Genomic DNA, 72,089 nt, shown 5'->3' with positions numbered 1-72,089 from the left:
TTCACGAAGCAGAGAGAAGTAGACTGGAGTCTGGAAAAGCCAAGGAAAAGATGTTACAGGAGGAAGTGGAGCAGGTGAAATGAGCGCAGGCTGACAGAGAAAGAAATACTGACGTTGCTGGTATTTATCCCGTCCTTTCAGAGGACCTAGCAAGAGTGGCCCCAGTAGAAAGATCAGTTGGAGTGCCACCGCAAGTACCCCGATAAATATGATAATGATATAGTAGCTCAAGTGTTCTTGAGCCTCCCGCCAAAAGATCAGCGCATGGCTGGTGTTTTCATGGTCCAACATTTGATTACGTTGTTAAAAGGGACTTGAGAGGGGTGTAGCTAGGGTAATAGCAACGCCTGTGATTTGATGACACCCCTAATGTACAAAGTGTTAACGGAAAATAATTAGTGATCCATTAAGGGTTTAGCTTGAGAAAAAGAATTGTGGGTATTTCGAATTTGCAAATTGTTCAAGAATACAGGTTTGTGTTCTTGGTGGTCCAGTGAGCCAATGTGCTGGGTCAAGTCGGTAAGATTATGACCCCCTGAGAGCAAATTGTATGTAAAAATAATTTTTCAATTGGGCGAATTATTGCAGTTTTTATGGAATTGAGTAGTCTTTTTGTCTTTGACAGCTTCAGAGTGAGGAGAAGGTGGGGGCTGTGTAGAGCAGAATGTGATACAGAAATCGAAGACAGATTCTGACCTTGTAGCCAGTGTAGGTGGGGGCCGGTGAGAGGAGCAGAACAGAGGCACTGCTTAGAAAGCTTCTCTGACATCGCATCTGTGTAATGCCTGCAGCCGGAGAGCCTTGGGGGCCAGGAGTAGGAAAAACAAAAAAGTTGGCTGGCAGCCCAGGCTCAGGCCGCGCTGAGGGGCTATTTTTAGCTTCTCTGATAAGACAGGGCAGCTGAGAAATGTAAGTCGAGAAAGATTCCCTTGTTCTATTCTGTGCAAAACCAGTGCCCCGAGGAAATGTATATGGAGAAGATTTGTTTTATTTTTTAGCAATTGTTATATTGCTTCTGGCCAGAAAGTAAAATGTTGCTCTTGCTTGGAATTTTAAGGGCTATATGCCTATATAAAAACGATTTTCAAATTCAGACATTTTTAAATTGTGGCCACAAGCTGCCACCAGTTGAAATGAATGTATGGTCCGGTGGTTGAAAGTCTGTGAGGAAAGATGAGTGATGCATCTTCGACTGGGACATGAGGGTACATTGTGTACAAAGATGCATAGCTCATTTTTATTAAAAAAAAAAAAAAAAGACAGGTTCGTGTGTTCTTCATTTTTGATTATTGTTGCTGATCCTGTGTGTCAGACTTGACACGGTGATTTCAGCTGACAGCTGGTCATCATTGGGATGACCCACTGTCAGATGGGGGTGTATAGGGCAGGTAAATCAGTTATTGATTATAAGCCTGACAAATTAAGCAGGCCAGAATGTTCGCCTCTGAGCTGTTTCTGAAGAGAGACGTTTGAATATGAAAGGCGAGGGATTCAGTTTATTGTATAGGTGGAAATTATTGCTGAATGACTGGTTTCTTTAGCAGATAAATTATTAATTATCAACATTAACAACTGTTCTTAAAGTTGGTTTCCGAATATTTAGGTAATTTAGCATTCCTATTAGGGCCTCCTAGCATTAATATTGACTTCAGGTTGGTGTAGGTTCACATAATAGGGACATTTGCATATGAGATGTCATTTGGCCAGCCTATGAGCTCACACAATGAAGTTTGTACATTTGCTGGAGGGATTTCTCTTGAATTTCAACTGCGCTGTGCATCTCCTATAATTTTGCTTACGCCCAGTTGCTACACGCAGGGTTTGGTAGTGTTTGACAGCAGTGGAATCTGTTTCAGATTTCCTCCTGTCAAAAAGGGGGGAAGGAGGAGAATATTGGCTTTCTGCTGGCCCCTGAGGAGGTTCGCTTCCCGCTAGCCCCTTAAGAAATTAAGCACTTAAAAATTAGCCCCCTTAGAAATTAAGCCGAGGAAATAGGTATGGTGCTTTCCCCTTTTTCTCATGTTTTATTGTGATCTTTCAGGGGAATTAGTTGTGGGCACCGGAACGTATTCAATTGATTTCTGGTTTTTCACAGCCCAAGACACAAAAGGAGGTACGTGCATTCATTGGCCTCACTTCAGATTGCAGGCAGTGGATTCCCCAGTATGCTTACATAGCCAAGCCCCTAATACAGTTGACGACACAGGAGGCAGTTTCTACTAAAGTCCTCTCTTGGACACAAGAACACACTGTGGCATTTGAAGAATTAAAGAGAGCTTTATGTCAAGCACCAGTTTTAACAATCCCTGATTACAACAAATCGTTTATGCTTTTTGTGACAGAGCGGGATGGAACAGCACTATCTGTCCTAACACAAGATCATGCAGGAAAACACAAGCCCTGTGCTTATTTTTCTAGTACATTAGACCCAGTAGCACAGGCTTTGCCTGCGTGCCTAAAATCAGTTGCAGCAACGGCCTTAGCCATAAGACAAAGTGACTCGATAGTGCTGGGCCACCCTCTGACAGTACAAGTACCACACGCAGTAGAGGTTCTCTTGAACCGGACACAAACACAACACCTGACTGTAGCTAGACTGACAGGCTATGAGCTAACGTTATTTCAACCACACATAGAGATCAGACGATGCAACATACTGAATCCCGCTACCCTTTTGCCCTCCAGTACAGAAAGCGTTTCACCACACGACTGTGTTGAAGTAATACATACCGTGACTAAACCAAGACAAGACTTGACAGGCGTTGCACTCCCAGACCCCGACCTAACACTATAAGTTGACGGCTCATGCATGAGGACAGGGGCGGGAGAATTAGTGGCAGCATATGCAGTGACTACTGATACTGTAATAATAGAGACTAAAAGAATAGACATATTGTCAGCACAAGCAGCAGAGCTCATCGCCCTGACACAAGCGTGCATAAGAGCTAAGCACCTGAGAGTAAACCTTTACACCGATTCTGTGGCGAGAAAGAGGTATCTTGACCTCTCATGGGGCCAAGATACAGCATGGCCCCCTTATTCAAGCCCTACTGGAAGCAATACATTTACCAACAGCCATAGCTATCCTAAAATGTAAAGCACATACTAGAGCCACAGATACCATTTCCCAAGGCAATGATCTGGCAGACCGAACTGCTAAACAGACAGCTCAGACCCCACTAGACATGACAAAGTTACAGGTTCAATCAGTGTCCAACGCCATGACAGTTAGGGATCCTTCCAAGGATGTACAAGACATTCAGACACATGCTACTCTAGACGAATTAAAGAAATGGTCGGAACAAGGAGGGGTACTGACTGATCAGGGTTGGATGAATAAGGGCAAATCCACATGGTTTTCTTCCTGATTCGATGGTACAAGTGATTATAAATACCGCACATAGTCCTGCACACTTAGGAGAGAAAGCAATGCTAGACAGCTTACAGAATATATGGTTCAACAAGCACCTGCGTGCAGCAGCGAAACAAAAGGTCAGAACATGTATGATCTGTTGCCAATTCAATCCAGGTAAAGGCATTCCGATGGAACAAGGTGGATTCCATCCACCTGACCACCCTTTTGAAGTGCTCCAAATGGATTATATCCAAATAAACAGATGTAGAGGTTACAAATATGTCCTGGTACTAATGAAGCAGGTGTCCCTTCTGTTAGGGTATACCTGGAAATTCCATTGTGTGCGACATCCTGAAGCAGCAGGCCTTGTAGAAAGACATAATCAGACATTGAAAATTAGACTAGCAAAGATTTGCGCAGACAAAGGTGTAGATTGGATGGTAGCCCTACCGGTTGCCCTCTTTTACATGCGAATGGTAGCTCATTCTAGAACAGGCTTATCTCCCTATGAAGTGGTCTTTGGTAGACCACCAAATATGTGGGGCACTCCAATGCCTAAAAGATTACTGATGTTGATAGTAACATGCTGACAGATTACCTGGCTTCCTTGATGTCTGCACTACTCTCTTGTTGTTCGCAGGTTGCTGCCGCCTTCCCTGACAACACCCAGGTCAAGGGACACTCCATCGCTGATCCGGAACTTTGATAGATCAAGCCCTCTTGAGCCGAGGTGGAAGACGCCGAAATTGGTGTTGCTAACCACAAGGACCGCCGTTAAAGTCGAGGGACGGAAAGGATGGATACATCATTGCAAACGTTACTTTGGGAATAACTGTACTTTCCAAAAGAACACTGACTGCTTGGACTTTGAGCCCCCTTTTCTAGAGGAGACTCCCCAGCAGGAGTTAAACTTAGATCTAAAAAGTCAGAACCCGTTTGATCAATTAAGTCCACTAGGTGGTGAAGCGGTTGAACATGTATTCTGGCTTGCATAAGATCTTGGACAATAACATAAAAAAAAAAAAGAGCAAGATAAGAAGCAAATACTGTAAAATATTACGTGGTAGATGTATAGTGACTGTGATTTTTCTATCTCTTCTGTGCATCACGATAATATGTATCAGCTTAATACTACATGCTATTTTTCCTCCTATTGCCTCACTTTTACACTCCTCCACTAATGATGCCACAAAACACACGTTTAGTGATCTGCCATCCCATGAGTTATCATATCGACTTGCCTTACGCAGCAATACCTTTATTCAGATGCTGCACCATTCACATAAGGTTAGCAATGCTACAGACTGCTGGGTCTGTGGCCGACTTCCCCCGTATCAGAAGGTAAAGGGAGTCTTGCCTCTTTTTCCTTTTCCGTTCTCCCATAATGGTTCTTGCGGAGCATGGTTTGCCTTAATGACATCCATCAACGGTGATGCCAAAGAATGTCAAGACAAGGAGTGTAGGGGCGAGTGGGTATGGGGTAACTTGAATAAAGTCATGAACAAAGCATGTTTCCCAGATGAAGAGGGTCTTCCCCAAATGAAAGGTACAGATCTAGAAAATAAAGAGTATCTGCAAGGAAATGCGACCCTCGATTTTATAGTGTTGAACGTAAAGCCCCAACACATGTCAGGTCCGCCTTCAATTACTGTCCTGCCAGTAAAAGGGAACTTGTGTGTCAGAAAAGAAGGCTCAGTACATTTGGGGCACAGTGAGTGTGACACTATAATAGTATTCAAAGACAAAGGAAAGTCCTATTTCAGAGCATCACGACACACCTACTTTATTTGTGGCCAGACAGCCTATGTGCAACTGCCCTTAGACTGGGGTGGGACGTGCTACATATCATTTCTTTCATTCCTAATAACGCACCGTCTGTATACAAAACAATAACAAGGCTCCACAAGATTGCCCAAAGCATACATCAAGACCCAGGCACGTGGACATGGTCCGGTTGGCTCTGGGGATTAATATCGGCTTGGGGATGGAAAGTGTTGACCGTCTGTGGGTTGATACTATTAATAATATTCAGTTGCTGCCTGTGTCTACAATGTGGGCCAGCGATTTGCGGCCTGTGTGCCACATCATGTATTCCACGTTCAAGTTCTCATTCAAAATCCCGGAAGAAGAAAGAAGAGCAAATGATGTTACATGAACAGATTGATGGATTCCTGAGGATCGATATCTCATGAAGGGTCCGTAGGGGACAAGGAGGGAATGAGGAAATATGAATTTTTATGATCAATTGTGTCCCCTATCTTAGACCCCAACGGCTCCATGTACATGCTACAAGTACATGTATGTCCCCTCCACTTCAAGCTATGAAGACGCAAATACAATTGTGTCCAACGTCAACATGTCCTCTTTCAGATCCGCCCTGAATGGGTCGAATATTCCGTTCCTAAGTATGCCTTGCCACCGTCTTTATATGGTGTACTTTTCACGTTTTTCAGCACTGGCAAGTTAGGCCCTGAATTCTGCCATCGAGCCTTTTCCTGCCTTCTGCCTCTGAATGCTCCAGCCTGGACCTGCATCTGTATCAATGACCTTTGTCTTACTTCCTGCGCGGCTAACGGTGCCTGGCCCGGCCTGTTGCCTGCCAAAACTGTATTCAGCCTTCAAGTTATCTGCTCCGCTCCTCGAGAAATGCATTCCTGTCTAGTAGTTTAGGTAAACATCCTTCCAGCTACAGAGCAAAGGGCCCGGCCTTACTGTCTCCGTGCAAGTAATTCATGGCTTCTGTTGCCATGGTAGGCCCATGCCCCCTCGCATCTCATGTAGACACATAGACGCTTATACACGCACTAGCAGTCAGTATAGGATAGCCTCTGCCTGAGAGACCTTTCCTTCCAGATAATACAGTTCCTTAAACACAAGATATTAGATACGATTTGGGATTAGGTTGTTCTGACATCCCAGACTTCTGTCTCCTCATGTAGGGCTAAATGTCAAGTCCCCTTCACCCTTCAGTTACACGTCAGTTACACGTCATGCTCGAGTTGAGCACAAGTAAGGCAAAGTTCCAGTACAATTCCAGCAGATCACGCAACCCCCTCCAGGAATCCACCCACACATAACAAATTACCTATTATCATCAAGTGGACGCCCACATGGACGCCCACCTTCACGCCTACTTACACGCCCACATGCTCTTATCTCATTCTCTCTTGCTCTTTTGCTTACGTACAATTGAGAAATGTATATATACTGTACTCTGTGAATAATGTTTTGAGAATATTGAGAATACTTTTGAGTCCCTTCCAGATCCTTTGTGGTGATGGTAATATTCTCCCTTTGACTCGAGTTATTGGAATAAAGCCCTTTATGAACCTGATACCACAGACTCAGCCTCTTGCTTTATGCATGATCTTATTTATATACTGAAATTCTGAGAGCGTAATATTTTATTCACGACATAAATCCCTGTACCTAAAGTTTAGGATCCATGCAATCGTTGGTCTTGGAGAGGTGCCAGGAGGAGTCCTTGGAGTCAGAGTGCGGTTGCCCCTATCAATTGCGAACCAGGAGCATAGTTAGTCTGTTGACATCCAGGATTTTCTCCATGTCTCCAGGAAGTCTGCCACTTGCTGACGTTCGGTCCCTTCAGGGATGCCAATCAAGTGTACATTATTGTGCCGAGATCAATTTTCGGCATCTTCGGCACGATGGTGCAACTCTGACATGCGAGCAAGAAGGCCAGTGACCTGAGCCTTAAGGGAAACAACCACGTCTTCGACTCCTGAGATTCGTGACTCAGCCTCCGTAATCTGGGCCGTGGTGTTTCTGAGGTCATGGCGGAGCAACGCCACATCAATATGCACTTTGCCAATTTTAGTTTCTACAACTGTTTGCGAGGTTTGGATTGCCTGAAGGTTCTAGCTAGATCAGTAGTCAAAGGAGAGCGTGCCACTTCACCCCCAGCACCCCCGGGGGGCCACCCACAGGTCCAGTAGTAAATTGTTCCTTGCGGGTCTGGGAAATAGAGGGACGATTGGCTTTATCCCTGCCCATGTCAAGTTGCCGCGAAGCTGCAGGGCACTTCTAGCGGTGGAAGTATGATCTCCTCTTCATAGCTATGCAACAGCACCAGCAGCAGCACTAGGGGATGGAATTTGTTTAGTCTCACAGGGGTAGGTCTAGAAGTGATGCAGCAAATGTCATAGGTTAACTGCCATAATACATTGAAAGTCCTCTGCTCCGAATTCCCCCAGTGCAGGGAGGCTAAGGAGTGGACAGTCCTCACCTCCAGTCCAAGGAACATCCTACTTAGACACCAGTCATATAGCCTTCACTGAGAGAGTCCCAGTTCTGCAGTGGGTCCTGGATGATGAATCAGAGAATGGAGACAAATGCGGGATCCCACATACTCTGCCCAGGGGGGACTGGCACCACTACTTCAGATCAGCAAGGACTGCAAGAATAATGTAGGACTATGAATAATGTAGGACTATGGAACGGCTGTTCCCCTGCACAGCAGCAGGAAGGGGCGAGGATGTGAGGGATTCCACTGTCCTCCCAACTCCAGACCAAGGCACAGCAGGCAGGCAGTTAGCTTCACCCAGGGGAGGATCCCCAGCTTCAGCGTCTCTATGGTGGACCGCACAGGTGGCGCAGATGGTAAATGGTCCCACGAACAAACACCGGCCAGGCACACAGCCCACAAAGAAGCCACCTGCAGACACCACCACCTCATTAGGTGTGCCAAGAGATCTGCCTTCAAAACCCACCTGGACAACAACGCACACGATAGCAAATCAATCAATCAATCAATCACTGCATTTGTAAAGCACGCTACATACCCGAGAGGGTCTCAAGGCGCTGGGGAGGGGGGGGTGCTACTGGTCGAAGAGCCAGGTCTTGAGGAGTCTTCTGAAGGCCAGCAGGTCCTGGGTCTGTCGTAGGATGGTGGGGAGAGTGTTCCAGGTCTTGGCGGCGAGGTAGGAGAAGGATCTGCCTCTGCTGGTGGTTTTTCGGATGCGAGGGACTGTGGTGAGGGCGAGGTTGGCTGAGCGGAGGCTACGGGTGGGGGTGTGGAAGCTGAGTCGGTTGTTGAGGTAGGTGGGTCCGGTGTTGTGCAGTGCTTTGTGAGTGTGGATCAGGAGCTTGAAGGTGATCCTTTTGTTGACGGGGAGCCAGTGCAGGCCTCTCAGGTGGAGTGTGATGAGGCTGCAGCGGGGGACATCGAGGATGAGTCGGGCCGAGGCGTTCTGGATGCGTTTGAGTCGTCTCAGGAGCTTGTTTGTAGTTCCTGTGTAGAGGGCGTTCCCGTAGTCGAGTCTGTTGGTGATGAGGGCCTGGGTAACGGTTTTTCTCGTGTCGAGGGGGATCCATTTGAAGATCCTGCGGAGCATACGGAGGGTGTTGAAGCAGGACGCGGAGACGGCGTTGACTTGCCTGGTCACGGAGAGAGTGGAGTCGAGGATGACCCCCAGGTTGCGTGCGTGGTCCGTGGGTTCCGGGGCTGTGCCTAGTGACGTGGGCCACCAAGATTCGTCCCAGGCTGATGGGGTGGGTCCGAGAATGAGGACCTCTGTCTTGTCTGAGTTCAGCTTCAGTCTGCTGTCCTTCATCCAGTCGGCTACGGCCTTCATTCCTCTGTGGAGGTTAGCTTTGGCGGTGTGGGGATCTTCGGTGAGGGATATGATCAGCTGTGTGTCGTCGGCGTAGGAGGTGATGTTGAGGTTGTGTTGTCGTGCGACGTGGGCGAGGGGGGCCATGTAGATATTGAACAGCGTCAGGCTGAGGGAGGATCCCTGTGGGACGCCGCAGATGATCTCGGTGGTTTTGGAGCGGAAGGGTGGGAGGAGGACGCTCTGGGTTCTGCCGGAGAGGAAGGATGTGGTCCAGGCCAGGGCCTTCTCTTGGATACCGGCGTCATGGAGGCATGCTGATAGGGTGCGGTGGCAGACCGTGTCAAAGGCTGCTGATAGGTCCAGGAGGATGAGGGCGGCTGTTTCTCCTTTGTCCATCAGGGTCCGGATGTCGTCAGTGGCGGCGATGAGGGCGGTCTCGGTGCTGTGGTTGCTGCGAAAACCGGATTTGGAAGGGTTAAGGATGTTGTTAACTTCGAGGTAGCAGGTCAGCTGTTTGTTGACAATCTTCTCGGTCACTTTTGCCGGGAAAGGGAGCAGGGAGATGGGCCGTAAGTTCTTGAGGTCCTTGGGGTCCGCTTTGGGCTTCTTCAGAAGGGCGTTGATCTCGGCGTGCTTCCAGCTTTCTGGGAAGGTTGCTGTCTCGAAGGAACAGTTGATTGTTTTCCAGAGGTGGCGCGCGATGGTTGCGCTGGCTTTGTTGAAGACGTGGTGAGGGCAGGGGTCCGATGGGGATCCGGAGTGGATGGAGTTCATGGTTTTGATGGTGTCTTCGTCGCTGACGCTGGACCAGACGGTCAGGCGACTGGTGCGAGTGGTAGTCGCAGGGGTGGTGGACTCGGTGGTGGGTGCGGGGGGGTCAGAGTTGAAGCTGTCGTGGATGAGCACTTCAGCATCGTGAAAGAACTCTCCAACCCCAGTGATGGAGCAGGGTTTTTACTTTAAAACCAGATACCTGTTTCATTTTCGTATGTCATAATTAAAAGTACTACTGATTAATTATTAACTATTAAAGATTTGTTGAGTTATGTCTAACCAACCTGATTAACAGAAGAATTACACGTGGGAATGCTATTGCATGGCTGAAATAATAAGTGAACTAAGTTGGTGAAGCAAACTGACAGAATAAATGTTGCTTATGTGATGTTATTGTGTTTTTGCGCTTATAATTAATATGCATTAATGGCTTTGATGTCGCAAATAGCTAGGTAAATGCATACACATAAGGGTATTAGCAGGGGAAAAACACTGTATAATCATTTCCATGCAGTAATTATGTTTTGTGTTTCATTTTACTTAAGTTGACCATTGTGGCCTGCTAGAAAATGGCCACCACTCGCAGCCTGCATTCGAGTTGATGGAAATTTTGCAAGGAGGCTTCGCGCTGCCTGTGACCTTGCCCGCCAGACGAACTGAAAAGCCATGATCATGACGACAAATCCAGGAGGGATGCCAAACGCCTCTGAACATGAAAATTGTTACTAAACCAAATACTGACTTTATGAACTTGTAATGATCCCACGGATGGGATACAATCTATCTAAAAGAGACATCCGTAGAAGTAACAAATTAGTTATGGACTCTTTATTTCTATTCATTATTTGAGACGATCAATGTGTGTGAAATTTTTTTAATGTTTCCCAGTATATCAAGACGACATTATTTCCGCCATTCATCCGTTTTATGTGATATGATTGCAACGTTTTGGAATGTAATTTTCGTATAAATATTAGTAGACTAGAGAGGTCTAGTGCCACTTCTTCCCGAACTGATGATCAGAGGTCCCGATGCTGACGGTGTGGACGGTGACTCTACATGACGGCTAGAAACTCTAATTCTTTTGCTGAGGACCGGTTCTGACTTAGAAAACGACTTTTAGACAGAATAGGTAAATATGAGAGAAATGAACTTACATTTAATTGGCTTTTCTTACAATTTTAGATAAACAAATATTCTGTTCGAATCACTGTGTCGGGTGGTTATTTTATTGTCATGTTTATTGAATGTAAAGAATATTATGATGTTTTTCACCAGATCTATAGCATCTAGTTGATGCCATTGACCTCAAGGTATATGCAGATTGGAATAGTACAGGAAAGTGTTTCCCCTTATACACAGCACGGATAGAGTGGTAGCATGAAAGTTGGTGTTATGGGCCCCACCAGCGTGTGATGTGTGTATGCGAGTTTGACTGCGAAATCACTCCATCCGTGGAAGTAGAGGGGATTCGGAAGCTCCGATCTGCACCAGTTTCTTGGTAGCAGAATGATGGTTAACTATTGTCTTGATCTGGTGAATTTGCGTGTATATAAGCTTATTGATTATTGATTGATATTGATGTTTGTACTAATACTGTATGTTGAAGTCGTATTCAGTTTTGTGTAGTGTGAACGGCTTCTGGGACGTAGGAAGTCGGTGACAGTTCCGTAGTAGGGCAGAGGGAAGCGCTGCTCTCGGAAGAGGCGGGATTGTTAGCCCTGTATGAAGACAGGGGAAAACGTGTGACAATTGAAATTGCGCGTCGCATTGTCTGGGTTCGATGAGGTAGCATCGCCGTGTGTTGCCATTAGAAACGTATTTTCTGTATGAGAGGAGTGTATATGGTAGCGAAGGTTATCTGTGAAGTTTTGGTCTTAGGTATCAGGGATCCTTATGGCATTCCGTTAACGCTTATAACTGGAAAGGTAATAGATACTCTCTGAGCTTTGTTAGAAGGACAGAGCAGAGGTAAGCGCTGCTTTGTTAACGTATGATATAATTCTGTAGTAGGACAGACTGTTCGCTGTTCTCGGGAAAGACAGAATTCTGTGTGAATGTACTACATTTTCTGGTATGAAAGTGCGTGAATGAGAAGGCATTTTGGGTAATTGTGAAACTCTTAGGAGCATTCCGGAGAAAACAGTTAATTGATGCTTGTTAGGAGGGTAAAGTAGAGGGATGTGCTACTTTATCAACGGAAGTAACGATTCTGTAGTAGGGCAGAGGTAAGCGCTGCTCTCGGGAAAGGCAGAATTCTCGTGGGAAAGGTCTTTTGCTGTTCTGTGGCTAGCGAAGCAGACAATGGACATGTTTGTAAGTTGTAACTAACAGACTCGTAGAAGTTGAAACAAAGTCTACCGAGAAGTTTTGTAAAGGAGGGGTAGACGAGAGAGAGACAGGAGACAGGAGCAGAAGCTGCTGCAGCGACTGCTGACGTCAGGAAGACCGCACTGTGATTGGACAGTGGGTTAGAACGGTGGAAGCACGGTGATTGGTGTGCTAGTGTACACCGCGCAGGGATTGGGAGACATACAGGGTGACGTAGACGCTCCAGGATTGGTGCGTTGGTGTGAGTCACGCTGGGATTAGTGGACTGAGTCAGTGACGTAGACGTTCCAGGATTGGTGCGTTAGTGTGAGTCGCGCTGCAATTGGACAGAAGATCGTACAGTTGTAGAAAGACAGAAGGGTTGCGGGAAATAACAAAATGTATTACCATACTGAGGAAAAGAAAAAGAAATCCTTGTTTAGTAAGGTTAAGAACTGGTTTGACAAGGATAAGGATATTGTGACCAGGGAAGGACAGTTACTTCCTCCGATAAGGACCCCCGCATCCTTCATGGTTGCGAAGTATGGGTATCATACCTGTATCTGGTTAGATAACTGGGTAAAGTATACTAAAGAAGATGGAGTTTTAGCTTTCCCAGAACATGGCTCATTTAATCTGGCCATAATGAGGAACTTACGGGAGAGGATGATGGGCCTAGAGCCTCGGCCTAGGCCTACACAATTTGAGGCATTGACTGAATGGGAAGATGAAGTACATGAGCGAGAAAAGCAGAGGAGTGGAGGGAATTACCGGTATTTGTTTGGGCGGAATACGATCGCGAAACCCATCATGACCAAATGAGGAGATGGCGAGATGCCAGCATGACTAAGGGATTATATCCTGTAAGAACTGCAGAGGAGACAGGAGGGAGAAAGTGTACAGAAAAAGAACATAATGTAGAAACAAGGAGGTATGGGGCGAATGAGTCTGATGATGATGTCTTAGAGGACATGTTCTACAAAAGACCACCCCCGTATAGACGAGAACCAGAGGTAGGAACAGCAGTTACCCCAATGAGAGACACCCTGCGGATTATAAAGACAGAGGTTATGACCCCTGAGTTGAAAAGCAGTAATTCCCTTGCAGAACGGGAGAGAGAGCGAGAGAAAGAGAGAGAGAAAGAGAGAGAAAGAGAAAGGGAGAATGAAATGGAGGATGAAAAGACCAGAGAACTAGCAAGGACCACATTTGAATTGACGGAGAAAATCAGGGAGCTGACGAAAAATCTTGAAGCAGTTACAGTGCCTGTAACAATAGGTCCGGTTATGCCGGTGTTCGATAAGCAGAGGGTTGGTGAAAATGGTTTGCCAGTTCCATATGTAGCCAACAGATTGATTGTTCCTCCCGAGCAGACAGAAATGAGAACAGGAGAAAATCAGTGGAGACCAGGAGAAAATCAGTGGAGACATACCATATGTGGAGGAGAGTTGAATGTGCAGACTAACTGAGGTTTGAATCCCGGTTGTGTGGAAGGGAACAGAATGATTGGAGGATCAATCTTAGAACCACAAAGAGTGACAGAACCAGGGGGTGCAGAAAAATCCGCAGGGATAACTGCGGAAGATTTGAATGATTGGCTGAAAGCTTTGCAGAGGAAAGAAAAGGAATCCCAGGGAATTGATGTAGCTAGAATACGTATGGAAATGGAGGAGCTGATTGTAGGAACAATCCCTACAGAAGCGCTGAAAAATTATCAGGAAGGGGAGATTCTATTCCTGTGCAAGAGCATCACTTGGAGAGCAAAGAACATACATGACAGGTTGAAAGGAATAGCCAGTGAAATGGGAATTGACATGGAGAAGGTAAAAGCTTTACAAAAGCCTTACCGTGTGGATTTTACGGATAAGGACATTGAGAATCTGAATAATACAGGCCGGACAGGGCAGATTAAGGAGATGATTGCTTTGCTGAGAAAATGGGGAGATGTGGAAAGATGGAAAGATAGATGGTATAGAAAACGAGAGGATGCAGCAGACAGAACTTATTCAACATTCCCCCTGAAAGAAAAAGAGAAAGCAGTGACAGCTTATCCTATGAGAGAGATTCCAGGAGGAGGGTACGTACATGTCCCATGGACCAGACAAGATATTTTGTCATTTACAAATGATTTCCCTCGACTGAGAGAGAAGCCTGTCGAGTGGTATAGACAGGTAGACAGATTTGTAAAGTTGTCAAAGGTGCTGTGGATCGACCTGAATAGTCTGTTTGATATAATTGTACCAGCAGACCTGTGGGCTGAATGTAAGATAGTCATAGACTGGCCCACTAAAGAATATCCGAGGGATCCAAAAACAGGAGCTCCAGACCCAGAGGTTATGAAAAAGTATGAGCAGGTTATGGCTTTCCTGAAAAATAAGATACCCCCCCAAGGAAACAGACTGGGTTAAAATAGATCGAACACATCAGGAAGTGAAAGAATCAGTTCATGCTTACTATGAAAGACTAATACTGGCTTTCAAACAGTTCAGTGGAGAGGAACATCTGGGTGACAAGGATCTGAGCCATTTTGTATAAGATTTGTGTATGGCTTGCGACCTGAAATCAGTGAAATGATAAGGCAGCATACCGTAGACTGGCAGAGCAAAAAGATTGATGAGATCCTGAGACATGCATAATACTTCCGTGATGAAATTGAGGCAAAGCAAAGGAAACTGAAGGAAAAAGCAATGTGGGCACAGGTGAAAGTTGCAGAAAGACAGGAAGCTCAGTTGGTTGAACAAGCAAATAATCCAGGAAATAAACCCAGATTTGGCCCAGGAAAAGGGAAAAGTAATATTGAAGAGGCAAAGAAAAGGTTTCCCTGTCACAACTGTGGAAAATTAGGGCACTGGAAATCCGAGTGTAAGAATCCACCGTCTACTAATGATGACAATCCATCATTGAATTCACAGGTGCAGAGTGAGGGGTGTGGTCAGTATCAGCAACAGCAGAAGGCTATTAAGCAGCAGAATCAGGTGCCAAAACCACCCTTGCCACAAAGAAGAGGATCCCAGAAGTACAGCCAAGATTCGGGGTTCTACGATGAAGAGCAGGTAAACAAGCCAAAACGCGCAAGCACTGTGTCACAATATTGGCTAAAGAATGAGGGAAGTGACTCTGAGGGAGAATTCTGACGGTGCCGAATAGAGGAGGAAGAGTGCGTACTTGGCGCAACTCTAGATATAGACCAGGCAGGACCATTTGTAGATGGGAAAATCAATGGTGAAAGTGTTACTTTTTTAGTTGACACAGGAGCTACGAGATCAACTGTCAGGTCAGCTGATATAAAGAATCTTCCTCTCTCGGATGAAGCAATCCAAGTAGTTGGTGTGTCCAACACACAGATAAAAACTCATCTTACGGAACCAGTAAGAGTAAGAATAGGGAAATTTTCAGAAATGCACCGATTTGTGGTGTGTGACACTAGTCCTGTGAACTTGCTAGGCAGGGACCTGCTGTGCAAGATGAATTGCACTATTTTCTGTACTCCAGATGGAATAACCTTTGAAACACCAGATGAGGATGTCCTATACAGAATGACAATGGATAGCAGGGAATGTGAGGCTATGGGAACATATGCTGTGTTTAATCCAGATGCATTACCCCCAGAATTAAAACAGACAGTAAAAGCAGCAGTCTGGGATTTCACTGGAGAAGATGTGGGTCTGATGAGAAATGTAGATCCAGTAAAAGTTTCCGTAAAAGAGGGAGTGGTTTATCCAAACATTCCACAATACAGACTGACACCTGAAATAATTGAAGGAATAACACCCATAATTGAGAAAATGATCCAGCAGGGGGTGTTAAGGGAAATATTGAGTAGCCCATGTAATTCACCAATAATGGGGCTGAAGAAACCCAATGGAAAGTTCAGAATAGTACAGGGTTTGAGAAAAATTAACAAGATTGTTGTGTCATGTTGTCCCATTGTGCCAAATCCATCAGTAATTTTGTATCAGATTCCCCATGATGCAGAATGGTATACAGTAATTGATTTGTGCCATGCTTTCTTTTCAATCCCATTGCATCATGACAGCCAGCCGATTTTTTCCTTTAGATTTGGAGAGCGAATTTTGGCATGGTGCCGAATTCCACAGGGGTATACAGAGAGCCCTTCGATATTTAATCAATTGCTGAAGAAATCTCTGGAAAGTCTAACAATGCCTGAAAATTCACTTTTGGTCCAATATATTGATGACCTGCTTGTGGCATCAAAAACACGTGAAGCCTGTGAAGTAGACACCATTGCTTTACTGAATCATTTGGCAGATGGAGGATTAAAGGTATCTCCAGCCAAATTGCAATTCTGCAAAAAGGAAGTCCAGTATTTGGGACATAATATTGAGAAAGGCCTGAGGAAAGTGACCATTGACAGAATTAAAATCATCAGAGGGATGAGAGCCCCAATGACACAAAGAAAAGTAAGAATGCTCCTGGGAATGGTTGGTTACTGTCGTCAGTGGATAAGTAACTTTTCCCTGATTGCCCAGCCACTGATCAAATTGACAAAAAGTGAGGTGAAAGACCCATTGGAATTAAACCCAGAACAAATGGCAGCATTTAAAGAGTTAAAGAACAGGCTATGCGAAGCTCCTGCCCTAGGAATGCCAGATTACGAAAAATAATTTGAGCTGTACTGTAATGAGAGAAATGGATGTGCACTTTCAGTGTTAATCCAGAAACATGGATGTCTGAGAAGGCCAATTGCATACTTCTCATCAACACTTGACCAAGTAGCTGTGGGTTTACCGGGTTGCCTGAAAGCAGTAGCTGCTACATGCAGAAGTCTGGAACAAAGTGAGGGAATCATAATGGGATATCCTGTACGAGTATTCGTACCTCATGATGTGGCAATCCTTTTAACAAGGAGCCGGACACAGTTCATGTCTCATAGTCGGCTGACTAAATATGAAAAAGTCATTCTTGGTGCAACAAATGGGAGCCTTGAGAGATGTGTGAATGTGAATCCAGCAACACTATTGGCTGATGCTGAATGTTTGGGAGTGAGGAATGAAGTTGATTATGACTGTTTGGATGTGCTTGATTACTGTACAAAACCAAGACCAGACATAAGAGATCTGCCACTGCCTGAGAGTGATCATGTGTTGTTTGTGCATGGATCTTGCTTGAGAACGGACGAAGGAACACTGAGTGCTGCATATGCTGTGTGTACAGTTTCAGGAGTTGTGGAAGCATCACCTTTGAAGGGAGTTAAATCTGCTCAGGTGGCAGAATTGGTGGCACTAACAAAAGCCTGCAAGATTGGGAGAAATGTGAGAGTGACTGTGATGACTGACAGCCAGTATGGCTTTGGAGTTGTCCATGATTTTGGCCAGCTATGGCTACAAAGAGGTTTCCTGACCTCAAGTGGAACTCCCATGAAGAATGCTGAAGTGGTTGGAAAATTGCTAGAGGCGATACAGCTGCCTAAAGAACTAGCAGTTGTAAAATGTGCTGCTCATGGTCAAGGTGATGATTTTGTCACCGTTGGGAACAAATTTGCCAATGACATAGCACAATATTGTGCAAGGAATAATCATTCCATTAATCGGAGCAAAGAAAGAGAAATGTCTTCTTGTTCCTTAATGTTTACTAATGCGGTGGGAACATGGGAGGAAGTGAAGCAGTTGCAGGATGAGGCAGGAGATGAGGAAATGAAAGATTGGGTGAAAGCAGGTTGTGCACCAAGGGAAAAAGACCATGTGTGGGTCTATAGGGATGGAAGACCAGTCATGCCCCATAGCATGTTGTCAACAATGGCAAAGATGTATCATGGCCAAGGACACTTGGGAAGGGATGCTATGATAAGGGCCTTTAAGCAGACCTGGTATAGCCCAAAATTCAGGTTGATAGCAGAGAGTCTCTGTCAGAGATGTCTGATATGTCAGCAATTCAATCCTGGAAAGAAAACAGTTGTGAGCCTAGGAACCATAGGCAGGGAGGGAGGATCCTTCACAAGAATGCAGATAGATTTCATCGAAATGCCCCAAGTCAACAGATTGAGGTATGTCCTAGTGGTGGTCTGTTTGTTCTCCAGGTGGGTGGAAGCATATCCAACAAGAAGAAATGATGGGATAACAGTGGCCAAGCTACTGTTAAGAGAATTCATCCCAAGGTATGGGTTCCCAGTGACCATTGAATCAGACAGAGGAGGACATTTTTATAATGAAATCATGGGTTTGATCTGTGAAGCATTGAGTGTACAGCAGAAGCTACATTGTGCTTACCGACCAGAGGCTTCTGGTGTGGTTGAACAAATGAATGGTACCATCAAAAACAGAATTGGCAAAATGTGCCTAGCCACAGGAATGAAATGGCCTGATTTCTTGCCTCTAGTCCTGATGACAATTAGGTCTACTCCAGACAGAACAACAGGTTTGAGTCCACATGAAATCATCATGGGACGTGCTATGAGACATGCATTTGTACCAGTCAACAAGCTGATGACTATAACTGATGACATGATTTTGGATTACTGTAAGGGCCTGGCTGACGCAGTTCATTCTGTGTTTCACCAGGTTGGAGAAGACGCCACCACACTTGAAAAGAAACCAGCCCATGATCTGAGCCCAGGGGACTGGGTAAGAATAAAAGTCCACAGAAGAAGGAATTGCCTGGTTCCAAGGTGGGGAAGGCCAAGACAAGTCATTCTGACCACAACGACTGCTGTGAAGTGTGCTGGAGTGAAAAATTGCATACATGCAAGTCACACACTGAGAGTTCCAAATCCAAGAGACGGCACTGGAAAAGAATACTTTGAAGAATCAGATTCCAGTGATGATGCAGACAGTGAGGCAGTAAGAAGGAAAAAGAATCCTGAGAGTGGGGAAAGTGAGTCAAGAGAAATTTTCATCCCACCAGAGGAAGTTCTAAAGAGAACTTTGCAAACTCCTGAGACAAGTCCAGATTCTGAAGAAGTGCCTGAAATTCCAACTGACAGTGACAAACACAAAAAGAAAGAAAGAAAAGAAAAGAACATTCCAACAGAGGTAACACATGAATCAAATGAGATAATTGGACAAGTTCCACCTGAGATAATTCTTGAGGAAGAAGGGACAGAAAAAGAAAGAGAGGGACAGATTGCGGAAAAACCCCGAGGAGGTGTAGGGATCATCAACAACAAGCTAGGTGAAGGGACAAGTAGACAGCAAGAAGATGTTGCACTGCCTGAACAAGGAGAAGAGGCAGACAGTCAAGGAAGTCCAGAGGAGGCTTTACTGAAAGTGGTTGATGAAGAAGAAGCAGTGGGAATCCTGAGCGTTATCTTGTCCGACATTGGAGAAGAGACGGATGTTCAGGACCTAATACAGTTTGATGATGATGAGGAAACAGTGAAAAGTGATGAAAATCCAAATTGAGTAGATCCAAAGAAGTCACTTGAAGAAGAAAGTGAAGAAGTAAAATTAAGAATTAATAGATTGTAATAATCTGGTGGGTACTTGCTGCCCTGAAAAGTTCGGTAGTGGAGTAGAAGAGGCTAAGTCAAAAGACACGGTCAAATTAACAAAATGGCTAACACTGAGAATAATCAAAGTAGATGTACCTTCTTGAAAAGATGGTGCAAGATGTGCTGCTGCTGTACAGGATTATTAATGCTGCTTTGGAGCGTGCTTGCTCTACTGATCTCTTTTAGAGTAACAATAGACACTTTAGAAGGACATACTGAGAACAGGACTAACATAGGGAAGAGTTCACAGAAGATAGTTCCAACTAGAACTAGCAATGTATATATACATAAGGATAGGTCAATTTATGATGTTTCTAGCAATGTGTCTTCAAAATTGCTGTATGAATACGTAAAGACAATGGATGTAAGGGATTGCTATGTCTGTATGCAATTACCTGCTTCTGTTTCGGAAGGAGTGACTTATCATCATCTTCCGGCTACGTATGGAATTTCATGTAGTGTGTTGATTAGTATATTTTATCAATTAGGGAAATTAGATTATAATATGTCTAACATAGATAATATTCTTGGGCAACTGCCTATGAATAAAGAACTGAATCCTGCTAAAGAAGCTAACACTTTAGGTGAAATTTTTATAGAAACTAGAGAATTAACATTAGAATATGTTTTTAGAAACAATTTAACTTGCAGTTTGAAAGTAGAAGAGAAAACTTTCCTAGATATGGTTGAGAGAAGAAGGTTGAACATGCACAGGAAAGCAGAAGGGCATAAAATGAGTGAAACAATGTGGGATATTGAGAAAGAAAAAGAGTTGAAAAATGGAGCCAGTCCAACTATGGCTATAGATGCACCACAGAAAGGCAAATTATGCATTACCAGGAAGAGATCCCAGTATGATTATTATTTCATAGGGACTAGTGAGTGCCATTATACATACTTTATTGCAACCGGATGGGGATTTAGAGGAGGAGAAGATCCAGTTTTCCCGGGAGTGTATTATATTTGTGGGAACAAGGCTTATTTCCGTTTGCCTGACCATTGGTTTGGCACATGTTATGTTGGCCTGGTCTTTCCAAAGATTTTTTACATGGATAGAGTAGACGATGCTGAACATACTAATACCTTAACACGCTATAGAAGAGAAACATGGACAGAAATTGTAGGAGATATTTTTGGAGCTTTAATACCAGCAGTGGGAATTTCATTGAATGCATATGGCATTCAGAAGCTGTCAACAGTGGTGGATCGCTTGTCAACAAGCACCGCTGGAGGCTTTCTTTTGGTAAATACTGAAATGGTTGCTTTACGCGCTATGGCGATGCAAAATCGACTTGCCCTTGACATTCTTTTGGCAAAAGAGGGTGGAGTCTGTGGAATGCTGAAAGTTCAACATTGTTGCACTTACATTCCTGATGAAAGCAAAGATCTAAAAGTCTATATCAAAAATATTACTGATTTGAATGAAGAATTAGTACCACTGGAAGCTGAAAGTATCTGGACTAAAATGGCTAATAAGATGATAGATATTAAGAATTTTGTAGCTAAAATAGGTAGTACCATTTTTGGTAAAATATTATTTCCATTAACGTGTGTAATTGTGGCTTTATTGATTCTTAGATTAGGATGTATGTGTTGTAGATAAAGAAGAAATAAAAAGAAAATAACAAGAGAAAATGTTAAAAAGAGAAAAAAGAAATCAGAAAGAGATCCACAAGAAATAGAATTAGAAGAGTTAAGAGAAAGCATGTATATAGAAACTAAGAAGGAAGATGAGATGGAAACGAGGGTTGAAAGATAAACAAGAAGACATTTTGAATTTCTTCAAAAAGGGGAAATTAAATTGATTTTTGGGGTTTTTGATTTTTGTGGTGATAAGATATCACCAAAGGAGGGATTGATGGAGCAGGGTTTTTACTTTAAAACCAGATACCTGTTTCATTTTCGTATGTCATAATTAAAAGTACTACTGATTAATTATTAACTATTAAAGATTTGTTGAGTTATGTCTAACCAACCTGATTAACAGAAGAATTACACGTGGGAATGCTATTGCATGGCTGAAATAATAAGTGAACTAAGTTGGTGAAGCAAACTGACAGAATAAATGTTGCTTATGTGATGTTATTGTGTTTTTGCGCTTATAATTAATATGCATTAATGGCTTTGATGTCGCAAATAGCTAGGTAAATGCATACACATAAGGGTATTAGCAGGGGAAAAACACTGTATAATCATTTCCATGCAGTAATTATGTTTTGTGTTTCATTTTACTTAAGTTGACCATGGTGGCCTGCTAGAAAATGGCCACCACTCGCAGCCTGCATTCGAGTTGATGGAAATTTTGCAAGGAGGCTTCGCGCTGCCTGTGACCTTGCCCTCCAGACGAACTGAAAAGCCATGATCATGACGACAAATCCAGGAGGGATGCCAAACGCCCCTGAACATGAAAATTGTTACTAAACCAAATACTGACTTTATGAACTTGTAATGATCCCACGGATGGGATTCAATCTATCTAAAAGAGACATCCGTAGAAGTAACGAATTAGTTATGGACTCTTTATTTCTATTCATTATTTGAGACGATCAATGTGTGTGAAAATTTTTTAATGTTTCCCAGTGTATCAAGACGACATTATTTCCGCCATTCATCTGTTTTATGTGATATGATTGCAACGTTTTGGAATGTAATTTTCGTATAAATATTAGTAGACTAGAGAGGTCTAGTGCCACTTCTTCCCGAACTGATGATCAGAGGTCCCGATGCTGACGGAGAGGACGGTGACTCTACATGACGGCTAGAAACTCTAATTCTTTTGCTGAGGACCGGTTCTGACTTAGAAAACGACTTTTAGACAGAATAGGTAAATATGAGAGAAATGAACTTACATTTAATTGGCTTTTCTTACAATTTTAGATAAACAAATATTCTGTTTGAATCACTGTGTCGGGTGGTTATTTTATTGTCATGTTTATTGAATGTAAAGAATATTATGATGTTTTTCACCAGATCTATAGCAACTAGTTGATGCCATTGACCTCAAGGTATATGCAGATTGGAATAGTACAGGAAAGTGTTTCCCCTTATACACGGCACGGATAGAGTGGTAGGATGAAAGTTGGTGTTATGGGCCCCACCAGCGTGTGATGTGTGTATGCGAGTGTGACTGCGAAATCACTCCGTCCGTGGAAGTAGAGGGGATTCGGAAGCTCCGATCTGCACCACCAGCACTAACGCCAATGACATCCCGCCCTCACAGGAACTCTGCGACGCGCTGGGCACTTTCTTTCACCGCAAAATCACCGACATCCTTGACAGCTTCAACACAACGACAACTCCGACAACAACAGACCCCGCCGCACCCGCAAATCCCACCCGCATCAACAGCTTGACCCTCTGGACCAACGTCAACAACGACGAAACCCGCAAGACCATGAACTCCATCCACTCAGGATCACCGACAGACCCCTGCCCTCACCACATATTCAACAAAGTCGACGCAACCATCGCACCCCAACTTCGGAAAGTGATCAACATCTCCTTCGAGACAGCCACCTTTCCGGAAAGCTGGAAGCACGCCGAAATCAACGCCCTCCTCAAGAAGCCCAAAGGTGGACCCTAAGGACCTCAAGAACTTCTGACCCATCTCCCTGCTCCCGTTCCCGGCAAAGGTCATCGAGAAAATCGTCAACAACACGCAACTGATCCGACACCTCGAAGTCAACAACATCCTGGATCCATCCCAGTCCGGATTCAGAAGAAACCACAGCACATAAACAGCCTTCATCGCCACCACAGACGACATAAGGGCCCAACTGGACAACGGCGAAACATCGGCCCTCATCCTCCTGGACCTATCAGCCACCTTCGACACAGTCTGCCACCGCACACTAAAGACACGCCTCCAAGAAGCCGGAATCCAAGGGAAGGCCCTGGACTGCACCACCTCTTTCCTCTACGGCAGAACCCAGAGCGTCCGTCTCCCCCCCTTCCGCTCCGAAGCCACCAACACCATCTGCGGCATACCCCAGGGATCTTCCCTCAGCCCGATGCTGTTCAACATCTACATGGCCCTCCTTGCCCGCGTCGCCTGCAAGCCCGATCTCAACATCATCTCCTACGCCGACGACACCCAGCGGATTCTCTCCCTCACCAAGGACCCACACACAGCCAAAACCAACCTCCACAAGGGAATGAAGGCCATCGCAGAATGGATGAGGACCAGCCGACTGAAGCTGAAATCGGACAAGTCGGAGGTCCTCATCCTCGGATCCACTCCCTCAGCCTGGGACGACTCCTGGTGGCCGACCACGCTAGGAACAACACCGACACCCATCGACCACGCACGCAACCTGGGTATCATCCTCGACTCCTCCCTCTCAATGTCAAAAAAGGTCAACACCGTCTCCTCCTCCTGCTTCCACACCCTTTGCATGCTCCGCAGGATCTACAAGTGGATCCCCACCGAAACTATAAGAACGGTGACCCAGGCCCTCGTCAGCAGCAGGCTGCACTACGGCGACACACTCTACCCAGGGATCCTGGCCAAACACATGCGACGACTGCAACGAATTCAAAACGCTTCCACCCGACTGATCCTCAACGTCCCTCGCCGCAGCCACATCACCCCCCACCTGAGAGACCTTCACTGGCTCCCCGTCGAAAAGAGGATCACCTTCAAGCTGCTCACACAAAGTCCTCCACAACACCGGCCCAGCCTACCTCAATGACCGACTCAACTTCTACACCCCAACCTGCCAACTCTGCCCCGCCAGCCTCACCCTCGCCGCTGTCCCCCGCATCCAACGAACGACCGCCGGTGGAAGATCCTTCTTCTTCCTCGCCGCCAAGACCTGGAACACTCTCCCTACCCACCTGCAGCAGACCCAGGACCTGCTCACCTTCAGAAGACTTCTCAAGACCTGTCTCTTTGAGCAGTAGCAGCACCACCCTCCCCCAGCGCCTTGAGACCTTCTTGGGTATGTAGTGCACTTTATAGATTTTATGATTGAGTGATTAAATCAAAGTACCTGGCCCTCCAGGGCCCAACACCAGGTCGGGGTAAATCCTCAGTGGGAGGTCCCCACCTACGGGCCCATCCCCCGTGGCACTGTAGTAATCAAAGCCCCCCCAGCCCCTTGGTCAGGACAGCTAAATGATTTTATGCCCGGGGGTGTTTGAAGCCAATTTGCAGTTGTAGTAGGCTTCAGGAAGGGGTGCGCCGGTGACAGCCAAAGAGACGGGGGCTGCCACCCACCTGCACCAATCAGGAGGCCTGGGACTTGAGGGACCAGGCCGCCGCCGGCAGCGGCCTTCCCGCTCACCTTTCCTCTGTTGCACTGGCATCTGAGGGCGTCTTCAAGGTGGCCGCACTCAGCATTCACAGCCACCGGCTTGCACATGGCCCTGATCTCCGCTGGGGTCCTCAGTGGGCAGGACCCGTTCGTTAGACGACATGCACTTGTTGGAGGGTGGGGCCCCATGCAAGGCCAGACAGACGAGGCAAGGCCTGCCACGCGACGGTGTCTCCCCATAGACCACACTCATGATGGGCTGGACCGAGCCACAGGCAGCAGTGGGCATCTCCGCTCACCCTCCCTCAACACTCCAGTGGGCTAAGACGTTGGGAGGGTTGCAGCAAAACACAGCAACAGCCGCTTGATCTCGTCGGTTCACTGAACGCCTCGACTCCCTCAATCCCTGGGGTTAGGTGGTCTATCCACGCTGTCCATGCGGGTCAGCAGTGCCACAAACAACAAGGCAGCTCTCCCACCTCAAAACACCTCCGCTGTTGTGTCTCGGCTCCGACGGGACCGGGGCTGTGCTTCAGGTGTTCGATGGCCACCAATCAGGTGGATTAAGGATGGATTAGAGGGGAATCCACGCGGAGCTCTACTAGTGAGCGTCCACCATGCTGGCCACTCAAGCCATGCCCTTCCTAATAATTTTAATGTGCTATCATATGGCATCATAAATTCTGCAGGCCAGTCATTAAATGTCTTGCCACATTAAACCAAGAATTATTGACTTTGCCAGTCCTTGTTAGTATCCTGGAAGTGAAATAAATGTTCTACATTGCATAGTCTAAAATGCACTTTGCTGCAAGTAGTTTTTTTTAACAGCAAAGGTGATGCTGATTTAATACACTTAAATTATTGCCAATTGAACATATGAGTTAATATTTTGCTGGCTCAAACACAGACTGGGGTTATTAGAGAGTATAATTTCTGATGTCATCCTATTGCCTAGAAACATTCTGTTAAGGCTCAATAAGTTAGGTGTTCACTATGTCATTACTTGAACTACTCAGTTTCAGAGATTTTGCACAATATGGAAAACATACTACCGTATGTTTTGAAAGCTGTCACCTTCACCAATGAAGAATGTGTTGAGCATAAGTACAACCTCTCGCCTTGTTCCTTTACAAGACATGAATAATTTGCAAAACATGTCTGCTGTAATTTTTGTTTTATGACTGAGCGCTAACTATACTAATAGGCAACTTGTATTCCCCCAGTGCGAATACAGACACTATAGAGGAAATTTCAAAGATTGGTAGTGGTGTGAATGCGCATACTGCCTCAGGGTGCAATAGGATGGGTTTGTAGCACTCCTGTTCACACTGAATTTCAATTTCTATTTTTTCGTAAGTTTATTACTTGGAATAAAGAGTAAAATATCGAAATTAGCTTTCTTATACAGTTCCGCTGCAAATGATTTATACATTTATATTGCAGTGCCTAGTCAGTTATCAATAGCAATGGGCATAAAAATTTACAACATCAGTTTTTCGCCCAAGGTGTAAAGCAGTCATGTCCTCCTATTTAAAGTTGCCTGCCAGTGCCTAATTTGTAAAAGAATAAGTGCCGGATGTAGAAAGCTGACCCTGGATATACTATACCAAAAGGAGGTATAGTGTGCACAGAGTCCCTTAGTGCCCAAAGGTATGGCAGAGGTTAAAGTAAATAATACCTTACTCTCAATTTAGTGGTAGCTGGGCTGAGCAGTTAGGCTTATCAGAGAGTAGTGTGAATGCATTTGGTATACATACTCATACAAGGCAGGAACCCACACTCAGTGACTGGCTCCAGGCCGATGGGTTGTACAAAAAAATTACTTTAGTTACTTTTATTTCTAGGATCCAAGTTGAACTCAGTTACAGGTAAGTAGGCTTTCAGGCAATGCACTCAAATTATTGGTAAGAGGTTTGTATAGCATCAAACAATACTTTACAGGTGCATGGAATGCTTTTAAGTACAGAAAAAGATACTTTGGGGCAAATTTACAAGAAAATGACGAATCTGTAGAGATGCATCAGTTTCCCTGTGCCAGCCTAAGATACCCTTGCACCACCATGGATGTGCCGTATTTACAATAGGGCTCACCAAGGCGCAAGGATTGATAGATGCATCAGAAATTCTGACGCATCTGTTGGCCCAAAAGACACGCCTTGCTGGCGTCATGTCGCAACCAAAACACAACTCCAGAATTGCAGGTTGAGGCCTATACTTATTGTACTGTGTCACTCCTTATGCCTGCTTCAAGCAGGCGTAAGGTTTTGAGGCAGTGGCGGCCTAGAAGTGGCGCAGTGAAATCTTGTAGATTTCACTGCATCACTTTTACAAAGCTTTCCTGCGTGGGAAGGCCGACTCTGCATACATTATACCTGACGCAGGCATAATGTGACGCAGGGCTTTATAATGTGACACATCTCCCTAGATGCGTCATGTTGTATATGGCCACATTGTTTATGCCGCCGCTGCATCACAAAAGTGACTCAACGGCGACGCAAAATTGTTGCTAGGGGCTTGTAAATCTGCCACTTGGTATTTAGAATCACATTTAGTACAATAAAGTGAGAGACCAATGAAATCCTATGGGAGGAAAGAAAGGTGAGTAACTTGCAGGAAAGTAAACAGTTTTAGGTTTCAGTCTCCAGGGGTTTAGGTCAACACTGGGCATGGGTCAGACCAAGGTAGGTACTGCACCACCAGCGGCACTGGGTCGGCCAGGTGCAGAGGTCACTGGGCCCGATGTTATCTTATGGAGGCTGGGGGCATCTTGAAGAGGCACCGGTTACAGGTAAGTACATGCGTTTCAGGGACACAGGCCTCTGGATTAACATCACCACTGGAGGGGCCACCAAAGAGCACTAAGACTGCACGACCAGTGGCACAAGGGCGGCCGGGTGAAGAGTGCAAAGGAGGTGTTGGTGCCCTGTAGAAACCAATGGAGATCCTTGGTTAGGGAAAAGGGCTGCAGGCTCGGTTTGGAAGGCTGGTTGAAGGAATCCAATGACTAGAGAGGTAAGTTGGATAGTGACAGGATGCTGGGACATCATCAGTTGGGCACTCCTAGGCCTGGGGACAGCGGATGCTGGGGTGTCTTTAGGCATCAGGTTTTTCTCACCAGATCCGGTCGCGTTTGGGGGGATCCTCCAGGTTGAGGCTGCAGGTGCCGTGAGGAAGGTCAGGAGAGGTCGTCCAATGCTGGTTTCCAGGTCAGGATCACCAAGAAGACTTCACTGGGTTGCTGGGCAACCTGGACTCAGCGGCGGACGTGTCGTGGATCCGGCTGGATCTGGAGTCCTTGGGTTGGTTTTTTGCTGGAGAAATCCAGTGTCCACAGGAGACAAGAATCTTTGTTGAAGACAGTTGAGGTCCCTGGGGTTCTTTAGAGGTTGCTGGCTGTGGGCCCATCTGTTTCTTAGAGCAGGGTCGCTGGAAGAGGAGGCAGGCCGGTAGGGCTGGGGCCAAGTCAGTTGTCTTCTTCTCCCCTGCTGCACGGATCTTTGGTCCTTTTTATTCATGGTTCATCGAATCTGAGGAACAAGGTTCAGGGAAGCCCTTAAATACTAAATTTAAGGGCGTTACTGAGGTTGGGGGCAGTACCGAATGGCTACTGTCCCCTAGGGTAATTACAACCTTTGAGTCCCCCTCCCTCTGGGGAAAGGAGCGCATCCCTATTCCTATTGGTCCTAATTTTCCAACCCAAGATGGATAATTCTCAAGAGAGGGGCTCACCTCTGCTCCTGGCCACCCTAGGGGTGTGCCAGACGAAGGTGGACAGTCTCACTCTGCTTGCTAATTTTCCCGCCTGTCCTAGCCAGGTGGGGCTTGGACAGGGGGGTGAGCATGTCCATTAGTTGGAGCTGCCCAAATCAGCATAACACAAGTTGAGAGCCTTTGATGCTCTCCGGCAAGTGCTGCTGTTCCTGCAAGGGGGAGGTGTGAAGCACCTTGACCCTGGGCAGGCTTTGTTTCTGATCTCCGAGAGCACACAGGCTCTCACCCCATGAGGTGGCTGGCTTGCAGAGACCAGTCAGTCAATACACTAGACGCTGGTCGTTTTTCAGGGGGCATCTCTAAGATGCCCTCTGAGTGTGCTTTATAATAAATCCAACACTGGCATCATTATGGGTTTATTATGCTGAGAAGGTTGATACCAAACTTCTCGGTCTCCAGTAAAGCCATCATGGAGCTGTGGAGTTCGAGCTGACAAACACCCAGCCCATGTACTCAAAATGGCCTCACTGCACTTACAGTGTCTAAGAATGGTATCAGACATTGTAGGGGCATACTGCTCATGCAGTTATGCCCTTGCCTGTGGTATAGTGCACCCTGCCTTAGGGCTGTAAGGCCTGCCAGAGGGATGACTTACCTATGCCACAGGCAGTGGTATGTAGGCATGGCACCCAGGAATGTGTGCCTTGTCGGCTTTTTAGGTCTCGCCTGACCCAGCGCATGCGCTGGTCTGGCGAGACTTATTGAGAGGGCTCCAAAAAGTGCTTCCAGGCCAGCCTAGAGCTACAGTGCATGTGCGCGGGCGCCGCGCTTTACCGCTTTGATGTTTGATCGCGATCACTTTCACTTTCGCGGCCGCACGGCCGTTTTGCATAGCCAATAGGTCTCGCTTTTGGGACCTTATAAGTATTTAGTTATGCAACTGTTGCACAGCTAAACGCTTATAAGGTCCCAAAGGCGAGACCTATTGGCTATGCCAATGCTTGTTTACTTTAGCTTCACCAAAACACATAGCCTGCAATGGCAGTGTGTATGTGTGTGGTCCTTTAGGGTGGCACAATCCATGCTGCAGCCCTAAGGGACCCTCTCTGGTCACAAGGACCTTGGTACCACCGGTACCTTTTACAATGGACTTAGATGTGGGCCAGAGGTGTGCAATTGTGAAACCAAAGGTACAGTTTTCGTAAAAAAGCACAGGCCCTGGGAACCTGATTAGCAGGGACTGAGGCACACTTATTCAAAGTGCATCAGAAATCTGGAAAAAAGGGTGGGGGGGTTACTTCAACAGAAACCCACTTTCCTACACAGGACCCAAAATGTTCTTCAAAAGCCTGCAGCCAGTGCAGATGAATGCCAAAATTGCCGAATGTCAAGGCAGCACAGCCCTGATTCCACTTCAAACCTCCATAATCCACCGCCAGACATTACTTGCCCCTTTATATAATTCTTGCAGTTTTTCATTCCTGCTTTCTCCCTTTGTCATTGTTTTTCCATCTTTCGCTTCCTTACCCCTCATTTATGCTTTTCTTGGTCTTGCTCTAGAACAAAGTTTGCTGAGATACAATAAGCGTCGGCCCCCAAAAATGAGTGCTGGTGTGCTCTACCTCAAACCACATGCTCAAATTTCTCTCCAAAATACTTCCATGGAGTACCCAGCATTTGAGAAGAGGTGCAGAGTAATGAAGGTAAGTTAAAAAATATATTACACAAATGCTATGTGCCCATGGAGGTGAGAGTGTGAGAGATTTTGTTTGTGCGTGTGTGTGTGTGTGTGTGTGTGTGAGAGAGTAAAATTAAGTGAGAGTCAGAGGCTGGTGAGGTGGGAGAGATTAAGTGAGTGTGAGTGATGTAACTGATACTAAGTCATAATGAGGGCATGAGAGTGAAACTGAAAATAAGTGCAAAAATGTGGCAATGGTAATGAGTAAAAGTGAATGGAAGTGACTATGAGAAAATGCCCCTTTTAATGTGGTCATCCCCATTATTGGCTGAATTCCGTTGCATGGTTTTTAGACTCTGCACACTGGGAAACTGCTGCATAGTGCACAGTGTATCTGCTCTGACTCATAGAGCAAGAGGAACTGAGCTAATCCCTGATTACACCTATGGCATTGAAAGTTAAAGCTACATATTGTGGTATCCACTAGAGTGCAGTGAAACATGGCTTCGGGATGCCCTGTGGAGCCTGACAGCAGGTGCTTGAACCCTGCTGCACAAACCCTCCCAAATAATCATTTTGACAGGTTAAAAAACCTGACTTTAAATATTAGATAAGTGCGATCTAAGCACAGCTTGCTGCCCACAGGGTAAGGCTCTCAATATTTAGCAGAGGAACATGTGTAACTTTAGAAATAGCATTTTCTTCAATGTCTAGGCCCAAAACTGCATTGTCACTGCTCAGGCTGTAACTGGCACCTCAGAAATGTCAAAGTATGGATTATGCACTTTAATATACAGCCTTTGACCTGTACCAGCTACAGATTCCATTCAAAGACTTATTTTTATATTTAATCATCATCATCAAATACTTTATATGATTTAAAATTCTAAAACTATGAAAGTCTAAATACAAATAAAAGCCTGTGAAACATACAGGCAATTTGATAAGAACAGTACATCAGACAATAAGCATAGAGGGCCAGTTGTACGACCTGCAAATTAGCGCCTCCCAAACTGCGACTCATTTGTGACTCGCAATTTGCGAGGTGCTATTTGGCATGTTCAACAGTGTGTTTAACACTGTTTGTGATTTCCAATGGGACAGCAAATTGCGAGGCTCATGAATATTAATGAGCCTCTCGCAGTTTGTGAGCCCATTGGGAATGACAGGCCCTCACAGGGATGGTGGCCTGCTGGGTTTAGCAGACCACCATGTCTGGGACTGCTTTTAAATAAAGCAGTTTTTTTTTTAATGCAGCCCGTTTTACTTAAAGGAAAACGGGATGCATTTTTTAAGGGCAGGTAGTGGTCCCTGGGACCACTGCCTGCCCTTAAAAAATATTTTTAGAGACAGTCACGAAGTGGAAGGGGTCCCCTGGGGACCCCTTCCAAATTGCGACTGCATTACCACCCCCTTGAAGAGGGGGCTAATTTGCGAGTGTTTTGCGACCAAAATTGCGGTCACAAAACATTCATAGATTGCTTTGCGGACGCTATTAGCAAGGGAACGCCCCTTCCTAATAGCGACTCGCATTTCCTAAATAGCAAGTCGCAAATAAATTCCGACTCGTTATTTAGGAATTGTACATGGCCCGTTGCGCATGCAATTTAGGGTCGTACATCTGGCTCAGAGTTCCTTAGTCTAACAGCTCAATTTAAAACACAAACTGCAAACCAACAAATCTGTGCCCCACTAAGTAGCTGCTCATCCAATACAGCAGGCCTGATTTGGGTCAAATTCCTTCCTACGAAGAGAGGCTTTAAAGAACGTAATCTCAATTGTTTATAAATAGGGCAGATCAGAACAAAGTGCAGAGTGTCTTGTTAGGACGCCGAGTAACAATAGTCCAACCCTTGGGTACACACAATAAAAAGTGGAACATATTTAGCCAAAAGCGTGTTAACAAAAAACAATAAGAATTAGACATTTCATATAAAAGATATTGCTCAACTGACATACCCTTTAAGAGTGCATATGATCTTAGAGATGATTTCGACAGAGCAAGTCTGTCTCGGATCACATTGATGACTAATGAAGGTATTTCAACAATACTCTCAGTGTCGTTTTAAAGGGCAAGGCGGCCTAACTTTAAAAAACTTAACTTAACCTAGCGGAGTCATGGTATCCGATGGGTGTGGTCTAGAATCATGCTGTCCTTTACAAACATCCTGTTCCAGCTCAGGTTTAAGCCAAGTGGACAGCCATAACATGATGCCAGACAAAAAACCCTGCCCCTGTTCTTGTTTTTTTTTAAAGTTCTGTTTATAGGCATTTTGTACTTTTACAAATTACAGCAGTATGTCATGGAATAATAGACCATCTGAAGCATAGTATAGACTTATTTTCAATTATTAACACTCTATTCTGGTCGTACCTGATGTTACCATCAAACAACACAATTACTGTTCTCAGGAGATATCGCTTTGCGTTTATGAAGGGGGGTATGTAGACAGTACAATGAAAAAAGTACTATAGCATTCAGAGACAAATGAGTTGCCAACCATATAACAGGTAATGAGGAAATAAAGGGAAAACAAAAATACAAAAAAACAGGTTAAACATGCACAAGTGAAGGACCCAATCAGATTCACGCTGCCGACCTCTAATATAGGTGGGCAGCGAACACTGATTATCAGGGGGGCAGGTGGGGGAGGGGATGGTGCCACCACTGGGCAGTTCTCACCCGGTGTTATAAAAGAAACCTGCTCTGGCCAAGACTGCACCGTCTGTCCTGTATGTTGCATGAGGGGATCTGCACTCCTCCGTTTGCTACATCTGAATAGTATACCAAGCTGGGGGCCTAGGGAGCCCCCAAGCTCTTCTCCCAACTGCCTCTGGTGCCTCAACCTCCCCCTCTCCAAGCAAATCATTGCTCACCTAACGGTCTCCACCAGGGCCATGCTCTGGGTGTTTCCAAGCCACCAACTCCTCAGTCCATAAACCCACCATAGGGCAAATCCTCACCCATCTAGCCCCCTCCCTCACCAGTGCCCTCTCCTCAGCTCCTGCCCACTGGGTCACATCCGTCCCCCAAGTTTGAACCCTTGGTCCTACTGCTGATTTCCAGGTCATAACTCTACACCTTATAGCTAACGCTAGGGCCAGATCTTTAAAACCATAGGAGTAGCTCCAGAACACAAGCCTCCAATGAACAAGGGGGAGGAAGCCCAAGTGCAGATTCCAGGGCAGCCAGTACTGCCTCCCAATAGGGTTGCAGTCAGGGACAATACCACACCATATGAGCAAAATTATCATCTAAGTGTCCACGTCTAGGACAGGGGTGGGGCTCATTTCCATAATCGACCTGGGTTTTATGCAGTGTCATATATGTCATGTGGACATTGGAGGTATTTCAACCTAGTGTTCCTGTAGATTTTTTATGGAGGAAGCTAATGTTCTCCTCCACTCAGGTCCGTTAGCTTCCCATCCATCCCACAAAGTAGTTAAGGGGCCGCAAACCATTGCTGAGCGAAATCGGTAGAACCAGGTCACCAGGTGTCTAGTTGCACCCATTGAGACCAACAACTGCAACACAGCATGAGTCTTGGGTTACTCCCACTTCCCGCCCACAGGTCCCTGAACGCACGCTTCAATGCCTCGTACATAAGAAACTGGCCCGACGGCAAGTTATAATACCCCATTAAGTCCTCTAATGGTAGTAAGGTGCCTTGCTGATAGCGGTCTCTGACCGTAATCAACCCAGTGTCTCTCCACGCTGACAGTTGACCAACAGTAAAACATGAGAGGGGTTCACCATGAGGAAGCCTCACCAGGGGCAATGCCAGTGCATACAATAGTATTCCCATAGTCTTTAGGATGCATCTGCGCCAACATTTCTATGCCGCGGATAACAGGCCCCCAGATGCTAGATAATCCCCGGCTGGACAAAGCAGTTTCACCAATCAAGATTCCATGTGGGCCGACAGCCTAGTTACCCCCAGCTTGCCCTGATTAGCTCCGTCAAGTCACAGAGTAAGCCACTGAAGTTGGAAAGCCAAAAAATACAGTTAAAAATCTGGGACAACTAAACCTCCCTCCTCAGGGGAAGCTGAAGGAGAGCCAGTGACACCCTCTGATGGCCACTGTCCTACATCAAGTCACGTAAAAAAGTATCCAGTTACTTAAACCCCCAAGACCGGCACTTGCACAGGCAAGTTTGTGAAAAAATGTAGGAGCCTCGGGAGAAAGACCATTTTAGAGACCAATATCTGAGCCATAATGAGCAGTTTAAGTGAGTGTCAGAAGGGAACACAAGACCTCAGGGAACTGAAAGCTTTCCTCAAATTGTCTTCTCGGAGGTCTTCCAATGTATGAAAAATCTGGATTCCCAGATATTGAAAGGAGATAGGTTACCACATCAGGTTTGAAGGAAGGCCAGACGGCTGTTCTGCACCAGGGGATATAGGAAATATATGGATCTTGGTTTTATTGACCTGAAGGCCAAACACCACCTCAAAATCCTGTAAGAGTTCCAATGCTCTTGCAACACATAGGTCCATCTCTCAGGTAAAGGAGTATATTGTCCATGTAGAGGGAGATAACATGTTCTTGTCCCTCAACCATTACGCCAGAGCCCCGGCCCTCCTGTCTAAAGAGCTCAATGAGAGTCTCAGTGGTCAGTGCGAACAGCAATGGGGACAGCGGGCATCCCTGCCTCATACCTCTACATACCTGGTATTGTGGAGAGAGCATGGTGCCAGTTTTGACCGGGCTCTCGAGCGGTGTATAGCAATGTGACCCACTTAACCCAATTATCTCCCGTTCCCATCCGGGACATCAACTCAAATAAAAAGTCCATTCGCACTATGTCGAATGCTTTTTCAAGGTCCGCTGACATCAGCACTGCCCCCAAGTTTGCAAGGACTTCAGGGTATTACATCACATGAGAAAGTGTCCTAAGGTTTTGGGAGGTGGTGCAGGTGGGTATAAAGCCACTTCGGTCCTCATGAACCAACCAGGTGTTGGAGCAGTTGGAAAGCTAAAACCTTACCAAGGATCTTGAAATCTAAATTCAGCATGGAGAGAGGGTGAAACTCGGTGACTTGGGCTCCCTGTGTCTTAGTCTTGGGAAGGGGATTAACCACTGCATCATTAGTGGAATTTGGAAGAGTGCTGAGCCACCAAGAGTCTGCGTATAACTTTTCCAGCCGTTGGACTAAGGTTCTAACATAAGCTGCATAGAACTCAGTCAGAAGGCTGGTGAGGCCTGGTGTTTAGCCCCTTGCCATATCCTTAATAGCCACCCAGATCTCCTGTATAGTTACATGACCCCCCAGGTCCCTGCAGTGTTCCTGAGGTAATCCAGTCAGTTGTATAGTTGCTAAAAAGGCAGACCGAACCTCCACCGAGAGAGGCGCAGGGGGGGCATACAGACATTTGTAGTAATTGCAGAACTCAGTATTGATGGAGGCGGGTGAATACAAAGATTGATCATCCCCCTGTTGGATGTGTGTGATGGTGGCCCCCCCGAGATTCAGGTCTGAATTTCCCCTCCTCTTCATGCCAGCCAGATTTTCGATCCTCGTCAATAACCCTGTTAATATACTGTTTGTAATCATGGCTGCGCAACCTCTCCCGGGTAACATTATACAGTTCTCTTGTCTCCTGGATCCCATCCAGTATATTTAGTCAGTTACCAAGGGCATTATCCAGGGTTTGCAGTTTATCCTCCAGTGTGTGGAGTTCCTTGCACAACTCCTTCTGGACACTGACCATCTGACCAATACAATGACCCCGTACCACAACTTTAAAAGCCTCCCTTTCCACTATGCTCGAGAATGTGGAGCCCTGACTATGAGTGAAATAGTCCGATACCATCCCTGCCATGGAGTCACGATAGCATGCGTCTTCCAGAGAGGCTGGGTTGAGCCGCCACGTAGGGACACGTGGGCAATCTGCACTGGTTTAAACCCCAGCAGAACAGGGCTGTGATCAGAAAATGTGTGCTCTAAATATTCAGACAGGACAATGTGTTGGGCAAGCCTTTGGGAACACACAAATTGATCTATCTGGGTGTGTAGGCTATGGATATGGGAGAAGTATGAGAAGTCACCGTCTTCCCCATGCTGGGTCCTCCAGACGTCCACCATCCCCCAGTGTCCCAGCCAGTCCCGCAGTACCTCCCACAACTTGTATGCCAGCGCCTCCACCAGTGGGGGAGTTGAACGATCCAGGAGTACATCTAGCACACAGTTAAAGTCACCACCCAGCAATAGACTATCAATAGGGAGACCGGAAATGTGAGTGGAGAGGGATTGAAGGAAGGGAATCTGGTCTTGGTTTGGGGCATAAATGCTCCCCAGTGTAATTTCCTTCCCAAACAATCTACCCTCCAGAAAGCCGTATCTACCTTCCTTGTCAATGATTGAGCGGGTAAGCTCTAAGGGGTCCCCGCCCAAATCCATATCAAGGTCCCCCGGCATAAGTCAAATAGGAAGTGGCATAAAGCTGAGCCCACCATCTACATTTCAACTAGGGGTGGGCGGAATTTGCGTAATTGCGTTACGCAAATCTCCGCGAAACGGTAAAAAATCTCCGCGAACACGCAGAAATTCCGCGAACACGCGGAATTGCTTGTTCGTGATGCTTTTTTCCTGTTCACAATTGCTGTTTGCGTGCTCGGGGAGAAATATCTCGCGAACACGCATTTTGAGAACGCGAACAAGCAAATAATTTTGCGAAATCGCGGAAAGCAGACTTTTGAGCAATTTCGCGTTCTCCGCGGAACGGGAAATTACGCAAATTTCGCAAATTCCGCGAGTGGAACGGAATTTACCGCCCAGGCCTAATTTCAACAAATGAATCTCAGCCTGACCAGTTGCATCTCCTGAAGCATAGCCAACTGCACTCTCCTCTGTCTGAGTTACATAGGAACCCTATGTCTCCTGGAGCCCGATCCCATCCCTCTGATGGTCCAGGACATAAATGTCAGCATCTGTCGGTGATCAGCCATATAAAATCACAGAGTACCATAACTTCTTTTGTCCCCTTGGGCCCCACCACCTGCCCCACCTCCCCCAATCCCATATTGTGTTGTGTGGTACCTAATCAAACAACGATAATTAAAAGAAAAAGAAATGCATAAACAACCCACAGCCATAAACTCCCCTACCCAAGGGCAGCACAGCAACAGCTGTCCATTCAAACTGAATAATTTGAGCATACATAGATGAATACCTCCCCCAGTCAGCCTGCAAGGGCTTCTCTGTAAGGAGCGGGCCAAGACGAGCATGCCAGATCCATGCATTGCTGGCCCCACACATAATAAACAGAGCAAAGGTCCTCCCAGTAGTAAATAATAGACACACATAATACAGTGCAATCAGAGACCACAGGATAATGTGAGGTTTAGTTCAAAAACCCCTTCCCTCCCAAACACCCCTCTGTCCCCGCATCGGTAGGGCCATACATAGCAAAGAATATCAAGCCAAGTCGTCAGCCGTCTGGGCCATTACCACAGGGAGTCCAGTCTCATCACCCTGTGTGGACACTGAGTCAGACAACACTGACTTATGTTCCAAAGAGCACTCTGCTTCTGAGGATTTCTTGTGCACCAACACAAGGGCTGCTACTGCCTGCAGAGCATCGGCTTGTTCCAGTTATGCCTGCGAGGGAGAGGGGCTGCTCCTGGGGCCCCCATGCAAGGCCTTGATTGTGCACCTCCGCACCTTCTGCCTGGGTGCTGAAGATCTCAAGTGCGCCTTTGGAAAGGCGGTCCCTGCCTTATATGCCTCCAGCCAGGTCCAAGCTGACTCAGGGTCCTAAAAGAAGGGCGCAGAACCATTGACAATAATAGGAGGTTTGGAGGGGAACATCAAAGAGTACCGTATACCGTTTTTACGGAGGGCTTTTTTAACCTATAGGCTTGTACTGCTGCCATAAAGTCCGGAAATACGAAGACACTGCCATAATCCACTGTGAAAGGGCCCTCTGAACATGCCCCCTGCAGTATATTATCTCCATCTTGGTAGTGCAGCAACCTGCCCACCAACATTCTAGGAGGTCTTCCCCGTGCCGACGGTCACGCAGGGACGCGGTTAGCCCATTTCAGTATGTAAAAAGGGATAAGCAGGCCCAGGGACGCCTCTGTCCTTTTCCAGTCCTCCAGGTACCTCACCATATCACCTTTTTCAACTCCCTATAAAAGGCTAACTACTCCGATATTGTTGTGTATTGCATCCTTGCACATCTTCTGCACGACGTTCGAGGAGCTGAACCCTACCCCTCTGGTCGGACACCTGACTTGTGAGTGTTGAGCATTCAGTCTGGGGTTCTGTTATGGAGGTCTCGACCCCTTTGACGCTATCTGTCAACTTATGGTACACTGACCGCAATAAGCCAAGGCCCACCTACACCATGCTTATATCTTTTTAAAGGGTGGCCTTAGTATCAGCTATGGCCACTAGAATCTTGTCCAGCTGAAGTCGGAAGGAGTCCACAGTTGGGCTAGTGTTGTCATCCTCCACGGTCATACATTGGCGGGAGGTCAGGAGCCCCGGGTGGGGCCCGTCTGTTTGTTTATTGCTTTCCCATTAGTGTGGTCGTAAAAACGATTACAGTCTGAGCAGGACACCTGGAAAGTCTTCCATAATTCCTCTAGCGTAGCGTGAACAGGTCCTCACTGCGGAACTTGGGTGGGCTATATGCCCTGCCGTATCCCTGAGTCCTGCCAGTGTCTCGAGTGGATAAAAGAGCAGTCCCAGAAACAGCAAGCTGTGTGCGGGGCTTCAGGTAGCGGAGAATCCTGCGTGCCCCCCAGCACAGCACAGCGCCCCCCAATCGCCAATGAGGTATGGCTTGCAAATGCCAATCCAATAAGGGATGTCTCTGTGATACAGGTTACTTCAGATGGTGATCCATCATCCAGAGGGGTCCCCCTCCACAGCGCGCCATGAGTGTCTCTATCCCAACAGGGATGCAGCATAGACGAAGGTGTCTCACGTTCACCGGAGCGATGCTGCCATCAAACTGCCATCCAGGGCTTCATCTTGGTCAGGAACAGGCAAAGCGGCACACCACTCAGGGGCAAAGCAACCTCCTTAGCAGGGCTGTTCCTCGTTTTCCACCACTCCGGCTCTGACCCAGCCTCCCACCGGCAGCATGGCCTTGGCCAAGGGGGCAACACAAAGCCTCGGCTGGGTCCTGGCTCTGCCTCCCGCCGTACCCAGCTCACCACACTATAGGGTCTTTCCGGCGCTCCGTCACTCCTCCAATCCACCTTCTAAGGGCTTCCCCCCGAGTTGGACGGCGAAGGCAGACAAGGCATTATGACATCAGGGAGCAGAGCTACTTCACAGCAAGGCCACTCCTCTGTCAACGCTGCCTTCGGCCCTGGCTCAGTCCTCTGAACAAAAACCAAAGGAAATGATGGACGGAGTGTTGAACATTGCAAGCACTCACCCCCAGTCAACTGATCTGGGTTTAATCCATCACCGTTCTTTAGCCCACTCTGCCACCCCAGTTCAGACATGGCAATATGCAAATCAGTCTGACCCTGTGCCTCATGGGAACAGTCCAGCCCGAACTGCCAAGCCATGTCTTCCCTGGACCGGAAACAAGCTTCCTAGGACCGGTTTCTGGCATTTCAGCCGTCTTCAGCCAGGCTTGCTTGAATCCAGTGGCAAAGTGAGCAAGGGACTCACGTCTGAGCATACCCTGCCAACTTATGGCGAAGAAAGCAAAAACCAAAGGAAATGATGGACGGAGTGTTGTTAACAGTGATGGATTAAACCCAGATCAGTTGACTGGGGGTGAGTGCTTGCAATGTTCAACACTCCGTCCATCATTTCCTTTGGTTTTTGCTCAGTCCTCTGAACCCCAGTAAGGCACCGATTCCAAGGGGCAACACAGAGCCACGGCTTGGTCCTGCCGCAGCCCCACGTCCATCCCCACTCATGGCATATAAGGCTCGCCCCGGCTCTGTCCAGGTGCCCTCCTTGGATAAGTGCACTACGGGCCGCACATCTCGACGCTCTCATTCCGATATCTCAAGGGCGATCCCCCGCGGCGAGCAGCAAGGCCAAGCCACAAAAGTGTTTGCCAGGGTTCGGGCAGACCTACATGGGCCCATTGGCAAGCTGCTGACACCAAGATGCAGGATTTCTATTGGGCCTAGCACGGAGCTCACTTAAGAAGCGTCTGATGTGGCTTCCATCTTGGCCATGCCCCCCACACTGCCCCAGTTCTTTGTGGACAATAAATGTGGTAGAACTACTAAAGAGTGCAAGCAGTTCTTAAATTGCGGAAACATATTAAGACTCTTTAAATCCATCCCAGACTTGAGCATCGTGCAGTCTAACGACATAATCGCCATCCAATTCATTCCATCACCAGGCACCTACCCGGGCGAAACAACCCAACCAATATTGGCTACCCCAGCATTTTGAAAATTGGTTCAGTCAAAAGCAGACCAATTTAAAAATTGGGGCATAATAATATCGTCATTTAGTGCCCCTTGTTACCCATCAATTTTGGAGACCAATCAGGACCAGATACACAGTTCAAGCCCAGCCCCCTTTTCAGTATTAAAAACAGCTAGAAGTCGTTGACTGAAAGCAATAAAGAAGTACAAACCATGTCAGAAAAACTTGACTACAGTAGATTGGTCCTGGCTCCCAGGGGCCCTAGCTAGAAGCAAGAACAATTGAAATATTTCCGATCTAGGCGTATCAATATGCTCGTGGAACATCAACGGCCTAGGACAAAAAATTCAATCAGCCGCTACAAGTGGCTTCCTAAAGGAGCACGACATCATTCTACTGCAGGAAGCCTGGGCAGTTGACAATACACCCATAGAAGGCTACCTTGAACTTCCATCGTTTGCAACAAGACAGTCTAAGTTCGGTAGGCCAAGCGGCGGCCTAGCTATTTACGTGTCAACCAAACTATCTCAGCATATTAAACAGCTGAAATTTAAGGAAGACTGGCTCAGTGGAATAATAATGGGAAGCGGCCAGACCGAAAGCCAGCTACTTCTTCTCAATGTTTATATATCCCCGCTGACCTCAGAGAAAAAGTCGAAATTGGATAGCCTGACCAATAACGTATGTAATTTGCTTAGCGAGTACGGCAGCATACCATGTATAATCACAGGTGATTTCAACACAAACCTTTATAGTAATCCCATCGAGGATCCTGAGCCTACTCTGTAAATGGTTCCATCACACCTAGTCTCACAGTCTATTCCCACTGATAATAGACTATCTAAATTGGGGGAGTACGCAGTTACCCAGCTCAGCAGCATTGGTTACACCGTCCTGAATGGTCGTTTCCCTATGGATAAACCCCCAGCCTGGACACGATCTGATGGGCGAACTTTTTCTTTCCTGGATTTTTCTCTAGGGAGCATAGAAATTCTCCCACTGATTGAGAACTACTACATTGCACCACAAGGGGACAGCGACCATCGGCCTCAAATAATAACAATACTCGCAAAAACCCCGCGCCACCAGGAGTTAGCCTACACCCATGGAGGCACCTACACAGAGAATTTAAAACGATTGAAATGGTCAGTTGACATGGCCCCATCTCTGATGGAAAAAAGCAGAGCACTGTTAAATCAACCACTAGACATCGACTCCACAGCTATTAATATCTGGGTAAATTTTACCAAACAATTGTTATATGCAGTGCCCGCAAAGAGGAAAACTGGGCAGCAGGTATTTCAATCACACATTTCACCAGCAACAAAAAAATGAAAGCTTCACAGAAATCGAGCCCTTTGGCAATCAAGGAAGAGCCCAGACAACAAAACAAAATTTCTCAATTATAAGCAAGCTCAAGCAGCCTTCAAGTCCGCTGTACGCAGGGAAAAACGAGAAGCCTCCGATCAATTTTGGCTGAAGCTCGTCCATGAAAGCAGGAAATCAAATTCAAAGCAATTCTGGTCCATGGTGAACAGGAGCCAGCGAGGCGGAAATGGCCACGGAAATGCAAACATCGGTGCCGACGAATGGATCTACTTCTTATCCTCTCACTTTAAGATCATCCATTACAAAAACAACTGCCCCACTTCGCCAAGCATAAATAACTCAATGATACTTTCACAGGAGGCCGCGAATCAAACACGACCGTGGCCAAGCCCTTTACCCATTAGCACACCCGAAGAGCCCATTCACATAAGTAGGAACAACATTAACTTACTCACTGAAAAGCCAACAGTGATACCTGAAGGAATAAAGTACAGGATTCTGCGCTCTATAAAGAAAGCCAGGGCTGATGGCGCGCCAGGTCCAAACGGTCTCCCCCAGGCAATGTTCAAAATGGAAGCGGAATTCTGGTCAGAGCATTTGACCCCCCTGTTTTTGGAATGTTGATCAAACTATGAAGTTCCTGACTCCTGGAGAGGTGCAATCATCCACCCCATTTACAAAAGCAGGAAGAGAAACAAGCCCAGTAACTATCGAATGATAGCCCTCCTTAACGTGGAGTCTAAATACTACACCAGTATGCTATTGGAAGATCTCCTGACCTGGGCAAACGAAACAAAGCGCCTCCCATTCAATCAAAGAGGTTTTGTGGCCAAATCCAGAACAACAACCAACCTACTGACATCATCTGTTCTAATAGAGAAAGCTACTGTCCAACAATCTCAACTGCACTGTTGCTTTGTGGACTTCAAAGCAGCCTTCGACCACATGCCACGGGACCTATTGTGGCAAAAACTAAAAGGCTGGGGAGTTCCTCAATCCTTGCTACTAGCAATAGTTCAACTCCACTCTAAAACGTGGATAAGAATCAAGCTGGGTGAAAGCTCCCATGTTTCCAGGAAGATTGAGACCAGCAGTGGAGTAAAACAAGGTTGCGTGCTGGCTCCACTCCTTTTTAACCTGTTCATATCGGACCTTTCGCCAATCCTTGACAGCGTCAATTGTCATCCCCCTCAATTAGATGGAGTATGAATCAGCAACCTCCTATATGCTGACGATTTGGTGCTGCTCAGCCACACGAAGGTGGGCTTACAGAGGCTACTTGATGAACTGCTTCCCTACAGTGAAAACAACCTCTTAGAGCTAAACCTATCAAAAACAAAAACAATCACCTTTGGGAAACCCAAGAAGTCGCGCGGAGGGTGGCACTTCAGCAACGTAAAAATTGACTCAACACCTCACTATAAGTATCTGGGAATATTTTTAGACTCCAGAAGCTCATTTGATAAGCAAAAAGAAGCACTGAGGACCAAAGCTCTGGCGTAAGAGGCAGCAGCAACAAAACTGTCAAAAAAACTATTAGGTCCCAGCTTTATCCCATTGTTAAAAGTGATGAAGGCAAAAACATCTAATTCCCTGACATACAGCGAAGAGATCATGAAGGGAACCACAAACATTCTTCTAAATAAACTGACAACTAAAATCTTTAAATGTGCATTCCATCTTCCGAATTCAGCGTCACCGGCACAAGTCCGTCTGGAATTTGGCTTAATTGACCACCACGGCGTAGAGGCTGGGGCATTTATAAAGTTTTGCAACAGACTGCGTCAAGCCCGGGAAGGCTCACTGGAGGCCAGACTCTGGCAAGAAATTCAGAAAAGTCATGCCACCTACAAATATCGGCTCCACCTGGAGCACAGCTTACAATTACTTGGTATTAAAGAGTTTTGGGGAACAAACCCCCCCAGTCTGCATTAAAGCTAGTTATCAAGAAGAGTGCCAGGTTGTGGTCCTTTCACTCAGACAGGGCAATACTGTCAAAAAGGAAACACGCCTGGGCAGTAATCACTAACTTTAACCCAGGAGTAGAATCCGGTCATCTATCAAGCTCCACCGCACTTTACCTGAAACGAAAGTAAAGTTCCTAGCGCTGAGGTTGGATGAATGGTCTTTCTTGAAAAATCTTCCAGAATGGCGCCGGAAAGACAGCCACACCCAATGCAGGCTGTGTGGTTACCACACCGAGGGGCTGGAACACATAGTCTGCTTATGCCCAAAAATGCTCACTTATAGACGCTCATTATTGCGAGAATGGATAGGACTTGGAATTCGATCTTGCCGCCAATGCTTTAATAGCAGCTTTCAACCCGGATAACACAAAGCTGAATATCGGGATAATAAAATTTGTAACTAAAGTATTAAGCCAGTTGGAAGTTATCAGGGCCGCCAACCCTGTCCTATTAGAGCTGAGGGAAAGTCTATCATTGGACACACCAACGCCTTGTCGGCTGTCAACAAATTGTTGATTCGAACCTGGTCCATGAGACTTTTAACAGCAGTTGAGAAGTCAAGTAGATTTTTAACCAAAATGTTATTCCAACAATTTTAAGAAATATATCAATTTTATGAACACGATGCGTGCTTTTATATTATAAGGTTTTAATTTATCAACAATAAAGTTTTACTCGCTCTTGTTCCGATATCTCCAGGGCGATCCCCCACGGCGAGCAGCCAGGCCAAGTCACAAAAGTGTTCGCCGGGGTTCGGGCAGACCTACATGGGTCCATTGGCAAGCTGCTGACACCAAGATGCAGGATTTCTGCTGGACCTAGCGTCTGATGTGGCTGCCATCTTGGCCATGCCCCCCACCCTGACCCAGTTCTTTGCTGACAATAACTGGTGGTAGAACTACTGGAGAGTGCAAGCAGTTCTCCCCTCTCAAAAACATAGCTCTAACACACTTGTGCCCTAACATAACAGCAAAGTCAAAAACAGAAGCAATACTTCTTTCCAAGACATGAATACTAGCCTTTATCAGTGGAGACAAATTGAAGGATGAATCAAACAAAATGCCAAGGTAGGAGAATGTGTTCAGTTTGTTGAATACTTTGGCCTGGCAAAAATGGGGTTTATATTTGTTGTCTTTGCGTTCTACTGTTATGGTATGAGATTTAATGGCACTGGTGCTCCGACCTAGGATATCCATGTAGCTAATGAAAGTGTCCAATATCATTTGTAGCCTTGAGCTGTTCTAGAGACAAGGACAGGATTGTCAGCATAAAGAAGTGCTGGAACAGGCTGCGCACCTAGCATGGGCTTGTCACAAACCACTGTGCATGTCCCCTTCTGATCATAGATTACAGAAGATGTCAGGTTTAAGTAGTTAAATCCTTGTCTAAAACCGTACTGTAATAATAATAATAAGCGTACTGTACCTTAGAAAGCATATGGCAATCTTTGGCCCAGGTCATTAACCTGGAGAGTATCATTCTCCTTAGAACCCTTACCACTGACTCTATTAATGAGATAGGACTGTAACACCGAGGGTCAATTCTAGAGCCCTTTTTGAAGACTGGATATATTACTGACTTGGACCATGAAGGTAGAAGTCTTCATCTAAGGACCACATTAATGTTGATGGTAAGCAGGGTGAGACAACAAATAAAAGTTGGACTTAAATACGCCCAGAAGGACCCCATTAGGGCCGGGAGCTTTATTATTAGTAAGTGTGAGGACAGCATTTCTGACTTTTTCCCAGGCGAATGTAAGAGAGAATCTACAGTCAGATGTCTGAACAGAGTGAGACACAGAATCACTAGTGGCAGGACATGGTGTTTCATAGATGCCCTCAAAATGTCTAACCCATGTGTCAGGTGAAATATGCTTTCTTAGTATATTCCCTGTTTTGGATTGAAACGTGGGCAGTGCACAATCTTCCAGAATTTGGAACTGTTCCTACAACTACTGGCAGCAATCAAGTCCTGCCATGGCCTCCTGCTTCAGAAAAGACTTCCTGTGTCACTCAGCTAATTTGTATTAAGTTGAAAGAGAAACAACTTTAGATCTGTCTCTCGGGTGTCTTTAAGTGGCTCTAAGAGGTCTCAATAAGCCTCATTACAAGAGTGATCAAACCATCTAGCAGGAGTGTGCATAGGTTGCCTATTGGATATAAGAATAGACCTCACGTTGTTGCTTATAGTGTCAAAAGAACTTTGTAACACCTCATCAGGGAGATTGTGGTCCAGACACGCTGTGAAAGCATCCAGGCATGTTGTGAATAAACTAAGATGAGAGGAATCAGAGTGAATGCCCTTCCATCCAAGGTGTATGTGGGAACGCGCAGTTTTTTTCCACAAGTGCCTATGTTCTGTATTTCTAAAGGTGGTTCATGTTTCATGGCTGCACGTCTATATGGTGGTGTCTACTATTCGCTGTTCCTTGCTTTCTCCATTATCGTTTTGTTTTTCATGCGACCCTCAGCAAAATATGTATAAGAAGTGACTGTGTAGAGTTTATTTTTCCTTTAGCACGTGAATCCCTCCTTACTGTGCCACCCTGGCATTATGCGCTACGCTTTATTTTGTTTGTGGCATTAGTCATTATATGTATTTATCGATCTCGTAGTTCAGATACGGGGGTTACTTTGCCTCCATCACGGGGGCCTGTCCTCATTGGGCTTTAGGACTGTCATTATATCAAGTGCCGCCAATTTTCAAAGTAGTTGATTTGCAGGAAGATGCTTGCTACACTATAGATTAAAACACTGCGGGCATTTCTCGGTACCACGATGCGTTGATTCTGTGATGGAGCGTATGAGCGGCATCATGTTCCTGGATGTTTAACATTTATGATATTTATTCCAGTATTTATTTTCTTTGTAGTGATTTAAACAGGTGCCCATTTTTGGAATTTTCTTTTAGGATTATGCCGATTCTCCTGCATGAATTGAATGCAATTGGATTACAGAAGCAACAGATACCCTGTCTGTCGGACATCGTCTTTGAAGGGATTAGTATAGTCTGGGAGCTTGCAGTTTTTTATGATCTCAGTTGTTGAATTTGGTGAGCCTCACTGTGTTTTTTTAATGGGAAGCTCTCGTTACAAGATGATATTGGAGATTTTTCATTACTGGGGAGTGCTTTTATTATGTTTGCCTTGTTTTTGCTAGCCTTGATTTGGTTCTGTTCCCAGAGTATAACTTTATTGGTGGTATTGGCTACACTGTATGCTGGACAATTATCTGTCTCATACTTTCTGGGATTAAGTTTTGTTTTGACGTATATATTTACCACTGTTTCCTTGATCGTTGCAGGATATTCATTATTTTATATTATATTTCCTGTATATATTGCTCCTTACTGCAGATAGTAATTAGCCCAAATATCATCCATTGGTACATCTTTTTTTCCCCGTCTCCGTCTTACTTTTTTTGTATTCTTCTACCCCATCCCCATTTTTATTGTACAGTGTGTCTTTCTTGTATCGTTTTTTGCTATTTGGCTTTTTTTGGTCTTGTCTATTTTGGGTTTGCCCTTTTTTGAACATTAGCACTTATGGGGGCATATGTACAAGCCTCTATCGCCACCAAAACGCCACTTTTTACGACGTGGTGGCAATAGGGGCATTGCCCTATTTGCAAGGCAGCATTAAACCACTTAACATGGCTTAACGCTGCCTTGTAAATAAGGTCCCCTTTCACACTATGCTTAGCGTGAAATGGGTGGGCAGTGGGTGTTGCAGTGGGCGTTCCACCGAAACACCCATTAATTTTGATGCTGCACCCTATTTACAAGGGCAGTGTAAATAGGAGGCAGCGCCAAAATTAAGTCCAGAGAAAACCTAGTCTTAAGTTGGCGAAACAAGGAGAAATGCATTATTTCTCCTCATTTTTGCTTTTTCCATGTGTGCTGCCTTGTGACTTTCATATGTTTTGCATTAAGCAACACACATAGAAGTGACAAAATGGCATTTAAAGATTGTTTATGTACAGGAAGGGGGGCCTTCCTGTACATAAACAATCATTCCCTTGCTCGCAGACACCCTTGCACTATGGTGCAAGGGTTCCTAAGTGTAGCGCCAGCGCAGGGTGGAACGCAGGGCTACACCATATCGTTGCAAATATGGTGTAGCCTTGTGTTTCTGAAGTGGCGGAGTGAGGCGTTAAGCCATGACGGCTAACGCCTCACTTCGCCACTTCCTTGAACATATGCCCCATGGTTTCTTCTTTGTGTTTTTTCTACCACTATCTCTTCACCCCTGAAGAAGCAGAGATTCCGCAAAGCATGTGTTGGCTACTTCAGTGCTATGACTACCAACTAATCTTGTGTTATGGTTACTTCAGTACTATAAATACTTGCATCTTTAAAAAGTAACGACTTTGTTATTCAAAATCCTCATATTTTGTATAACCTGTTAGTAATAATTTTGAGTGTATTTGCTATTGACTTTTACTTGTCAATTGATGCTTGACATATTGTCATGATACTGTTTGCATGTATTAAAAACAAAATACAGTAATATCAGACCAACAACTTTTCTCTGTGGTTTATGTATTTTTATTGCAAACTCTTAAGTTAACTCTCCACAACCCTGATCATATTCAACTGGCCCTTCCATCATTAGTCTAGGACCCTAGTACTGGAAGATCACGAGTCCAGGGGAGGGGTTTGGGATGGATGCTTTGTTGAACACCTAAGTTGAAGAGGCTGTCAGGGGGTTGTGATCACTCTGTGTATCCCAGAGCACCTTCTAACAAAGCAAGAAAGGCATCAAAATTGTAAACAAAAATAACATCTGTGAGAAATTAGGATGTTGGTTGACGGGGGTTTGAGCCCTGGTCAAGCAACAACTGCAGTCCTTGTCAGGGGGAGGCACACGCCAATCCTAAATTAACTTGTGCTCAACCCTCTGGTAGCTTGGCACATAGAAGTCAGCCTCAACTTAGAGGCAAGAAGTCAGCCTCAACTTAGAGGCAATGCCTAAAGTATTTGTGCAACACAAAAAACAGTAATCAACTAAAACACACCACACAAAAAGGATCCCATCCGAAGTTAGAAAAGTAGAGCTATTTTTGATAAATAGAACAAGCCCAAAATGACAAAAATTCAGTAAGTAGAATTGGAGATTTGCAATTTTAAAGATTTCAGTGAAAATAGCATCAAAAGGACAAAGCTCCAGCTGTGAATACCTGGTTGCACCAGACCAGGAAAAAGTCACTAAATCAGACTGACCATGATGAAGCAAGGGACGGCCACAGGGACCCACCAAGTTAGGCCCTCTGAACTGTGTACTTTAAATCCTGGCTTGCAGAGCGTTGCGAGGATCCACGTCGAAGATACATTGCGCAGCCGAAGCGATATGTTTGTTATGAAATGCAGCGAGACTGCGTTGCGATGTCCTGCACCATCATCAAAGATCCAATCAATGTGGGTTGGCGATGAGCAGTCCGGCATTGAAGATGCGTTGTGTAGTTATGGCGATGCATCGGTTCCAAAGAGCGGCGAGGCTGTGATATGTAGTCCAGTGTTGCTGTCGAGGCTGCTATTGATGAGGGATATCAAGGCTTGAGCCAAGGGTGCATCGCAAACCTGCGGTTTTGATGGATGTTGCGGGCTGCGATGACAATGCTTGTCTTTGCAACGGATCCAATCCACACAGCAGTGGAGGTGTGGTGATTCTGATTGGGTTTGTGCCATGCAGGAGAGGAGATGCTTCGGTTCAGCTGGATCCACAGAGGCTAACAAACACATGAGGCCTACTTCCAAAGGTCCAGGACTGGGGTGATATCACTTGGCAGCGTAGACTCACAGTTGGCAGCGTATAATGAATGTGCAAGGTTGTTGGAAGCCTGTTGTGTCTCTGAGGCTTCATATTAGGATGCCAGTCAACTAACCTCTAGAGTCACTCTGGGTTCTGGGTTCAAGAGATGCAGGTCCAGTCCTTTCCACCCAGGCAAGTGGGCAGTAGGTCAGCACATCAGGGCAGTAGTTCCTTCATAGCAGCAGTCCAGCAGAGTGGCAGCCCATTCAGCAGCACAACAGTCCTTTTTTGTGCTACAGTATCCACAGGTACAGAAATATACTGAAGTGATGGTACCTGAGTTCCAGTATATCTATCCAGTTTTACCTTTGAAGAGCAGAGAAGCTTCTAGCGGCTGTCCTTTGAAGTGCACAGGTGACCTGACTTTCTGGCTCCAGGCTAACTATGGGGCATGCAGCTCTTTGTATGGTGACAGGACACAGCCTATTCAAGTGTAAGTAGGGCTGGGCCCAGCTCCTCTTTTCCATCCTGCCAGTGATGGCCAATCAAGTCACACTTAAGCTTTCCATTGGGTGTGCCTGTGTAGAAGGAATACACAAAGCCAAGGTATCAGCTACACTCAGTCATTTGACCCAGAGACTGGCTGCAGGAACCAAATGGCTAAGGTAGGAAAATGTCAACTTTCTAAAAGTAGCATTTTCAAATTTGTAATTTAAAATCCGACTACACCTAAATTAGGATTTTTCATTACAATCCCAACGACACCAAACATGAGCTAGTTACCTGGTCCCATTTGGAAATTACAGCTTATTAAATATAATAAGGTAACTCTAATGTTAGTTTATGGGAATGGTAGGCTTTGCAGTAGTAAAAACTATTTTAAGCGTTTTTCACTACCTGGACATGTAATACTTAAAAGTAGTAATTAAAAGAGGATCAAAAGTATTCCTGGCAGGAGCATTGAACATATCCACTCTTGGTTGGGTTATTAGGATAGCTCTCTAGTGGAATGAGGTGACAAGGCAAATATCAGCAGTGCTGGATTATAGATACTGGTGAAAAAAAGCCAAATGGAAGAGTATTTATATCAGTGCCAGATCTATGTTGTGATGCAAGATCCCTTAAGATTTTCATGGCAAAAAATGCATTTTGAAGTTGACAACAATATACTTTACAGCCAAAGTTTTAGGGCTCTTGCCCAGCCCAAAAACATGTCTGACCCTATTTATACCATTGAACAGAAGAGGTGAAGGACCCAGCTGACCATTAAGCCAATGATCAACCTTATTTCTCAATTGGGAATAGTCCTCTGCTGTAGCGGCCTTCAGGATTTATACATTGGCCAAAACAACAATAAGCAGTGCAGCAGTGGATGGAAGATCTAGAGTGTATGCAAATAATCAAAGCCTTCATCATCCGCACCCCCACCAGAGTTAAAATCACCAAGGTTAGAGCACAACACGTCTCTGTCACAGAGCAGCTTTGCACCTCATACTATCACACACAGCATTGTGCGCCCTTATGCAAGAAATGACACGCTTAGATACACTTGTTTCTGTGCCCCACCGTGTTAGAGTACGCACCACCAGTATTTGTCTTAAGACCCATTGATGGATATAAATCAGACATGAACATTCCAACTAAAAAAGTTGTTTCTTTATGAGCCATATTTCAGACAGGCACTTAAGGAGAGACAACATCAACCTTACCAAGGGCTTCTTCAATTTTGTAAATCCTTTCATTACATGATATGAAAGATTAACAATGAAATGTTCTAGACATGATAGGAAATTGCTTAATTGAAGATAACACAGCAAACTGGTAGAGCCAGCGTCCCCAAGTTGTGAGTTTTAGTATTAACAGTCACAAGACCCTAGGTTCTTCTCTTTCTTTTAATTAGGGTACAAGGGGTGGTGGTGGGTGCATCAAAGGGCTGCTGAACAACAGTAAGTAACGCAGGAAGACAGATGACCATGTTTTGAAATTTCAGGCAGTTTGCCTGTAGATAGGGTCTGTGGGCTCTTTAAATGAGAGATTTTAGAGGAAGTAGGAGCACTAGCACCTGCAAGCAACCCCATCTCCTCCTCAGTAATTGCCTCTGCAGCGGAGGTTAAAAAATGTCAAAATATTAGAACAGGTGAGGATGTGCACTTACCCATATCATGCTAAGATCGCTGGAGCAGAGCCAAGAGATGTGGTCTGGTCCGGTCTCAGTTGGGTGTGGATGGGTGCAGACGGGCCCCCTTTTGGCCCTGTCTTTGCCACGGGCAGCAGAACATGATTATATGCACCTCCCCAGTGGAGATGACAGAGCCCCCGTCTTCGGGCAGAAAAGGGCTTCTGGCCTTAAAAGTCCTAAATCAAAACAAAATCCAATCTAATGGTGAAGTCTGAATTGTATTCAATAAGTTGGAAATTATCTTTTAAAAAGTTGCCTTTACCCTGCATGAAGCTGTGTGAGACTAATTTGCATGAGTTATTCAGAAATATCCCAACCTGTGCACTGTGGTATTGTTTTGAGTAGGGCAAACAGAAACTGTTGAAAATGTGGATAGGGATGCCCTTGGGAACTTTTACTCTATTAGTTAAAGAGCCAGGAGTCACCTCCACCTACTAGCTGGTGCTAGGTAGAAATGTGACACCCAAATCACCTCCTCATAATGCTCTCTGGAAGAACAGAATAAGTTCCCTCTGAGGGAACTTGAAGGACTGGACCTGTTCCCACTTTTACACAGGCCGAAGACATAGACTTCAAGGGTTGGCTGACATCCTGTGGGGCAACAGATATACAACAAGCTGCAAGAGGCCTTTTCCTAAAGTGCCCAGCTGACTCGTAGCAATAGGACGTCAACTTGACCCTGCTGTTGACATCTGCCTGACACCCCAAGAGCCCCTAAGTGGCTCCCCTAAGTTCCTAGGGGGCATAGAAGTGTACTCGTGTGTTTGTTTGGGCGCTTCCTCTGTGTCAGATTGAATTGCAGAGTCATTGTGCATGCTGCTCTCCACATCTCTGAAAAAATGCAGTGCAGTGGTAAAGTGCACAGAGTCCTACGGCCAATAAAATCTATTTTAGAAAAATTGAAGGGGTGAAGGCAAAACGTTTGGGGGTGACACTGCAGAGGGGCCCAAGTCCAACACCCTGTAGCAGAGTGTAGCCTGCTGCTGTCATTACTTCTCCCTCACAAACCAAGATGCTTTTCACATACAAGGTGTCACATTTACAGTGATGATTCACTCCAAAGTCAGTGCTATTTGACAATGCTCATGTTTGTGTTCCCCTAGTGATCTATTGTCCAGTTTTGATGCTTTAATCTTTAGTCCCAACTATGATTCCACTTCTGAAAATCATAACAAATGCCTCACATTTGGAAGGTGATGTGCCGAAATTATTAAAAAATGGCACTGTGATAACCATCCTAGATAAGCCAAATCTTGGATCTGGTGCTTTTCAGAACTATAGGCCCAGCACACTCCTTCTCATCTTTATCAAAGTAAGGGAGCAGCATCTAGCTTCCTTAAACTATCAGGATACTTGTACTAGACCGAGGCATGTTTTCATTCTAAACAGAGTAATCCATTCTGCTGACCACTCTTAAAACACGAAACCATGACAGAGCTGCTGAGGTGCTCCAACTGGAACATTCCACTGCCTTTGACATGTTTGATCATGCCATCCTGATTAATTATGTCACCGCAGTAGGAATAACTGAAACCACCTTAGAGTAGTTTAACTCAGTCCTCGATGATCCATCGCAAATGTTGGTTTTATGGCCTTTTAGGTCCAAAGAGATGCCGATCAGCTCTGTAATGCGAAGAGGCTCTGTCTTCTCATTTATCTTGTTTAATATCTAAAATGACGAGGCCTGTATTCCACTACATGTCAAAATACTCACTCCTTTGAATCACTTCATTCTTATTTATTGATCCATACATGTAATTTCATACAAAGACATAAATAAAAATTCCCCTGTGTTTCATTACTTGAAGTCTCATCACAGCTAGAAAATAATTAACAGCATTTATCACTCACACAATCAAAACCTAGGAATTAGGAATAATCATCACATCCTCCATCGCCAAGAATATAACGTGAAGTGCAGAGCTGAAGGAACCATAAAGATCATGCAGATCCCTAAATGTAATAACACCTAATCCACATGGATGTTGTAAAAGGGTGGTCATTATACAAAACCATCACCTATAGTGCACATACATCTTATTAAATGTGATGTGAACTCCATCCTTAATTGATAGCCTGTAGTGCAACTATCCCTTGGAATCCAGTGCTGCATAGTAAAAAAGATCAGAATTGTACAATTATTTTGCCTAATTCTTCATCTCACTAAGCAATTCTGTTGCAAATGGCCATCTTTTGTGTGGTGTACCCCCGGATTTTTGCCTTGACTGTTTTGCTGGCAGTGCACTCCACCCCTGCTAACCAGTGCAAGTGCCTGTGCTCCCACTTTCAACCAGATGAAATTGGCATATCGCTAATTGGCATATTTAATTTACCGATAATTCCCTAATATATTGTTCAAAGTGCACACAGGGCCTGTAACTTAAATCTCACTAGAGTGCTTCAGCACCCATTGTGCCACCCATTGCAGTGAAAGTGTAGCCTGGCTGTGCAGATTCATAAATTCAAAATCAACCTGCCTTTTGCCTAAACCTTTTCTTTTAAGTATTAATAAGTCACCACGAAGTAGGCCTGACTGTCCAAAAGACACCATACATGGTATTTAAAAGTTGGACATGTAAAATGCTAACGTTAAACATGTTCTTACAGTGGAAAGGCTCCAAAAGCTATTTTCACTGTTAGTTGACACCTTGGCACGGCCCTTCTTTTTCCCCCCATCTGCCAGGCACCAATACCAGTGGGATAGGAGCTGCCCCCAGAACTAGTTTGTAGTGACTACAGAGGAAGGGTTACTCATTTCACTGGCTGCACCTCTGTGATTTTAGATAAAGAGGGCTCTGTGCGATTGATGGTAGTAGGGCACACACCAAATTCTGAAAACATAGATATGGCACCCCTGGCTAATTTTACCTCAGTGGTTAGATAGTGGCAATGAGTTACCCCCACCCACAAGCTGATGCCATGCATAAATGTGGCATCCCCAATACCCTCCTCAGAATACTTGTTCAAACTAACGTTCACTAGACCTTAGAAGATTGGACCTGCTCTCTCTCTTGTTCCCAGGACAAAGCAGTGGACTCTGGGGGCTATAAGGCTGACCTCCTGTTCAAGCTATGAGGGCACAATAAGCTACAAGAGGCTTTTTCTGCAACTGCCCAGCTGACCAATTCCATCTGGACATGTCCTGGACCCTACTGGTGGCCTCTGCTGGAGTGAGTCTTGACCCCAAGTGCTTTTCCCAAGGTCCTCGAACCTTAACTGGTGCAAAAGTGTGGTCCTCCATTCATATCTTGAAGCCTTGGGCACAGAACATTTCGGCTCTATAGACCGGCAGATGACCAGGACCAACCTGCCAAGCTGGTCAGATCAAGGTGCTTTGCCACTGAGCCACAGATTCAGGTTGATTGCCCTCTGATCTTTTCTACAGCAGCAACTCTGAATCAGCGGGACCACTCAGGTAGCCCTCTCCAGAACCATCCTTTAGCATTGCCCAGTTGGAAAAATCTGTACTCGAAAAAATGTGACTGAATCTTCACTGGAAGAAGGCTCAAAGGCATCCAGCCAGTGAGGGACCTTCTCTGGGAACGAAAATAAACTTTCTCCCACCAAAAGTCAGTGGCTTTACCGAAAACTCGTCCAGCGGCTATCTGATGTAGATCCCTCTTTTGCCACAGGCTACTGCCTTGCCTCACTGAGGATTTTTGACTTCTGTCTCAGAGAGACAAAGACTGAAGGTTAAACTTCTGACTGGGTCAAATCTGGTACCTGTATCTCACCCGGGCTCCATCACGGTCTGCCTTAACTTGTGCCTGCTACGAGTCAGGTACAACCAAATGACCATGGATGACGCGTAGTCTTTTTTGGTGCTTTCTTTACACTTCACAGAAAAATTGCCTGACACAATTTTTTCATAGTTATTCTTTTAATAAACAATGTACGCATGCATACATTAGGACTTCTCCATAGTGTTAGGTAAGTTTTATGTCAGGGAAATACTTTTTAAATCAGGCACAGTATGCTTACAATGAGTAATCTACTAAAACACTCAAGAATCTATATTCTGCTTTTGCTAAAGCATCTTCACTCATAAAAATGAATATTCCCTATGAACAGCATCCCCTTAAACAAACTGCATTGTGAAGGTAATAGAGTACTGCTGCTTTTCTTATCCTATATAAAAAGCTTCAGACTCTTACAGCATCACTGTGTCTCTGTTTATTTCACATTCAACAATTTTTTTTTTTTAAATGTATTTATTGACTGCAAACAAGGAACAGTAATATACATATCCGTGCGCCATCAACCTGAGGCCCGCCATCTTTTCTCACATCGCAATCAACTATATCGGCTATCCCACATCCCGGAGGCCGGGCATCACCGTGCAAAACTGAGTAAATACCCAATGCTTCCCGAGTGTCCCTCCATTTCAACGCTCGTGTGCGGGGCAGACCCCCTGTCTGCGGCCAGGCTCCAACGTGCTCCTTCCCCCAAAGCTTAGGGCACAGTCGCTGATTTTATGGCCATAAACTCCAAACCCCCTCCCTCCCCTCATGCTTCCCCCAACTCCCCTAACCCACCCTCCCCAACCAAACAATTGAGGTCCTAAGTCAGTCGCAGTCTCGCTCGCTTCCCGCACTCAGCCGCCACTCATCTTCATCTAGCGTCACCCACACGAACACCTCCCACGGGAGCTACCTCTTCTGCAACCTCCGTATCAGGGCCCCCATCCGGGCTCCCCGCTGCAGCCCCCCGCCCGCTCAGGTAGTCCTCGTACAATTCCCAGAAGTTTTTAGGCCGGCTACGCGGCGGCAGCAACTCACTGAACCTCTCTGCTTGGGTGCAGCAGTACAGCACATCGCGCTTCCACTGCTCCACCGTGGGCACGGGACCACGCATCCAGCTCATCGCAACTCGTCGTTTCGCCACTAGCATCCCCATATCCACCAGGCGTCTGGCCGCCTTCGGCACCACTCTGGAATGCCCCAATAGCGCCACTGCCGGGTCCGGAGCCAACTCCACCCCCGTCACCCCCACTATCTGGTGGTAGACCGCCTCCCAATAGTTGTATATGCCCGGGCATTGCCACGCTAGGTGAAGGGAGCCAGCCGCCGGGTGCTTGCACCGTTCGCATACAGGGTCTTCACGCAGCCCATATCTATGTAAGCGCTCCGGCGTGTAGTAGTACCTGTTGAGGAATTTGAAATGGACAAGTAGGTGTCTGCCATGCAGAGAGATGCGTCTAATCCCCGTGCAGCAGTACGCCCACATCGCATCGTCAATGGTGATCCCTAAGTCTCTTTGCCAGTCCAGTCTGCATTTTGCGAACTCGTGCACCCTATGAGATTGCGCCATTCGGTACAGCTTAGAGATCAACCCGCGGGGGTTGTCATTCTTAATTATGTATGTCAGTTCCCGAACCTCCGCCGGCTCCTCCATATCACACCCCAACAACTGCCTCCAGGCCTGCCTGACTCTGTGATACTGAAAACGCTGCAATTGTGTGCCCTCCACGCCCGAGGGAGCCACCGCCTCCCACGTCTTGACTTGACCGTCAGCAAACATGTCACCCATGGTGTGTACACCTATCTCCTTAAGCGCTCGCCGCACTCCTTCCTCATTGCAAGGGGCCAGCCACACCGCCCAGGCAGTTGGCATCGCCGGCGAATACAGCTGCGCCCCAGAATCGCGCTGTAGAATACAGTTCCAGGCATGCCTAGTGGAGTTCAAGGAATCAAGAAATCCCGTGCGGCGGTCCGGATGCTCAAAAATGACCGCGGGTAGCGGCAACGGCGCCGCAAACAATGTCTCCAGTCTGAGATACGGGACAGTCTCGCCCCCGTGTATCCAACTATGCGCCTGAGCCCCCTGCGCCACCCGATAGTACAGCTCCATGTCGGGTGCCCCAAGGCCACCCATCTGGTAAGGTAGCGTCAGTGCTCTCCAGCTGGTCCGCGCCTGCTTGCCAGCCCACGCCAGCCTTAGCATTGACGCCTGTAGCCGCACGAAGAAAGCACGCGAGAGCACCATGGGGATGTTCGTAAACAGAAACAGAAACCGAGGGAGCACCACCATCTTCATGATGGATATGCGCCCCAATAACGAAAGAGGCAGCTTGATCCAGGTCTCCACGTCGTCTTCCAGTTTACTGATGGCCCGTCCGTAATTCTCAGATAGCACCACCTCTGAGTCCCTATGGAGCTTGATCCCCAGGTATCGGACCGGTTCCTCAGACCAGTGCAACGGGTATTCCATAGCAAATGGGGTCGTGACCGGCGTCAGCGGGAACACGATAGATTTGTCCCAGTTCACCTTCAGCCCGGAGAGCGCTCCAAAGTGAACCACCTCCCTCAACATTGGGGCTAGGTTATTTTCCGGGTCCCTGACATATAGCAGGGTGTCGTCTGCATACGTGGATATCGTTATCCTGTAAGTTGGGAAATTAATACCTCGAAGGCTGTGGTATTCGCGCATGGCGCACGCCAGCGGTTCTGCCACCAGGGCATACAGCAGAGGCGACAGGGGGCAGCCCTGCCTCGTACCCCTCGAAATTGTCATCGGTTCCGTGACTCGATCGCCCAAGCGTAGTCTCGCCGTGGGGCCATTATATAGTACCCCTATCATTTGAAGGAAGATCGGACCTAGCCCCATTCGCGTCAGGACCTGTCGCATGAATGGCCACTCGACAGAGTCAAACGCCTTTTCCATGTCGAGGAACACAGCGAGCGCGCGCGCCTCAGGGCGAATGTGTTGCATGACGCCAAATACCGTCCGCAAATTGTATGTGAGGTTCCTGCCCGGCATGAATCCCGCCTGCTCTGGGGCGACCAGGTCGGGAGCGAGCAGGGCCAACCGCGTGGCCAGGACCTTGGCATATAATTTCGCATCCACATTTAGTAGCGACAACGGTCGATAGGAGCTGCACTCATCGGGTGGTTTGCCTGGCTTCGGTATAGCGACTAAGAGCGCCTCGCGCATGGACGGTGGCATATGTCCCTTGGTGCACATATCGTCGAACAGCGTCGACACGTGTGGTAAGAGCTGGTCTATAAAAGCGCGGTAGAACGCGACAGTAAGGCCATCAGCCCCAGGGGCGCTCTGCGCCTTCATGCTCGCTAGGGCCTCTAGAATTTCATCCCTCTCGATAGGTAGTGATAGAAACTCCCTGTGTTCGTTCGCTAGGAACGGCAACTTTATATGGTCCAGATAGTCCCCTATGCCGTCCTCCATTCCGTCTTGTTTAGAAGCATAGAGTCCGGCGTAGTACGACCGAAATCGCTCCACCACGTCCTCCTCCGCTGTGAGCAGTGAGCCATCTACTGCCTTGACCTGCGTGACGGCGGTCCTGCGCCTGCGAGCCTTGAGCAGGTTAGCTAACACCGACCCCGGTCTGTCACCCTCACCATAAACCCTGGCCGTAGCGTACTTCCCCAGGTGTAGCACCTCTGCATCAGCAGTTTCGTGGTACTCTGCCAGAAGAGCTTTTATCTCCTCAGTAGTGTCATCCCCGCCCGTCTCTAGCAGTCTGGCCTCCAATGCAGCCAGATTACGCTCCTGCGTCGCAAGGCGGCGCCGGATACTTCGGAGTACCCCCGAGTGTTTAGCCATCGACACTCCGCGAATGTGGACCTTGAAGGTCTCCCAGACAGTCTGGAAATCCTCCACGGAGCCCAAATTGGTGGCAAAGAATTGTTCGATCGCAGCCGTCAGCTCCTCCTTAAAGAGGGGATCCAGCAGAGAGTAAGGGGGAAATCGCCAAAGAAACGGCGGGGAGGCCTTTCTGGGCATCGCCAGGGAGAGCAGTATTGGCGAATGGTCAGAAAGCGTTCGCGGGAGTACCGCGCACTCGCGAATCTGCGATATGAGGGGCGCAGATAGTAGCCAGTAATCTATCCGCGTATGCAGGTTATGGTATGCCGAGTAATGTGTGTAGCCCCCCTTTGCCGGGTTACGAGTGCGCCACAAATCCACGAGATCCAAACACAGCATACCTCGAGCGATCGCCCTCGCTGCCGCAGGTTGCGCTCGGTTCGGGCCGCCTGATCTATCCAGCTCCGGGTCCAACACTACATTAAAGTCGCCTCCCCATAGCACCTGTCGCGCGCCTGTAACCCCCACCGCTCCCGCCAGCGCTGTGAAAAACTCAGGGCAGTCATAATTCGGCCCATAACAATTAACCAGGAGTAAATCCATGCCCTTTCCCTGAAAGCGCGTGAGTGCATACCTGCCCGCGTTGTCTGTGGCAATGCACTGCAATCTGTGCTCCACCCGTGCGCTGACCCATGTCAGCACCCCTCTAGAGTGTGTAGTGAACCCCGCTGCATGTGCCTCCCTCAGGTCCCTGGTGCGCAGGATAGGGCTGTTATTAGGAAGATGCGTCTCCTGTAGGAGTGCAATATCTATCTCATGCCTCTTAAGGTAGTGCAGTACTTTACGGGCTTTTCGGTAATCATTAAGTCCCCGTACATTCCAAGTGAGGATTCTCAGTGCGTCGCGCCTCTCAGGCATGGCCGCTTCGGTGTTCGCCATAGCTTGCTCTAGGGTGCAAATCCCTCAACTGAGCGCTTCTCCAAGCGCAGGAGCATACCAGCAGTGCAAATCCCGCACCCCATCCTAGTGACCTCAAACCCCCGGAACCCAAACCCCTCCCTCCCCCCCGCCCACAGCAGACCCTCCCCAACTCGGCCTTGCAGATTCCCAAACTTGGGCACCCCATACCTCCCGCCTCCCCACCCTTAACTTTGGAACTCCCAACGGAGTGGGACGCACACGCGGGCGGAGGTCGCTCTGCGCTCACACGTTAGTGTGGAAGCGCCCAGCACCCAACTGCCGCCGCCCGGCCCAGCGAGCCACTATGGTGTCTCCCGACCCCTCCCAGCGCTTCGGTACAACTTCTTAGCAGCCCTCTCAGGTGGTGGGCCCCAGCAGCATTCTCTATAATCCTATAAAGGAGTGGAGCAACTGGGGGATAAGTCACTGTCCTTGGGCTTCCCTGTTGCGACTAGTCCGGTGGGGAGTGCATCTCACATTGTACTGTACCCCATAACCATATCGTCCAACCGCTCCCCACCCGTGCCCCTCAAATCCTACCTCCCTTCAGCCAAGCATGTCCCGACAAAATACCAACTAGATGAGTCCTGCCCTCTTGGTCAGTCCTGTGCGTCCAGGTCGCCATCTCTCTCGTCCCCTCGCGGTGACGTCGCCGGGCTCCGACGCTGCTCCTTTGCCCAGTCCTTCAGCGCCTTTTGAAGTGCTTTAGGGTCCTGGAAGATGTGCGACTTGCCCTGCCGGTTGACTCGCAGCCTAGCCGGGTACAGCATTGCATAGTCCACTCCGAGCTCCCGGAGCTGCTTTTTGGCAGGGGTAAACTGTCTTCTGGCCTCCTGTACCCAGCCGTGAAGTCCGGGTAGAGCGAGATAGGCGACCCTTCGTAGGATAATGTCTTCTTCTCCCGGGCCACTCTCAGCGCCGCATCCCGGTCTCTATAGTTCAGAAGTTTAGCTATAACCGGTCGGGGCGGTGCTCCTGGCGGGGGCCTTGGGCCCAGGGACCTGTGCGCTCTCTCTACCACGAACATCCCGGAGAACACTTCTTTCCCCAGCAACGCAATCAGCAGTGTTTCCACGAAGGTCTCCATTCGGCCCGTGGCAGTGGACTCCGGCAGGCCAGTGATGCGCAAGTTACACCGCCGAGAACGGGCCTCTAAGTCCTCCGTTTTGTCCTGCAGCATCTGCATTTGGCGCTCGAGCTTCTTATGGTCGCTGTCCAGTGTCGTCTGCGCGCCCTCCACCTCCGATATGCGGCTGTCAGCCTGGTCTAGGCGCTCCGAGTGCCTGTCCAGGCGCTCTCCCATGCGGTCCATTCGGTAGGAGAGCGCGTCAATTTTGGCGCCCAGGGCGGTGATGCCGCTCTGCAACCCCTTCTCCATGGACAACAAGAGGCCCCTCAAGTCCCGGTCGTCCTCCGCGGGGTCAGGCCCGCCTCCCATAGCACCCTCCATCGGTGTTTGCGGCTGGGGGCGCCGCTGCTCGAACTTCAGTTTCGACTGGGTTTTATCAGATTTGCCCATCTTGCACCCCCACTCCGCTCAGCGCGTTGCTGTTCGGCTTGGGCAAGCCCCCGTCACCACCCAGCCGTGGCACAATCGCAGGCAGCCCTCAGCGGGCGTCTCGGCGGTTCAATTAGCACTTGTTGTCCTCACCCGGCGTACCAATCCTCTACCGTCCACACCAGGTGTCCGGCAGGCCGCCCGCCCCGCCTCAGCTTCCAGGCTTCCAAGCTGTGGCGTCCGCGCTCAGCCCTGCCCCGGAGGCGTCTCACCCACGGTGTCTCCTGTCCTGCTGCCTCCTCCGCACATCCGCTGTAGGGCACACCAGCGCCCCTCGTCCAGGCCGCCGCTTCGGCGATGCCCAGGAGCGCCCCAAACGCGCCTCACCACCAGTCGCTCTGCCTCGGGGCGTGCAGGGGGCACCGCCGATCCTCCGCGCTGCGGGCACCGTGGGACTCACCCCGGGCCTCCCAGCGTGCTCTCCGCCGATCTCGCTCTCTGCTGCTCGGCGCCCCACTCTCGGCGCTCTACGCTGCCTCTGTGTTCGCCGGAGGACCCCACCTCAAATCGCTGCTGTCCTCCACTATGCGCCTCAGGTCCGCCTCACGCAGCCGCCGCTGGCCGCACGTCGCCTCACGTCGTCGGCCGTCCACCCCACCCGAGGCCGGGGATCCGCGGCCTAGGACGCCTCTCGAGTCGCCGGCTCCGGAGGTCGCCCCTTCGCTCAATCGGGCTGGAAATCGCGTCGGTCAACTGCCCAGCACCTCGGGACGTTCCGCTGGGGCCAACCGTTGTTCTGGGATTCGTCGGGGTCAGGATTATTAGCGAATATTGGACGTGGCTCGCCGGAGCTCCGAGCTCAAGCAGCCATCTTCGTTGCGAGCCAAGCTCCGCCCACATTCAACAATTAGCTGTTTGTTTTTTGTGATGTCATTGTTAGGAATGGGGGTCTCTAGTAGGCAAGGGTTCGCACCTATGTAGGAGTAGGGACCCTTCTCCCTAGTCAGGGTAAGGGAGTTCCACTCCTGAAATAACAGATGCTCATCACCTTGGCAGCTTGGCACGAGCAGACAGGCTTATCTTAGAAGCAGTGTGAAGTGTGAAGCACGCCGAGTCAGAACACTACACAGTGTGTAAAGCATTTGCACATAACCAACAATAATACAGTAAATGCACTACAAAAGGACACCACATCAGTTTTGAAAAATATCCAATATTTTTATATTTCCAAAACAGGACCAAAACGACAAAAATCCAACATATAGTACTTTAAAAATATATACTTTGCAAGATATCCTTAAAATTGCAGAAATACCTCAGAAATACAGTTAGTATGAGTTGGTAGCTCCGTCGGACTCTAAATGTAGTGCCATCAGGACACAGAGCCAGCGACAGAGTCGGTGACGGAGTCGGTCGCTTTTCCCTTCTCTGTGGCAACTGATACAGTGGTTCCAGAAGCGGTACCCAGAGGTTGGTGAAGTCTTTGCAGTCCCTGAGACTGCAGAACAGGAGGCAAGCTCTATTCCAAGCCCTTGGAGATACTCAGCACAAGTAAAGCTAATTCAGCCCAGTCCTTTCACTTCCCAAGGCAAAAGCAGCTACTGAAGGCCAACCCAACAAAGTAACAACACATCAAAGGGGCAGTACTCCTCCTGGCAGCTCTTCTAGCCCTTCTTCTTGGCAGGTTCCTTGATTCCAGCGAGTTCTAAAGTTCTGGGGTCTATGCCCCAATATTTATACTCAGAATCCCTTTGTTCTTGCGGGCAGATAGTGTCTTTGCTTAGTCCAAACCAGTCCTGTGCTCTCTGGCCCAGCTTTCTGACAGGAGGTGGAGACAGCATTGTCCAAGGCATACAGGTCCGATTCAGGTGCAAGAGAAATCTCCTCCCACCACTCTAAATGCAGACTGGGCCTATTCAGGGGCTAGTGAGTACTCTTCCCCCTACTCTGAATGCAGATCAGACCTATTCATGTACTAGTGAAAACTCCTCCCACTACTCTGAATGCAGCCCAGGTCTATTTAGCCCAGCCCTGACTCATCCAGACTCTCTGGAGCTACTGCACATCCCCAGCACCTGTCACTTCAAAGCCAGACGGTCAATACACATCCTAGCAGAGGCACACTGGATGGCTATGCAAGAAAATACCTCCTTTCTAAAAGTGGTATTTTCAAACACAGAATGTAAAAATCACCCTCACTAAAAGATGCATTTTAACATTCTGAGTTCAGGTATTCTAAACTTTATTTTCCTACCTAGTTCCATGAGGTAGTTATGTTTATAAGGTGTTTTAAGCAAACTTCCCATTCTATTCGAACACAACATTTGCAGTATTTCACTATCAGGCCATGCCACACACACCAGGGCATGTCCTACCTTTCACATACACTGCACCCTGCCCACACGGGTACCTTGGGCCTACCTTAGGGGTGACTAACATGTAATAAAAGGGAAGGTTAGGGCCTGCCAAGTGGGGGTACTTGCCAATTCGACATGGCAGTACCAGACTGCACACAGGCTCTGCAATGGCAGGCCTGAGTTACATTTTCAGGGCTACTCATGTGGGTGGCACGATCAGTGCTGCAAGCCCACTAGTAGCATTTGATTTACCCCTGGCACTCTCAGTGTACTTTACTAGGGACTTACCATTAAATCAAATATGCCAATAATGTTAACACTTATCCATAACACAATTTACACAGACAGCATATGCACTTTAGCACTAATAAGCAGTGGTAAAGTGCACAGAGTCCTAAACCCAACAAAGACGGGTCAGGAAAAAATAGGAGAAAGAAGCAAAACGTTTGGGGATAACCCTGCAAAAAGGGCCATTCCCAACAGTCATCATTAACTGACTAGACGTTGAGACACTCCGACTCCTCTCACTCCTCTTACCGAAGGAGCTCATAAGTTCACACTCCATAAATATTATACTTTTATTTGTAAGAAATAGGTGGCTCCCAGTGTACAAAACAAGAAAATTGTAAATGCTGAGTGGTTTCTACTCCGATTTAAACATGTAAACTTTTAGATATAGACAGATCCATTCACCCCTTGATCTATTATTTCACCTTAAAAGGTTGTTTTTATCTTAGAAGACTAATACACTGAGCGCATCAGACTAAAATACAAATGATGATTGTCTTCTAAAACCAGTGATATGAATATGAAACTGAGACATGCCCACCAAACGTCAGCAAGCATACCACCAACACCGATTCTCTCTCAAGAAGGACTGTTACACATGACAACGCACTGACAATGTGTTGCAGACCAATGAGACTTTTCCAGTGCCCTGTTCATTACTTCTCCATTATCTTGTGTTTTTGAGTCCTGTCTGGTCAGAATTCATGGACGTCTGGAACCACCTTTGGAATCAAGGTCTGCTTCCACAATAGGTCTTGCTTTACACCATGCAGAATCAGCACCAATGATCCAATCAGCCACTCAACCCCCACAAATGAATCCCTTCTTCGGGATGGCTGTGGAGCATTGTGTTCTGTAGCCAGCCCTCCCACAAAGTGCAGTTCCAGTTTATAATTTCAAAAATATAAAATGTGGATCTGAGAAAAACTTCAAGGCTCAAGTACAAGGAGACCATCAAGCCTGTTGGTAGCGGACTGCCATTTCTGAAAGTTTCAGACACGCACTTTGTTGGTACTCCACATACAGTAGGAATTTGCTTCTGAATGACCATAATGCTTATCGAGTTTAATTTCTGTTTGGGGGCCTTTGTTGACTTTTTTCTGCCCAGGTGTAACATGACTCAGTGCGTATCTATCCTGATACAATTAGGATGGTAGACCTGTGATGGACAGGTCTCTGGCAATGATTGTGTGTAACGAATGTGAAGAAGCCCCCATCAGTAAAAATCAGCAGTTCCTCTACCTCTAAATGGTCAAGAGCAACTGCAAACGCTAAATGAGCCTTTAAGTGTTCTGCCTACATTTATATTGTTTCAGAGATGCAATTCAACAGGTAATTCAAACAGGTCTATATAATTCACATTGCTGTTTACTCAGAGACCACTCATTATCTGGTAAAAAACCTCGCTATCCCGGGAGGCGTGCTTTCATTTCTCCTACCTCAATCCTTTTATGGAGTGTCTCCAAGATCTACAACGATTTTCATGGAAATCAGAACCATCCTGCTTCACTCTGCGTTCAACAAAGAGCTAAATTGTGCTCATTCCAACACATCTTCCAGCATTTACTGTTACCAGGTCCCAGATTTGTTTTGAAGGTGGGCAAGACTGCAAGTACTTCATATATAGTACACTCTAGAACATGTTTATCGATTTATGCTGTAGTTGATACATGTTGCTACATTTCAGTGACATGCTTTTACAATTGTGACTATGTTGCAAAAGCCTCGTTGTTTCCGTGCTGAGCAACTTCATGACGTCTCAGGGGCATACTTTATGAACCTGTGAATAAATGCAATGTATTCAGGAGATCATTCCCAGCCCTGCTCATCATCTCTTCTTCAATCTTGGGGATAGGTGTGTGCCTTCTTCATCTACGTTACATGTCTTCTGAATCCTGTCTTGCACCTCAAGAGCTATGTGTCTTGCATCTTCAATTAATTAGTCTTTCGCTTGCTCTTGTACTGATCCATTGTCCTGATTTTGGGTGTTAACCCCTTCATTAAATTCTCTTTTGTTACTACTTAACACATGCCAACAGTGCTGATGACCTCATCCGTGTCGTCAGATACTGATTAGCTACTGTTTAACTACTACTAATCATCGTGCCCTAATTTCTGTCTGCTATTTGAGCTCCTCCTGATTCATTAATGACCGGAAACAACTGTACTTATAAATCCTGTACCAGGCTGTGCTTTATGGTTTAGGTTACTGTGCTGTACTCATTAGCCTACTGACTTATAAAGAGATATTAGTTCCAAGACCCAGGCTCTTTAACTACATGCCAACTGGTTTCTAAAGCACACTTACAACCTTGAAGTTTTGTTATTTCTGGCTACCTTAGACTACCATCTCAACTCACATTACTATGTACTTTTACAATCATAATATGTTACAAGCATTTGCAGACAGCATGGGGCAGGAACCTAGCTGCATGGCATCACTCACAATTATGCCATGTAGCTCACCCTAGAGCGGTTGCTATAACAACGTGAATGTGTGGCATTGACAACGGAGCAAATTTAACAATCAGCCAATCATCATTTGTTCATGTTCCATACCACCAAGTGCACTTCCTTGCTTGGCATCAATCTCAATCAGGTGTTGTCAAGTGAGCAGGCAGGCAGGTACTCCTCACATCCCTCTCAGTGCATGCACCAATTACTATTTTAAGATATGCCTGAGCCCGAAGACATTCCATTCCTTTGTTGCAGCTTAAAGAATACAGGCATTGATAGACTGTCATGCCTTTTAGACCCACACAATTCACATCTAATAGGAATACTTCGCTGATGTAGAGTCAATTAAAGAGCTTTTTTATATATCTATAAATATCTCTATTTCTATATCTATATCCATATATATAGTTTGCCTGATATGTGCATTTATTAAAGTTGAAGAGTAGGTTTTTCCCCCCTACCTTTATTAAAAGAGAATTCCTTTTGTTTACGGATAAAAAAAGAAAATGCAAAGACTGCTGCCGTTATTCGCTGCATGGTTGTGGTGCTGAACAAAGTCTTCTGTCACTTTCTGTACTTCACTTTGTAGAAACCATTCTAGCGATTTGATACCAGAAGCTGAATGTTAAATCCTATGGTATTTTTTATTGAAAACATTAATGTGCTATTAAGGACTGTTAGACCTGGCATCCTTGGTGTCGTTTTCCCCTGTATGTTTGTCTCTGCCTCCTGTTTTTTTGCTGTGTGCTAAATTTTGTTTTTGCTGGTCTAGATGCTATGGGCACTTTGCCACTGCTGATCAGTTCCAAAGCCCAAGTGCTCCCTCTGTAAATTGTGAAGATGGATTGGTGTTTCCATGATTGGCTTATTTGACTTACTTCTATGTCCCTATTACAGTGCACTGTGTGTGCCCAGGGCCTGTAAGTCAACTGCTGCTAGTGGGCCTGCAGCACTGATTGTGCCACCCACATAAGCAGCCTTGCAAAGGGTTCTCAGACCTGCCACTGCAGTGTTAGCGCGCAGCCTCTACTGCCCTGTCGACCGGCAAGGGCACCCACTTTCCATGCCCTAACCTTCCCTTTTCTTACATGTGAGTCACCTCTAAGGTAGGCCAAAGGTACCCCTGTGGGCAGGGTGCAGTGTATGTGAAAGGTAGTACATGTCCTGATGTGTGTAACCTGTACTGATAGTGAACTACAGTGAATTTCGTTTTTCACTATTGAAAGGCTATTTGCTCCATGGGATAGAATGGGAGTTTACTTATATCATCTTATAAGTATAACTTCCCATTGGGACAAGATGGTATGCCTGAACTCAGAATATAAAAAGATGATTTTTATATTGTGTGTTTGAAAATACCACTTTTAGAAAGTGAGTATTTTCTTGCTTAGCCATCCTGTGTGCCTCTGCTGGGTTGTGGATAGACTGTCTGGCTTTGGAGTGACAGGGGCTAGGGATGTGCATTCACTGTAGACAGCCACGGGGGGTAAGGTGTGTCCTGCCTTTCCTGTATGAGTCAGGGCTGGGCTGAATAGAGTTGGACTACAATTTGAGTAGGGGGAGGAGATTTCCTTTAACCTGAATGGGCATGGTCTGCCTTACACAATGCTGTCTCCACCTCCTGCTGGGAAGCTGGGCCAGAGAGGACAGAACTGTTTTTGACTGTGCACAGAGCCTCTCTGCCACAAGAGAACAAAGAGAAATGCAGTATAAATATTGAGGCCCAGATCCCAGAACTTTTGATCATTTCTGTTATTCAAGAGGAACCTTTGCCAAGGAGAAGAGGTGGATAAACTGAAGGAGAAGTACTGCCTCTTTGTTGTGTGCTGTTTGTGGTTGGCCTGCAGTGGCTGTTTCTGCAAAGGAAAGGACAAGGAATTTGCTGTGTGCTGTGTCCCCTGCTTGAGGAAGGCCTGGAAGTAGACCTTGCCTCCTGTTCTGAAGTCTCAGGGACAGAAAGACTTAACCACCAGCTCCCCTTAACATCCTTGCTGGGAGTTCTGACCTGACAAGAGGTGCCTGTTGCTGTGTTGGGCCTCTGGAGGTTGTTCCTGCTTTTGGGAGCAGGAAAAGACAAGCAACTACGAGGCGCCTGACGCATCTACACCTATTTCCGATGCCTCGCTGCAGTGCGGGAAGAATTTCCCCGTATCACCATCGTGCCGCTGAAGAAACTGACACAGCACCTGCTCGCTGCTGGAGAAATCACAGCACGCCGCATCGAGTGCACGATATAAGTCCAAGATCACCGCACCAATTCTGACACAGGCCCTGCTGTGTGGCTGCAAGAACCAACGCATCATGAGACCAACGTAGCGCTGTTGCTCCCGCATCGAGAACCGACGCATCCTCGATCCCCATGCATTACACCGGTGTGCCATATCTACAAGGACACCGGGACCACAGTAAGAAAGCAACGCATCACCTCCCGTTCAGTAAGAAACTGATGCATCACCTCCACTTCAGTAAGGAACCAATGCATCACCTCCCTTGCGTGGCAGTAAGGAACCAACTCATCACCTCCTCGGGAGTAAGGAACTGATGCATCACCTTCCCTGTGCATGAGGAACCGACGCATCACCTTCCCTGCAGTTGTTTTTGTTGATGATTTTGACACATCCAAGGTATTTTGTGTTGAAAGTGTTGCATCTTTAGTTTGCTGTGGGCAGAACAATTTTTTTCCTTCTAAGAAGTACATTTTGATTATTGTATGTTGGATGTTTGTCATTTTGGTCTTGTTTGGTTTAGATAAAGATTACTTATTTTTCTAATCTGGTGTGGTGTCCATTCGTAGTGGTTTCACTGTATTACTGTATGTGTGCACAAATGCTTTACACCCTGCCTCTGAGATAAGCTTGTTTGCTTGTGCCAAGCTACCAAAGGGATGAACAGGGGTTATTTTCGAAGTGTATCCCTCTTACCCTGACTAGGAAGAAGGGTTCCTACTTAGACAACGGTGCAAACCATTGCCAACTACAGACCCCCATTTCTAACAAGGACACACAGTTAATTTAACCCACTCACAATCTAGGCACAATGGGACGCGTGATCACCAATTGTGTCACGCACATATGCCTTTTAGTGAAAGTTCCACTATGATTACAGAAAGGGCGTGCATTCTATACATCAAATGTGAGTTAAAGCATAGGTTCCATTCGAGACGTGGGGCCTTTTTACAAGTCTCCTATCTCCATGGGGAGATATCGGGGCCAGAAATTACAAATCCGGGTGGATTTCCTCCATGGGATAGCAAGGATTACAATTTTGTCCCCAGAATGAGGATCAACATGCGTAGTCTGGAATACCGGGTCCAATTCTACATGCTTTCCTCCTCCCTGGGTAAACAAAGGGCCCAAATCTGTGAACATTTACCACCTGCTCCAGGTAGGTGGATAATGCTCTGAGAGCTTTTTCTCGTGCCTGTAAACGAGCGAAAGAGGATTGAGGACAGTGGGAGAGAAGGTATTCTTTTTCTCCATTTAGAGGACCTTCTTCTGCTTCACCCATATTTAAATACAAAGAGGTGCAGAGGTGGGCACAGTAACTGCCTACAGCCCTCGCTGCTCCATTGACGGTTCCCGGTCTGTTGTCTTTTGGCCTACTATTGTCTCACACAGTCTTTGAGAACCCAATAATTATAGGCCTGATGACACCGCAAAATTTGTATTTGCCCAGAGTTCCCTGCAGTTATATCACTCTGGGCAACTTGTAATAGGGTCTGTGGTGTCTTACCCAGGCAGTGAACATACTCAAGACACCCACCACAGTGCAAACATTTTAGAAACATCATCAATTGCACCATTAGACAGCCTGCCTATATACTCGCACTAAAGCACAAGTTCTTTGCAAACCATGCAATCACAAGCTAGTGGACACACTATAAAAAGGTACTATTAACATTGAGATGAATCTGGTCAAAAATACTGTAAACCCATATGGATCCAGCTCCACCAGTTCACTGAGGAAACAGCCAGTTGTAAGAGTCTGCAAGGATGCTTACTGTTTCTCCCACTTTTCAAGGCAGCGCAAGTGATTGCTAATACATTCATGTTACCAATAAGAATCCCAAGGGTGCACATACACCTATTGCAGCCACAATGGCAACATTATTAAGAACATCTAGTTTGTCCTTAACTGGGCTAGGGCGGAGGGAGTGGTGCTACGCGGGGAAGACCTGCTTGGTATCCGTAAATTCCCCCTGGCGTCTCAATGGGATAACATGGTGTCAAAGTTACAGGAAATGGTCACTAACACTGGGGAACCCCGGGATGATATCCAGGACTGACACGCAATGTTCATCCCCTTTGGTATGGGTGTTGAGTAGCACTGACTTCCAGAGGAATATGGCCCCTTTTCATAATCCCGTTGTCATTGGACCCTTATAGGTCTGGCTCCCTCGGTTATACTAGGCACGGCAGCAGGTCTCATGCGACTGCCTTACCCCTCCTTGGAATAAGTTGTCCTCCTTTTGTTGGTACCCTATGTCCACAGTTTGGCTTAAGATGCACCATGTCTGAAACGTTCACAAGCTGTCCAGTGGTCAAATTCTTAGGACCTGCTACGCCCTCTATACTGGCGCTGTCATGAGACTCCTCTTAGTATCTGTTGAACATCTCATCTGTCCCCTTTTTTTACAGATTGGTACAGGATTATGTAAGATTTGCAAGCAACTATCCATGGTATATATGCATTGTTCTGGTTGTATGCTTAAAATGTGAAAAATGTTAATAAAAAGATTTAAAAACAACAACAAAAAGCCACAATGTGAGCCCATACGCACAAAGAGACAAAAATACCATCACTGTACCCTACTGCATAAAACTGTGGGAGACACATAGAACCCAATATAACAAGATGCACATCAGGTGGGGAGGGCGACTGGGGTCCTTAAAGATGGCTCAACCAGCGGTGAGCCTTTCTTTTGTGTCTTTGCTTACTTGAACCTCGGATATTTCTGCCCTTGTTCAGCATTATTAAATTTAGATACAGTGTTCCTAATTTGAGTTTATGATAATCCTTTTTAAAAAAAAAACATACTCTGAATGGGCACTGAGAGTAGACAATACCTGTTAGACATGTTGTTGCCCCAAATTAATTATTCTTTGCCGTCATTTCCGTTGAGCACTATTTTGATGTTAGTCCGAAGACCACCTGAGCCACGTTTGCGTGTTATAAGCTTCTTCTACAAGCAGGAATGGGGGAGGGGGGGGGGTGTGCTCTGCTCACCATATTTAACAGTTTCAAAGGGAAATGCTTCATCGGCATTCAAAGAGGTCTGTCCAGGGCCGAACTGGCC

The sequence above is a fragment of the Triturus cristatus genome, chromosome 2_2 (genome assembly GCF_964204655.1).
Source record: "Triturus cristatus chromosome 2_2, aTriCri1.1, whole genome shotgun sequence".
Classification (NCBI taxonomy): domain Eukaryota; kingdom Metazoa; phylum Chordata; class Amphibia; order Caudata; family Salamandridae; genus Triturus; species Triturus cristatus.
The sequence above is the reverse complement of the archived record's forward strand: the minus strand, read 5'-3'. Positions refer to the sequence as shown.